Here is a 72,089-nt window from a genome sequence, read left to right on the forward strand (position 1 = left end):
TGTAGCCATGGGCACACCAATCTCACCCCTCCAAACCCTGTTAGGCAGGTCTGTCAGCCAACCACCAACCTCCTGTTCTGATCTATGTCAGTGTTTTGCTGGGATTTGAGTGGGAGAGTGTGTGGAAGGATTTGGGATTGTGCTTTTGGCTGCTGCTGCTTTAAAAAGACTTAAAGAAACCTCTTATTTCCAGCTCTTGTCCTTGCTGTGGGAATGTCTTTAGGTGAGGGTGCCTTTTTTCCTCCACCCCACTCCTCACTCTGTCTTCCCAGCCCAGCTCCACAGTCCTTTGTCCTCCTCTGATCCAGCAACTCCTGGTTCCCATTTCAGTCATGCACTGCTGGCACCATTTCCCTTCCCACCTTTCCCAATTAACAAATTGCAAACTGGGAGGGTAGGTGGAGCCTGCTGAAGTCTCTCTGTGAGTTTGGCGTCTCTGGGTATGAAGGGGGCTGTTGAAATGCCCCAGGTTCTGATGAATCACGAAACTAATGAATTGTTTTGGCAAACATGTCAATTTCATGAAGTTTTGTGATTCGCGATTCGTGGATCACGACGAAACACGAAACTCTTATTTCTGGCTTTTTTCCATTTTGTGCCCATGTCTGTTCTATAGTTTGTCTATCTAAAAACAGCAGAGAGTTCCTCACACCCATTCTTAGTGAATTACCTACTGTGTTGGGCACACTCAAGTGTATACCGGATAGGGTGGCTATGTACATGCCTGGAACAGTGGACTTTGGGAGGTGGGGCAAATGTGTCAACATCACTTCTGGCTAAACCCTGAAAATAATATCGCTGATAATATAAGACTTTGTTGATCTCTATGGTAAAGCCATAGAGACTGGCAAAATTCCAGAGCAAAGGTGACATAACTTCAATTTTTTTAACTGGATGACTATGTGTTGATGACTTCACCCTTCATTTCCTCCACACTGATCATTGGAGCAATGGTGGGGGCAGAGAGGTAGGGGTTGGCTACTACCTGCCATAGTGAGTAAATTGATAACCCTAATTCCAGGGGACTCATGGATTTCCAAAACAGTGCCATCTGGGGCTGGGAAAATGGTGTAGACATTAAGGCTGATGCCCTTTCCCCACATAGGCTGTGGTCCTGCAGGCACAAGAATCAAGAACAACCTATATTTCCTTACTGGATGTGCTCAGGCAATGCTCTTGGGTAGAGTGTTCTGGGCAAAACCCAGTTTACTAATTACCCAGAATTTTGGTGTCATCCAGATAGACTTTCAACTTCGTACAAAGATGGCTGGCATAGAGACCCTCAGTTAGAGAGCAGATTTATTGGGCAATGGTTAGCCGAATCCTTCCTATTGACCATTTTATAGATTGAGATAGTTATTTGTTTGGCTCAGATTTTAGGCATTCTACCAGAGTTAACGATAGTTGTAAATAAAGATGATAATGACGTGGGCACCACTTGAAATTAGATTGAATTAGTTCACAGAGAATATCATCTGGACCAGGGACCTTCACCAAATTCATTTGAGCTATAAACTCTTTGATTTCTCCAGTAGTAACCAGAGGCCATTCTGGGGCATCCTTCAATGATGATACAGCAGTTCTGGTCTCACAGATTCTGTAATCATTTAAAACGTGTTGAAAATGTTTTTTTTCCATATATGAGCTGGAATACAGCAATCCAGGGGCTTGTTGCTCCATAAGGCACTAGACGCCATTGTCTACTTCCATCCTGTGCAAATTTACTAAATCCCTGAATAACATAGGACTTCTGTAAAGTACCTCCAGAACAACTTCTTACCACATGAGTTTTCCTACTCAAGAAAGTGCTGCTTTCCCACTGATCTTTATAGACTGAAGATCAGTTTTGATTCTGAGAGTTCTCCAGCCACCACCTGGAGGTTGGCAATCCTATCTCCAGAGCCTTAGGCTGAGGCCTTCCACAATACCTGCTACCTAGTCCCTTCAACTGGAGATGCCAGAGATTGACCTGGGATCTTCTGCATGCGAAGCAGATGCTCTACCACTGAGCCACAGACCATTCCCTCCCTCCTGTCTTTTCATTATATTTTAAAGGCATTGGTATTTTGTCAGCTTCCAGGACAGCTCTGATTTGCAAGATGGAGACATATATATTTCAACATAAATCAATATAATTTTTCTTCATTATGGTTTTGCTTCATCACAGGCACCTATTCGCTAGTGCTATGACAAGCAAAATGAGGCCCTCTTTCTCTCATGTTTGGTGGGAACTTCTGATGGAGATGCTTCCACATGGAGGTATCTCTCTGCCATTGCATCTAAACTGGGACAATATTTTTTTTTTCTGGAACAGCAGCACAATGTTCTCTAATCATCTTTCCAGGATTTCCCATCCTCAATCTGCTATTTCCTAAACCTGCCTCACTCGAGTCTTTTCAGAAAGGACACTGTCCAAGCATGTTAGCATTGGGTGTGGAAGTAATGGTGTGTATTGTAATGTAAAAAAATATGGAAGTTTTCATTTGGGACTTTAAGGCCGTGAAACTGACTAACGTGCATGGCCTGTGGTAGAGTAGCTGTAGAAGCCATACTTCTAAGAGCCTTCTGTGTTACACCCCTACTATATTCTGTGTGCCTCTCTCCCCAAATAGTCTTCATTTCCTCCGGGCCTTTAGACTTACGATACAAATAGAAATCTAACTCTTTAGTGGAACAAAACACCAGACAAACCTTGTTTGTTTCATATTTATCAGATTATTTCACATTTAACTGAGAAGGGGGAAAGGATCCTGTAGAAGCGCATATGACCTATTCAAAAGACACGGATTCTCCAAGGCACCAGTGGAAAAGGAAGGCAGAGAGATCATGGAAACATCAGCTTTCTGTTTGGCATGTGCGGTCAGTGCAGTGATGTCCTGTGAAGACACAGTCATGAAACAGCCAGGGGAGAAATCGGTTAGATGCCATTAACAGCAGGTTACTCTGTCTCCTCCTTCCACTTCCCTTCAATCACAGGATCATTCCAGTCTCTGGGCTGGGCCAGCAACCCACATGCCCATCATGAGCAAGCCACTCAACTCCAGACCTGTGGGGGCTACAAAGCCAAGATCAGCTTCACTTATGCAAAGTCTCAGCAGAGAACATATAGAACTTACGTCTTCTCATCCATCTTGCCTAATGCTCTTCATTGCAACTGGTGGTGACCACAGAACCTAAGCATAGCCCCTAGAGAGTTTGCCTCTTGGCCCCTTTCATTTGACATGCATCAGAGCCCAAATCCAGATTTGCCCATGAATCGCATCCCAAGAATCCAACTTACCTGCCTCGTTCAACAAGCAAGCCGATTCTCACCCAGGTTTCTGGACAGAGTGAAGAAACAAAGACAATCAGTTGTCACTCAGCATGTTGCATTCATAAAGCTGGTGCGCTTTTGCAGAACTTGATGTGCTGCCAAAGGATCCTGGTTCACCAGTGGTGAATTTCCAGGTGGGAAAATGCCTGTGGTCAAGCCTGGAGTAGAATTTTTATTTATTTACTTCATCCTTATACCCTGCCTTTCACCCACATGGGGACCTAGAGAGAGGCTTACATTCTCCTCTCCATTTTATCCTCACAACAACCCTGTGTGTGTGTGACTGGCCCAAGGTCACCTAATGAGCTTCCATGGCAGAGAGGGGATTTGAACCTGGGTCTCCCAGATCCTAGTCTGACACTTTAATTACTACACCACACTGGCTGATACTTAAACCCAGGTCCGGTGTAAACATTTACAACTCTGTGTAACTCAGAGTAAACATTTACTACTCTGCATGGTGGGTGTTCAGTTTGCACTCTGTGAATGCTCAGAGGCATTCTGAGGATTCACAAAACCACTTTGCCTGGTAGGCAAAAAGATGTTAAACCAGTTTTGCCTTTTTGTTTTCAGCTTGAAAACAGGTATCAGGATGTCTGTTCATGTTGCTCACCAGAAAGGCAATGGTCATCATCCAGGTACATCTAGAGGCTGTAGGAAGGCAACGGAAACTGCTGGAATCTTCTAAGATTCCTGTAATTTTCCACAAGGTAGATAGGTCAAAGGTAAAGGTAGTCCTCTGTGCAAGCACCAAGTCATTACTGACCCATGGAGGGGACGTCACATCACGACGTTTTCTTGGCAGACTTTTTCGGGGTGGTTTGCCATTGCCTTCCCCAGTCATTTACACTTTACCCCCAGGAAACTGGGTACTCATTTGACCGACCTCAGAAGGATGGATGGCTGAATTAACCTTGAGCCAGCTACCTGAACCCAGCTTCCACCAGGATCAAACTCAGGTAGCTTGGGCTGCAGTACTGCAGCTTACCACTCTGTGCCACAGGACTCAATTTTCCACAAGGTAGCAGGGAGTACATTTATAACATAGGAGGAACCTTTGGCTTTTTCATGAGGGGAGGGATCACTCAGATGTCCTGACCTTGAAATCAGAGCGCATGGTCTAAAATGGACAAGGCCAAGAAGTTGCTGGAGAAGGTAAAGATATGAACAGAGCATGAAGAAGAAATATGGAGTCTGTAAGATTATTGATGCAGAGGAGTTAGCCGTGTTAGTCTGTGGTAGCAAAATCAAAAAGAGTCCAGTAGCACCTTTAAGACTAACCAATTTTATTGTAGCATAAGCTTTCGAGAATCAAATTCACTTCGTCAGATGCATCTGACGAAGAGAATTTGATTCTCGAAAGCTTATGCTACAATAAAATTGGTTAGTCTTAAAGGTGCTACTGGACTCTTTTTGATTTTGTAAGATTATTGTGCTTACCTCTTCCCTATTATCCAAATGGGTGAATTAGACCTAGGGAGAAAGAACTGGGTTTGTTGTGTTTTTTCTTTGAACCCTTCTCAGATGCTGTTAAGTCAGTTGTGTTCAACAGTATTCTTTTCCTTTCTGTAAGCAATGCCTACTTATACAACTCAAGGTACATAATATAAGCTTCTTCTTGCTTTGCGTCTGCACACTGCATCAGGATATCTGGTCATGTGTCGATGGATAGGGCAAGAAAGAAAAGCCAAAAATCTCTGGTCAAATACACCCAGAAGTTGCTAGTATGCCATGGAACCTGCTGGAATCTTTTAGGATTGTGGTAATTTTCTACAATGTAGCAGAAAGCAGTCACACCGCATTTATAATATAATATAATATAATATAATATAATATAATATAATATAATATAATATAATATAATATAATATAATATAATATAATATAATATAATATAATATAATATAATATAATATAATATATGAACATGGCATGATGAAGAAGAAATATGGAATCTGTAAGATTATTGTGCTTACCTCTTCCCCATATTTCCAAACGGGCAAGGATATGACCTAGGGAGAAAAGACTGGGTTTATTGCACTTGTTCCCTTTTTAAAGATTGTGTTAGACACAGTTGTTCAACAGTATCCTTTTCCTTTTCGTAAGCAATGCCTGCTTACACAAATCAGGATAAATAATATGAATTTCTTCCTTGCTTTCAGCCTGCAAACTGTATCAGGATACCTGTTCATGTGTTGATGAAGGTGGCAAGAAAGACAAGCCAAAAGTCAATAAACCAGTTGCTGTTCAACTGCATGCTTACTCTGTAAACAATGATTGCTTATACAACAGAAAGCAATTTTTAAAATTCCTTCAAGACATAGACATGTGAAGGTGACTTACACAGAATCAGATCACAGGTTAGTCAAGGACAATATTGTCTCCTCAGATTTGCAGCTCATCATCTGAGGTCAGATGTGTGACTAGGGTTAGTAACCATTGGGGGGAGGGGGGCCTGGAAATTTCCCAGAATTACCACTGATCTCCAGACTACAGAGAGCAGTTCCCCTGGAGAAAATGGCTGCTTCGGAGGGTCGACTCTTTGGCATTCTACCCAACTGAGGTCTCAAATCCTGCCATGCCATGGCTCCGCCCCCCAAATTTCCAGGAAGTTCCCAAACCAAGTTTGGCAATCTTTGTGGCAACTCAAGAAAGAACCATCTCAGTTGTGGAATCAAATATGTGGGTAAATTTGCCTTCTCTCTATTGGCCCTCACTGTGTGGAATGGATGGTCTGCTTGAGGTGGTCAAGAATGCTTTCATGTGCCTGGTATTTTGAAAATTATATAAAACAGTATTGTTCAGGAGGATGTTTTTGTAAAGGAAGCAATAGGGATACATTACAACAGATGTATTTATTTATTTACTTAAAATATTTCTGCCCCATCTTCTGACCCCATCGGATCACCAAGGTGGCTAATAAATCTAAACAAACAAGTTAATATCTTATCTTAAATACCATTGAAACCTGTACATAAATACACCATGAAAGCAATTTAAAACCAGTACTTAAAATGAATACAGAAGATAATTGCAAAAGTTAAAACAAGGGAGAGGGGAGGTGCGGGATAACTGCAGGAATTGCAACTGATTAAAAAGTCTTCATCTACTGGTGGAAGACAGCAACAGACAAGGACTGGCAAATTTCCCTGGGAAGAGAGTTGCAGAATTTTGGTGCCACTACTGAGGAGGCTCTCTCCCAGGTTGCCACCTACCTAATCTTGGAAGGCATGGGGACCCAAGCAAAACCTCCAAAGATTACTGCAACAGTTGGGTAGGCTCATAAGAGTGTAGGCAGTCCTTTGGGTATATTGGTCCCAAACCATAGGGCTTTAAATATCAGCACCTTAAATTGTGCCCAGAATCAAACTGGAAACCACTGTAGGTGAGCTAAAACAGGAGTGCAGCCCACTCCTGTCAACATCCTGGCGGCAGCATTCTGTACCAACTGAAATTTCCAAACTCTTTTCAAGGGCAGTCCGACACAGAGTGCATTGCAGTAATCATGTTTTGACACTGAGAGATCTGTCTTTCGGTGCTACACCTCTGAAGATGCGACTCACAGCTGCTGGCGAAACGTCAGGAACTACAATGCCAAGACCACGGCAATACAGCCCGGAAAATCCACAACAACCAATCATGGCATACACCACAGGAACAGATGTTTTCTGCTTGAGAAAGGCTGAACCTGGCTAACCTGTTGAAGCTGGTAAAAGGAACTCTTGGCTACAGCAGCCACCTGCTTATCCAGCATTAGACTTGTTTCCTAGAGCACCCCCCGACTATGTACCTGTTCCTTCAATGGAAGTGCTACTCCATTCAGAAAGGGTGACACAAATCCAGAGTCAGGCCTTAGCCTCACCAATGGCACTTCTGTCTTGTCCGGATTAAGCCTCAGTTGTTTAGCCTGCATCTACTCTGAACGGGCCTCCAAGCACTGGTTCAAGGGTTCTGCAGCTTCCCTTACATCAACTAGAAGTGTTAGATAGAGCTGAACATAGAGTGTCCTGTGTATACTGGCCCAGGAAAATGCGTTTCTACCAATGTAATACCATGTTCTGAATTGTTTAATATGTGATGTTCAATACTTTTGCTTTTCTCAAATGACAGCTGTTTCAAATTTCTACAGCTCCTAGTCCCTTACATTGCTTTTAGATGTATCATCCTATTGATAGCATTAATTTACATTGTGTAATTCATTTTGAATCTCAATGAGAAAGGTAGACTATAAATAATGTAAATAAACAATAAATGAATATGTCCCCCTCTACTATATTCTGCCTGTGGGTGAAGACTTGGGGGGGGGGGTGTTGGTGTTTCCTTGCTGACATTCCTGCTTATGTTTTCAATTGTTATAGACATACACATATACATATTGTTTGAAGCTTGGTTTTTAATTTATTTTACTAGCATTTGCTGCCTTGAGGGCCAAAATTGGGTGGGAAGAGGCAGGATAAAAATGATGATAAAAATGAAATAAATAAATAAATAATAATAATACTAAAGTAACCATGAGGCTTGATTACTGTAACATACTGTACATGGGGCTGCCCTTGAGACAACTCAGAAATTTCAGTTGGTAAAAAATACAGAAGCTCCTCTGGCTCACTGGAAAACATGGAATTGTCCTCTTTGGCCCAAGTGTCTGTCTTTCAGTAGCTTCAAAGAGGCGCTACAGCTCTCTAGCTGCCTCCTGTGCTGCATTTGAGAGGTCATGTCCCCACTGCCATAACAATGCAGCCATGACTTCCCTTGCCCGCCCAGAAATATCTTGATTGCCATGACAACTTCACTATCCATGACCTTGCTTGGTTCCATATAAGATCTGGTCTCAGAACAGGGCAATGTTTTATAGGTTGATGCAAACCCAGAGGTAACAATCTAAGGTAGAGATGTGTACATTAAAAACCTATTGGGATCAAGATCATTCTGTTGCGCAACAACTTGGAATTAGACATGGGTGTGAATCGAAATAGGAATCAAATTTCATGATGAATTGGGCCGATTCGTGTTTCACGAAATGCGTTTTATGGGGCTGCAGTTTTCATGAAATTCACAACTTTTTGACTCGATTTGTTCGATTCGTGAATGATTTCTGATGCCAGACAGGCTGGTGCTGATCCATTGATTCCCTAGGCAACATAGGCCCAGAATGTCTGTAGACCTTTTGTTGTCTTGGAAACCCTAATGTTAGCCTGCATAACCTTGATAGGCAGCTCTCCTTGCCAACTGGAGAGCTTCCACTCTGCCTTATACAGCGAGGAGCAGGAGGGTTAATCCCCTAGGCAACTGAGGAGATGGGCCTTCTGTAGCCCTGGGAACACCAATTTCATCCCTCCAAATGGCTCACACTCTTGTTGTTTCCTTTGGTTTTATTTTGTGCACCTCTCCCATCTGAGCAGGTGTCTGTGTGGTGCTTTTGGGGCCCTCCCCTCAAGCCCAATCTCAGGGCCACTGCCTGGCTCTGGGGCCCAGCTTTGTTGGTTCCGGTCAATGTTTTGCAATCTTGGCCAAACTGGGAGGGTGGGTGAAAGAGAGCCTGCTGAAGTCTCCCTGTGAGTTTGGCATTTTATGTATGAAGGGGGGCGTTGAAGTGCCCCAGGTTCTGACGAATCACGAAACTAACAAATCGTATCGTGAAACGGGACAATTTCATGGAAGTTCGTGTTTCATGATTCGTGGAATGTGACGAAACATGAAAGTCTCATTTCATTTTTTTCTCATTTTGTGCCCATCTCTACTTGGAATGGAGCCTAGCAAAAGTTGGGGGGACTACTGAGGGAGGAGTCCCAGTGGTGGATATCCTGATAGAGACACCCAAAACCTGAAGTAGGTTCTGTGTGCCCCTATAATTTCTATGTGATATGATATTCTTGCTTGTAGAACAAAAAGCTGGAAACTTCTGGGGTAGGTATTGTATAGGACAACCACATATCACTACAGTGTAACACCTCATACCTCTTTTGTTGTCGTTCAAGTCTTTTTTGATCTGCAGTGATATATTCATCAATCTTTTTATCAAACTTTGCCCATACTTCTGGAGGAACACTTTCTTCAGGAACTTCAGGTAGTTCAGGAAGGTCTTGACTAGTCCCAAGGTGACCAAGGAAGAAAACCACAGAGCAGGTAAGGGCTAGAAGAATGGTCCAGTGTTCTTGTGGACTGATCATCTTTTGCAATGAGAAGAGGCATGAGAGGAAATTAGGCATGTAAGCACATGTTGAATGCTATTATTGTGATCTTTTTGTTTTGCCTGTTTTCATTGCTGATGTTCCTGATTTCTTTCTTTCCTTTATAACAACTTTATGCCATTTTAATGCCATTTTAACATACACCATTGATTCATATTTAATGCAAATAAGTGTGAAATATTTGGCCTAAGGAAACAGAAATGGCACAAAATTAAAAGATTCATGGATCCAGTTAGCTCAATAGAAAAGGTGGGGAAATGCCCTTTGGGATTTCTGCTTATAAATAGCACTCCTATCATTCACATTGAACTCATAGTGACAGGGAAGGAAGGAGAAAAATTTATCTCCTTGCAGGGGAGAATTTTAATGGGATGTAAAACAGTTATACTCTCTCGTCTCCACCTGCCATCTGTGAAGTAGAATACCTTGGGCAAGGGCTACTATATCTTCCATAGAAACAGGGCTTTAGAAACAGCTAAAAGCCCTGACAGACAAGAAAAGGTATACGAGTGTTCAGAATGAGCTCCTGGAGATGGTAGCACTAGCTAATTAATGAAAATGCCCCTAATGGTTCAGGGCTTTTGGAGGGAAAGGAACTGTAAAGGAATGAACCACACAACCACTTCTGAGGGGGGATTTTAACCACTGAGGGGAAATTTTAACCACAATGAGACATCAAATAGGCAGCCATCTTTAAGGAAGAATGAAACATCACATACATCAAATCTAAACATTTCATTTTACAAAATAATCCAAACCATTTGTCCAATAAAGCCTGGCATAAAAGCAAGTGAAAATAGATTTCAAAGATACAGAACTATTTTGTGAAATGGGGGGTGGGGGGTGGGAAATGACTGCAGTAATACTGAAGATTTCATTCTTTAGAATGCAAGGAAGCTAAAGGAAGTATTATAGATACAACACTAAAAAGGAGATAGTGAAAAGCAAAGCAGAAGTTAAATTGTTTTCCAAAATAAGAGAAAGCAAAAAAAAAAATCAAATTATCTTCCAGTTAAAACATGAGGCATGAGCAAACCTATCTGAAGATCCTTATGGTCAGTGCCAGAGTGGTGCCAGCACTATTTTTCGATTCTATATGCCTGTTCCACAGAGGAGATAAATGTAAGAAAAGCACAGGGAGCACAGCAAGTTCACTGGAGCTCATAGCAACTCTGCTGAAATCCACCAATCACAGCATGGAGCACCAATGACACGCCCATGACAGACAGAGATGCAAGCAGCCAACCGGCACATGCTGACGTGGCCACACACCTGACTTCAGCCCATCACCACTCATGAAGGGGAACACAGCATCCTCCATTGTTAGAAGGACAGCGCCTTGGGTAAGAGAAGCCTAGACAGCATCATGCTCCACAGGTGTGAGTTCAAGTCCCCTCATGCAGCTCTGTTCCCTTTTGGAAAACATGCACACACAGAGAAGGAAAGATGCTCAACCCAGCTACACCACCCATATGCTTTTGCACTGCTGATCATATGGAAGAGGAAATGTCCAAGGCCTCTCCCATACAAAGGTTCAGCTCTTGGGGTGGCAGCAGAGGGGCTTAAGAGCACCAGCCTTTTGCCAGGCAAGGGAGGTGCTGAGACTAGGGCAGCATCAAGAGGACGCACAACCACTCTATTACTGGAGCTACATCTGGAAGAGCTCCAACAGTCCACTGTGGCAAATGAGGCCATGAGTTCGAATCCTATTTGCAAAATGTTTATCTCCCCCTACTTCAGGCCAGTGGGGCACATATCACACCACAAGGTGGTGGTGGCAGCTAGAGGCTTCCTCCAGTCTCAAGGGAGAGGTGTCCTACCAGGAGTAGAAGCAACCCAGGGTTCTTTTCACCAAGTGTTCCATTACCTTAAACCCAAGAAAGTTGCAGAGTCAAAGCTGGGTGTTGATGGCTGGTCTCTGCTCTATGCCTGCAGAACATTCAGGGGCCTCTTATACCATCGACTTTCTCCTCCCCTACAGTCTGAGAGCACCACCTGCTTGCTGCCTGCCATCACTCTTTCTTCATGTTCACTTTATGATTTTCTAATCCCATGCACACAGATTGACACGTACAACTTGCAATGTGACTTTCCACTGATATTCTCAAAAGTCTCAGGAATCCCTTAATATATATAGCATTACAAAAAATGACACGCCAGTTAGATCTTATCTACAATAGGACTCCTTCAACTTGCGTTTGGGATGATTATTTTCAAAGATGTACTTATTACTTTGGACAGCAAAAAAAGGGGGGGATATATACTAGTTAGTAAATATAGCTTGTATGCATCCTCCTTTGGTGATACAGGGTTCAGTCCAGAATGTGCTTCTGAAATCTGTTTGTCCAAATTAGGATTGTTAAGAGAAATGTATGTATGTACGTATGTATGTATGTATGTATGTATGTATGTATGTATGTATGTATGTATGTATGTATGTATGTATGTATGTATGCCATTTATAGCCTGCCTTTCTCACTGAGACTCAAAGTGGATTAGACAGTGTGAGATTAGTACAGTCAATTATCAGGAACATTTCCATAAACAATGCCATAGGGTAAATAGATACAAGTTCAAAAAGACATAACATTAGCAGGGATCCAATACAACATAGTGGTAAAGTCTACGGTTCCTTTTATCTTCTTCTTTTTAGGAATCTGGAGTCAGTTCTAATACATTCCTTTTTGATCACTTTGAAGAGAAGAGGGGCAGGAAGGGAGGTTTTGCAAAACTGCAGAATTTCACTCTGTAGGCAGGCAATGCCTCCCCAAGACTTCCTCTTTTCCTGCAAGAGCACCACCCAGGGGAGTATAACATAAAACAACTGCAAGGGCTAAAGATACAAAAGAGAACCTTGATTTCTCTTCAGAGAGAAATAAAAGAGAAACCCTGCTCTTAAAAGAGAAAAAGAGAATAAGGGAAATCAATGGTTATATCTAAAAAAATGAATTTCGGAAAAAGAAATCCCCAACCCCATAACAACCCTAGATTTCTCCCAGGAGTTCCTGATTCCTTGTCTGGTTTTTGAAGAGAAACTGATGCATCAGAATTTTTCATTGTTCTCTTTACTATTTCTGAAATTTGTTGTGCATGTGGCATCTGCTACAGCTTTCAATTCCTTCACTTCATGGACATTTTCCCAACATTACTGAAGGGCATTAATAAAACACTGCAAAAAAACTATCTCGTTGTATCTGTATATACCAATTTTCAAGTTGCTTTTTGTGCAGTTTTTACCAATGCACAGGAATGCATCTGCATATCAGTAAAACATTGCACAAAAAGACTGTGGTTGCTTCCACATGTTCCAATTTTTTTGAGTTTTCCCTGTCCTAAAGCCGTGACTTCCCAACCCGCTTTGAGAACTCACCTTTCACATGCCTCATCCTCATGCACGTTTTGTGGGTGTTTGTCATGAAAAAAAGGTCCCAAAATAGAAAATGCTTTCTTTATTTGCGCCTCGTCACAAGTGATGTTGGTGCATTCCCACCCAACTTTCCTTTTTTTTTTTTTTTGAGCACATGCAGGATTGCGCTATACCATTGTCCCATCTTTCAGCTTCTGTGGAAACTGGGCATGCGTAGTGCAGCATTCCCTACCATTGATTTCCCACTCAAAGTTTTAAATGCAAAAGTATTTCATAAATATGCGAACAGTAGAGTAGTGTGATCACACTATTCCATATCCTTCTACATAAAAGGCAAACTGTGTAAATGACCACTTACTCCCCATGCAGGCATAGTATGCAGGGATAAGAAGCGAGTCAGGGTCAAAACGGTTTGCCTCCCCCCTGCCTCCTTGGGTTTCCAGAGACATGGAAAGGCTCAGCGTGGTGGCAAGACCTTCCCAAGGTCCTGCAGCAGCCAGGGCAGGGCTCCTTGCCACCTCTGCAAGGCCTTGGGAAGGCTGTGCACAAGCCAAGCGGAGGCCAAAGGGCCAGAGGAAGAGGAGACCCTGATCTCTTCACCAATCCCCCCTTTGACTGATGCCACTGGGGGAGGTGCGGGGGGGGGGAGTGCTGCTAGGGGCTCTTGTAATTGACAGTCTGATTGCTAAGTGATCGAATGTAGCAAGCACTGCAATATGATTCCCTTTATCGTAATAGTGCAAGGACTGTTTTTAAAAGTTTAAAAGGGGAAGAGGGTTATACGATTGTGCATGTGAGCCAGATGCTCTACTGTGTCTGGGAGTTGGAGGGGTAAGGGCAAGAGGAGAGGTTGGAGATTTGTAGGAGGGCTCTTCTGAAGTGAAAAAAAAAACGCTCCAGGTGTATTGATACAGTAGATAATTGTGCGAAAAAGTGGCAGCAAAAATGAAAGCGGAACAAAACAAGTTTCACAAAAAACGCTTAAAAACTGGGATCATCATGACCCGCTCACACATGGGAAATGATCACATATGTAATAAGTGAAATAACCCGCCAAAGTTCCATTAGCAGGCTGTCCCATTAAGGTCCTGTGGAAACAACCTGTGGATGGAAGGGTATGTGTGATCACACTGCAGGTACAGTTTTAGCTGTGTTTTACCAATATGTACCTTTATAGCTCAAAGGGGGTGCAAATGAAGAGAAGAAAATGCTGCAGTAAACTTTTCAAGCACTGATTTCTGAATTAATTTTAGATATTCTCCAAGCAAAAGTAGAATTAAGGAGTGGAATATAATGCAGAGAGAGATTCTGGAACAGCAAATGAACAAATCAAGAAACTGTCCCCCATGGGTCAATAATGACTCGGTGCTTGCATAGGCTTGCATACCTTTACCTTTACTATATTTTCATTGCGCTATTGTGATGAGAAACAGGAAAGGTGCCTTTGCACTAAAATCCTGACACTAGTAATGGGGACGGCACTGGAAACCCATCGCTGTATTTTATATTACAATAATCTGTGATAACGATGCTCACCTCTTGGTGTTGAGAATGCAAGCACCAATCCATTTTTTTTTTACTTTTGACTCATTCAACAGCATTATTGTGCAACTTCTACATCATACATGAATGGACATCTTCTTTTCTGAGTGAGAACATAATGGTCAAGTACGTTGTGTTGAGCAGGCATGAGCAATCACCTCTGACTAAGGGTATTCCAAGCACATTCGATATGTCAGTTTTGAGAATCAGTCACTGTGATGCTCCACCAATTACTTCAAAATTAAATTGTTGGGCACTTGAACAGCCTATCATTGCCTTGTTTGGAGAAGGGAATTAACTCTATTATTGACGAACCAGCAATATAGTGCAATTCTGAATGCGCCAAATAAAAAAAGGAAAGGTGGGCATGATTGCGCATTCTCCAGCTGTGATGATAGCACATTGGATCCTCTATCCAAGAAAACCACTTTTATGCAGCGTATGGACTTCTGGAAGTGAGATGCAAATCCACAAATCCCACAAATGGCTGCTGCATGTGAATGGCCAGTGCTGAAAGCAGGTTCACAAGATACAACTTCGAGATGTTAAAAAAGCAGTAAAATAAGGCAGTGAGGAAACAGCCTAAGTCTTCCTTTTCTTTCTCTTCTTCATGATCCTTACCTTTCTTTGTTGATGATGCCTACAATATGAAAGGTGAATGGACAGGCCTCGGAGAAATAACTCTTTTAAAGAGGTGATAGAAACCTTTAAGGAGATGGTCATTAATTCCCCTGAAACAAACACAAACAAACATAAAACACCCCTTCAAAGCAGATGATGATTTCAACTTTGGGGTTGGATACAACCAGATGGTGAAAAAAGGAAGGAAGAGTCCCCTATGGACACTCAAAAAGGCTATGCTGGAGATCATGGGAGCTGCATTTTTACAAAAGCCACATGGAACAGAGGGCCGTAAGTAAGTGGGGGGACTGCATGAGATGGAGTGGGAAAGCTGGCTGGATCCCATTCACTGGCCAGTTATAAAGCATGAAGCACACTTGGTGAGATTGTACAGGCTTCATTAAGCCTTTAGCAGTCTATCTTCCACTGGATCATTTTGGAAATCTTAACTGCCCATGAAATCTATATCCATCACAAATATGTTTTTCTAAACTTCTGGTTTACATTGGGTTCTACTATTGATACAGAAACATAAAATGTGATATTTAATCAGACAAAGCATCACATGGGAATGACATGTTTCTGCTAAGTAGTACGAATTAGGTACACAGCCTGACTAAATAGGTACACTGTGTTCATTAACTACCCGTTGAGTGATAACATAGATTGGATCAAGCCAGCTTTTTCTTTTTTCTTTTTTGAAAAAGTTTTTTATTGGGTTAGAATCCATTATTTTTACATTTACATTCAATTTTCCCCAATTTTTTCATCTCTAACCCCCTCCCTTTCCCCCCCTTTTTGTTGACTTCCAACAGCTTTCCAACCCTTTGTCCCCTTTCCCTTACTTTTATTAGCTTCCTCTATCTAAAACAAATATATATTCTCCATTATTCTAAGCAGTACATCCTTAACTATTTTTAACATTATATGCCCAAACTGTAAGTCTTTGTTTCCATCTCAGATAAACAATTTATCCCATTTTTTAACTTCAAATATTTCTATATATCATAAACCATATAAATCCTACATTCATTTATATCAAACAATTTAACTTATTCTCTATATATTACTCATTCTATCTTTTTGTAATAAATCTATATATCTCTCATCACGTAGTCAATCAATTTGACTCATCTATATCTTCAGACATTCAGTTTGGTACAAAACTTACCAAAAAAAAAAGAAAATATTGTTAGTTAATCAATCCTTATATTTAATCCTTATAGTTAATTATTTTCTATCTATGTTCTGTTTGTTAACCTCTATATATCTATATATATGTCAATCTATTAATCTGACTGCTTATTAATTCACATTTATCTCTTCTCCCCCCGGTAAAGTCTCCCCCCTCTACTTCAGTACTTCAGTAGTTCTCAAACTGCCACAGTTTTCCTCCCACCTCCCATTTCTTCTCCAGGTGTTGTTTCAGCTTCTCCCAGTCTGTGTTGAACTGCCCTGAGTCCAGATCTCTCAGTTTTCTTGTCATCTTATCCATTTCAGCCATATACAGCAATTTGTAAATCCAATCTTCAATAGTTGGCACTTCTTGTACTTTCCATTTTTGCGCATACAAAAGTCTAGCTGCTGCTGTCATATAAAATATCAACGTCCTGTATTGGGCTGGAATTCCCTCCATTCCCAAGTTCAGTAGCAGGAGTTCTGGGTTCTTATTAATTTGAAATTGTAAAATTTCACTCATTTCTCTTATTATTTCCCCCCAGTACTGCCTGGCTACCTCACATGACCACCACATATGATAGAGGGAGCCCTCATGCTTCTTACATTTCCAGCATTTATTAGAAGTATTCAAATTCCCTAGCGCAATCTTCTTTGGTGTCATGTACCAACGATAGATCATTTTGTAGATGTTCTCTTTGATATTAGTACATGTCGTTGTCTTCATTGTAGTTTTCCACAAGTATTCCCATGCCTCCATTGTTATTTCTTTATTAAAGTTTATAGCCCATTTCACCATTTGTGTTTTAACTGTCTCATCCTCGGTATACCACTTCAGCAGTACTTGGTATACCTTGGATATTCTTTTCTTATCTTCTATAAGAAGGGTCTGCTCTAGTTCCGAATTCTCTATTCGTATTCCTCCCTTTACAGAGTCCGAATTATATAAGTCTCTGATCTGTCTATACTGGAACCAGTCATAGTTAGGTGATAGTTCCTCTTGCGTCTTTATTCTGAGTTTGGATGCTTCAGTTTTAGTTATTTCTTTGTACGTTAAACATTGTTGTTCATTATCAACAGCTCTCGGGTCTATCACCTCATACGGAACCACCCACAAAGGAGTTCCTTCTTGTAGATAAATTCTGTACTTCTTCCAGATTATGTATAGACTTCTCCGTACAAAGTGATGCAGGAACATCGAGTTGACCTTTACCTTGTCATGCCATAAATATGCGTGCCATCCAAATATTTTTTTTATATCCCTCTAGGGCTAGTAGTTTCTTGTTCTTTAATGTCATCCATTCTTTCAACCAAACTAGGCAGATTGCATCATGATAAAGTCTCAGATTGGGCAGTTGCATTCCGCCTCTTTCCTTTGCATCTTGTAAAACTTTCACTTTCACTCGAGGCTTCTTGCCTGCCCAAACAAAATCTGATATTTTCCTCTGCCATTTTTCAAATTGTTTAGAGTCTCTGATGATTGGTATTGTCTGTAGCAAAAACATTACTCTTGGTAACACATTCATCTTAACTGCTGCAATCCTACCCAACCATGACAAATTCAGTCTATTCCATTTAATCAAGTCTCTCTCTATCTGAGTCCATAGTTTTTCATAATTGTTTTTGAATAGATCTATGTTCTTTGCAGTTAATTCGACTCCCAAATATTTCACTTTACTTGTTACTTCACAGTCCGTTGTTTCCATTAATAATTGTTGTTTCTGCTTAGTCATATTTTTACATAATATCTTTGACTTCTTTTTGTTAATATAAAAACCTGCCAAGTCTCCAAACTCCTTGATCTTATCTATCACTCTTGGCATGTTCTCCAATGGGTCCTCTACAATTAACATTATGTCATCCGCAAATGCTCTGACCTTATATGAATAGTCCTTTATTTTTATTCCACGAATTTCCTCATCTTGACGTATTTGTATCATCAGAATCTCCAATACTAGAATGAACAACAATGGAGATAACGGGCAACCTTGTCTTGTTCCTTTACTTATCGTCAATTTCTTGGTCAATTCATCATTCACCACGATTGCTGCAGTCTGGTCTCTGTAAATTTCCTTAATTGCTCTGATGAATCTTTCTCCCAATTGTAGCTTTTCCATAGTGGCAAACATAAAGTCCCAGTTTAAATTGTCAAACGCTTTTTCAGCGTCTACAAAGAAGAAACCAACCTCTTTGTCACAACGCTTATCATAATATTCAATAGCATTGATCACTGTCCTTAAATTGTCTCTTATTTGTCTGTCTGGCAAAAAGCCTGCTTGTTCCTCCTCTATAACTTCCGAGAGCCACCCCTTCAATCTCTCCGCCAATATCTTCGCAAAAATTTTATAGTCATTATTGAGTAGCGATATAGGTCTATAATTTTTCACATTAGTCAGGTCTTGGCCCTCTTTTGGGATCAATGATATGTTCGCTTCACTCCAAGTGTCTGGAATCCTTTGATCCCTTAAAACCCCATTCATCACCTCTTTTAGGAATGGTGCCAGTTCATTAGCCATTGTCTTATAAAATTTAGCCGTAAGTCCATCTGGCCCTGGCGCCTTTCCTAGATTTGCAGATTGTATTGCCTTACTTATTTCCTCGTCAGTTACTTCACTGTTCAACTTATTTCTCCAAGCTTCCGAGATTTCTGGAAGTTTGGTTTTCTCCAAATATAACGCTATTGATTCTTTATTTACTTCTTTTTTATTATACAGCTTAGCGTAGAATTTATAAAAGGCTCTACTAATGGTAGTCTGCTCCAAATACGTTTTGTTGTCTTCACAGATTTTATTTATTATTTTCTTTTCCCTTTTCTTCTTCAATTGCCATGCCAGGTACTTCCCAGGTTTATTAGCGCCCTCAAACGCTTTTTGATTCAGTCTTTTAAGATTCCACTCCAATTCTTTATTACTCATTGCTGTTAGCTGTTCTTGAAGTATTTTAATTTCCTGGTATACTTTCTTTTTCCCTGGTCTCTTTTTTAGCTGTATTTCTTTGGCTTTTATTTTCTCCTCAATCTCTTGTCTTTTCTCCTCTTTCTTCTTTCTTGCTCTACCATTTAAGTCCATTAGTATGCCCCTTATAACCGCCTTGTAAGCATCCCAGACTTTATTGGTTGGTACTTCTTTATTCACGTTGTATTGTATGAAAAACTTTGTCTATCTTCTCAATATTTCCATATTCTCTCTTTCCTGTAACAAGTCCTCATTTATTCTCCATGCTTTCCTTTTTCTCCTTTTTCCAAATTTCCACATAATTGGGTTGTGGTCTGAGCCTACCATCGGCATTATTTCTACCTCCTTAGTCCATAACGCTAAGTCTTTTGAGGCCCAGATCATATCAATTCTTGATAATATAGAATGCCTTGCAGAATAAAAAGTAAACTGTCTGCTTTTAGGATATTCTCTCCTCCATACATCTTCGAGAGTCTCTTGTTGAATCAACTCAAAAAAAAGCTTTGGTAATAGTCCTCTTTTCTTTTGTGCCGTTGTAGTCTTTTTATCTAGTTCCAAGTCTGTCACTCCATTGAAGTCTCCAGCAAGAATTATCTGGTCATATGCAAAATCGTCTAAATGCTTCCTCAAGTCCTCAAAGAAGCTTTCTTTTGCACCGTTAGGTGCATAAAGTCCGACTACCAACACTCTTTAAATTCCAAATACATTCCACTGCTACAAATCTAGCTTCCACATCTCTCATAACAAATTTTGGCTGTAGCTCCTCTTTTATGTACAGCACCACTCCTCTTTTTTTCTTATTAGAAAAATAAAAAAGAAAAAGAAAAAAGAATTCTTTGCCCAATTTTCCAGATTTTAAATATTTTACATCCTGTTTTCTAATATGGGTCTCTTGCAAACAAACAATGTCACATTTTTGTTTTAGTAGCCAGTGAAAAATGTTTTTCCTCTTATTCGGTGAGTTTAGTCCATTTACATTCCAAGATAATACTTTACACTCCATACTCATAATCTTGTTGGTAAGTCTTTTTCATTGTCCTTAATAAATCGCTCCATCTCTCGCTCAGATCTAATGCGTTTTTTGGCCCCTCCAAACTCAAAGGACACTCCTTCTGGTAACTCCCATCTGTACCTGATTTTCATGTCCTTCAAAATCTGAATTAGCACTTTGTATTTTTTCCGATCTAATAACACTGATCTGGGCAGTTCCTTCATTATAATGATCGTCTTGCCATCAATCTCCAATGGATCTTGAAACTGTTTTGTCACAATCCTCTCTTTCATATTTCGTGTTGTAAACTGCACAATCACATCTCTTGGTAATTTCCTCTGGGTTGCAATTCTCGAATTCACACGGTATGCCACATCTAGGATAGCCACAACTTCCTCCTCCTCCTTCCCCAGGTATTCAGCCAACACCTCAGTCATCTGTTCTTGCGCTGACTTTCCTTCCACTTCTGGCAAGCCACGAAAACGTAGCTGCTTCTCCATATGTTTAGTTTCTGCAACTGACATTCTCCCCTTCACCAATCTCATCTCTGTTTGTTGCGTGTCTGCTAAATTCTCCATCGCGTCTTCTACTGTTTTAACTCTCTGCTGCGTTCCTTGTAATTCACTTCGTATTGTTTCCATACCTTTTTTCACTTCTGACAGCTCCGATTTTACTGTCTGTGTAACCTCTTTTACCTCTTTTATCAGCTCCAATTTCGTGTCCTTAAGTTCTTTAATCATATCTAAAAGTTTTTTATCCAGGTTTTTATCCAGGTTTTCTATTGCCGATTGCCACTCTTTTTTTGACATCGTGGGGCTTGCTTTAGCTCGCTCCCACGAATCCGCTCTCTTCCTTAACTCCGTGGCGTAAAATTTAACGTTTTTCTGTTTTAAATGTCCCGGTCTTCTAGCAAAAATTAAATTTTAAAGAGTCCAAAATGTCGGGCGTCTTTTCTCTATGGTTTCTCTATGATTTTATAATCCAAGATGGCCTGCTTCCTTTTCCGCTGAAGCCGCGACCCTTCCCTTTTCAAAAATGGTGATTCCCTACTTCCTGCCCTCCGGCAAGGGCCGCTTCTCTCCAGCCGCTCTATTGTTATTACGCACTTCCTGTCTCCCGTCTTCCCACAGCAGATCTCGCGATGGTGTCTTTTTCTCACAGCTCCAAAGCCACAGGTATTCAAAACAATAGTCCGATTTCTTTAATAACTTCTTTAAACTTAGTCTCTTTTCAAATACAATTCCTGCTGAGTCTTCCCCTCCTTTTCGCTAGTCTGTTGCAGTTTAAAAATCTACTTTTTTTCCTCTCTGTTTTTATCAATCTGTCCCGTATCAGAAGATAATGATCTTTACCTTCTCTTCACTTTTCTCGGGTTGTAATCGCTGTTTCGATTTTAAGTTCTCCTCTCAGCTTCTTCCCCCAATCGAAGCTTGGGTATGTAGGTCTTATGCCAGCCGAATTGGCCCCAAAACTGCCGCAGAGATTGTAGCCAACCCGTCGCAAGGTGGGACCTCAAGGATCGGGAGGGGACCCGTTGTGTAGAGCCCCCCCTCGTCCGAGATCTAGCTCACCCTAGGGTCTTGAGCGTTCTTTGCCTGCTCCCCGCCTGAGAGCAGTCGGCCGCGGGCTATTTTCACCCCACCGGCCGGTTAAAACGGCAGTCCGGTCAGCCCCGCAAATGGAGCTGCGTTAGACCTCCATGAATCCCAAACCGGAAGTCGGATCAAGCCAGCTTTTTCATTCAATACCACCCCAGTCCCCTCCTTACTACAGCCCCTGACTTACATGGCTGTCCATGAAGGTTTCATTACCTTCACTGCAGCCTTTGTGAATACTCAGAGGGGACATCTCCTTCCTTTTTCACCAGCAAAAAACCAGACTGAACCCAACCCCATACTATTTCCTTAACTAAAAAATAATTGATTAAATAAAGTTGGAAAATCAGTCTTTCATTAAAGCTCTGTCTACATTAAAGCTTTGTCTACAGGTACTTCGGGTATGCTAAGAACAGGGAATGGGCACCACAAAAAAATGACTACCATGGGGACCAATAACAAAATATTAGTAGGTTGCAAATCAAGCATCCTTATATATTGAGGAAGTGGTTTCTAAAGACCAAACGACCATGTCTCTTGGCTTCTTCTGAGGCACCTTCTGCCCTCAATGAGTTGGAGAAAAGCCAAGGTTGGTTGTTTGCTTTAGAGAAGAAGCAAGTGGGCTCCAGGGCACCCATCAGAGGGTGTCATGGCTAGAGATGGGCACAAACAGCAATATGAACAAAAAAAAGCCACAAACAGCCCAATCCGCTGTTTGCAAGCAAGCTGTTTGTGAGGCCCCGTTCCCAGCAAACGTGTTCGTTCCAAGCCCGCTTCGTGGCATTCGTCAGCCGTTCATAAAGCCAGACAGTCTGGCACCTTTCAATCAATTCCCCTGGCAACATAGGCACGGACTGTCTGAACTCTGTCTGAACTCCTGGATTTCCTTTTGGCTTGTAACCCCTCAAAGTAGCTTCCAGCAGACAGTCCAGTTTTTTCCACTGTGAAAAGAAAATGACGGGAAAGGCAGAGACCCATAGACTCTCCTTTCCCTGGCTCAAGTTCAGCTAAGTCCCAAGGGGGCCGTTCTGGCTCCCACAAACCTCCAACTCTGAACAAGTTTGTGAACATGTCCTGTCCGTCAATGTTCGTGAATCCCTGTTCATGGATGGCAACGAACAACGAACATAGTGTTCATTTTTTTCCTGTTCGTGCCCATCTTTTCATGACACCCATGGGCACCTTGTTGCCACTCCAAACCCTGACCCACAAATTTGAAAAACCTATTGGGACATTTCCATATAGTACTGAAGTTGACAGAATGAGGGAGAGGTGAGGAACAAGGTCATTTCCTTGTTCTAGCAGCAGTCCTTTAGGCAAATTGCATCTCTTCTGTTGAGTGTTTGGGGACTGGCCTCTTGAAAAAAAAGAGGAGCACCATCAGTAATATTTTCATGTGACCTGATACAGACAACTGTGCCTTGAGTGGGTAATGTGAGCACTTAGCAAATACTTCAGCTTTTACTGTGCATAAGAAATTGCGGCAGAAAGAATTACACCACATTTTTCATAATACTGGTGGGGGGTCATGTAGCCACCCAGTAGATAGCCATGCTGGACAATAAGTGGAGAGGATTGGTTATGTCTGCCCAGAACTGGTGATAGCCATGTTGCATGAGCAAGCAGGAGGAACCTTTTTTCTTAGAGTTTTATGCTAACTCTTGCAAATATGTCTACCCAATGTTATCTATGTCCTTAGTGTCATTTGCCTCACATTTTCCCACGTTTCCATCTTCTCATTTTCAACATGATTGGTTTTAAAATAGTTTCCGCTGAAATAATATTTTAAAAATTATTTTTTTGTTATTGAAAAATATCAGTACTAAATGAAGGCATGTCTCCATATTAGCAGGTCTGGTTTCATGAAGTACTCCACTAGAGTTACCAAATCTAGGTTGGGAAATTCCTGGAGATTTAGGGGTGGAGCCCAGGAAGGGTGGAGTTTGGGGAGGGGATGGAAGTCAGCAGGGATGGGATGCTGTAGAAACCACTCTCCAAAACTGTCATACTGTCCCAGGGAATTAATCTCTGTACTCTGGAGATCCGTTGTAATTTGAGGGGAACTCGGGCAGCCCAATCCTAAGAAGGGCACGGAAAGTGAACAGGAACCGAACTAAGGCTTGCGAGGGCGCATCTAGCCCGTACGCCCGCGTAAGTGGCCTTCCGCCCGCGCTGGGATGCGGCGCTGGCCCGCCGGCGGGCCAGCACCGGTGCAAGCCACAGGCGCCCGGGCGGCGGCGCAGAAGTGGCGTAGAGCCCTACGCCGACGCAGGGGGGGGCGGGGAGCAAGGCGGGGTCGGAGTTAGTCCGCTCCCTAAGCTCCTCCAGAAGCGGGAACGCCCACAGCGGCGCAAAAAAGCTACGCCACGGAAAAAGAAGGCGTAGCCCATAGGCGTCCATGGAACGGCGAAAAATCAGCCCCCTCTCTGAGCGCCTCGCCCCGCCCCTATGGCCCGAAGGAGCATAGGATGAGAACTATCCCGGGGACCAATCAGTGTGCGCGCCCGGCATGGACGAGCCCCCCTCTCTGCACCCAATCACCTGCGACCGCGTCCTACAAAACATCCGGCCAGCACCGCCCAAACCCCCAGGTAAGTGAGCACTCGGCCGGAGGCTCTGCCCGTCTGCTGAGTGGCATTGCCCCTTTGAAAACCGAAACGGGCTGAGGGCATTCACATTGGCAGGCGCAGAATGCACTCAGGGGACTTTGCGAAAAACTGGGGGAACTTCGCATAAAGGGGAAGAGGTGCCTAACTGCCTAACTCTCTTTCTACCGTGATAGAAAGAATGACTCCACAGCTAACTGATGCATGCTAGTTGCTTCTAACTAAGCACAAACAAACTAACCCTTCCGTGGCAGAAGGGAATGACACTTTGCAAATTAACCGCATGCTCTCCCGTTTCCTTGCAGGTGCCCTGACTCTTGCGCTCCCACCTGGTGATGACCGACAGAGCGCTGACAGGTAAGGAGGAGGTGGGGGGGCATTCCGCAGATTAGTGCAAACCGCCCATTCACCTGAACCCACCCGCTCACTTGCCGCTTTGGGTGAGGCCCAGCAGGGGTGGGGGGCAACCATGCCCGCCCCTGGCTGCCTCAGAGGCAGGCGCCTCGAAAACCACATGTGGCCAGGTGTTTGTTGTGACCAGCTCATTCTCTCCCTTAAAGGTAAAGGCTTGCCAAGGCCGAGTGCATCCTCACCAGACCGTCATGCATCAGCTGCTGCCCTCGACCATGTGCAACCCCCCCCCGGATGGCGGAGTGTGGGGCTTGCCTTGCCAGTGGAACGAGGCAAAGCCCACACGTGTCTTTTTCCCCCACAGGCACGTCCAGGGCATGGCTGCTCCCCCGCGCCCCGCCCTCCCCAAACATCTCTGACGGACGGTTGGCTGCAGCCCAGGAAGCACCGTCGCGCCGCGGCCTGCATCCCAGCCCCGCCCCTCCGAGCGGGAAGGAGGGCTGTGTGGAATGCTCCGGCTCCCTCGCCAGCCTAAACGCAAGCCCGCTCTTTCCAGTGCAATAAAACGAGATGTACAACAACTGTTTTCTGTGTCTGCGAGTCTGACTTCGTCCTCCGCCCCTCCCCCAACACTCCCGTCACATCTCCCCACCTGCACATTGCCACAAATGTATCCGACACACCCCGTCTTGCCTCCCCGCCCCCTCCCTCCTCCTCCCCCCCTCCTCCTCTGTATTTGACCAGTGTCTGTACCACCCATCTGCTGAAGAGAACTTGATTCTCAGAAGCCTATGCCACAATAAAATTGGATAGTTTTAAAGGTGCTATGGGACCCTTTTTGAATTCGCTACCACAGGCTAACACGGCTAACTCCCCTGCATCTATGGCCAGGTAGAGGGTTGGGGCGGGGCATGTGAGCGGGGAGGGGGATCAATCCCCGGTGGGGAGAATAGCTGGCACCCGATAAGCAAGGGAGAGGGTGGTGCGAGCTGCCGCTGCAAGGGAGCGGGAGATGGCAGGGGAAACGGTCCACTCGCGGGAATCCTAGCCCCCACCAATGGAGAATCCAGGGTGGTGGCAGGCGGATGCCATATCCCGGGCAGGAGGTCTCGCGCGCCTGGGGAGGGTCGCCCCCATCGCAGCCGCAGCCCCAGCAACACAGTCCCATGAGCGGCCGCCTCCCAGAGTGGGTCCAGCCCCTCGGGCGTCTGCAGCAGCCCCATTGGTCATTCCACCCCAGGGCGTCCTGCCTCGCATCCAATCCCGTGGAGCAGTTGCCAGCCTCCCACGCCAACAGGCCATGGTTGTTGGGAGGGGTGGGGTGTGTCCGAGGCTGCGCGTGGCTCCGCCCTGGCTCGGCGCCGTCTCCTGCGTTCAGCAATTGTGGCCACTCGCGTTGCCCTGCCGGGGGGGGAACCACTCCGAGGCTGCCAGCCCCGCCAATCCTGCAGGGAAGGCCGCTGGCCCCGCCCACAGGGGCAGTGGAAGAGCGCATCAGCTGCGCAAAGTGGCTAAAATGCGGGAGCCCGAGGCCTCCCGGCTGGCTGCCACAGCGTGCCCCTTCCCCGGCCGGGCCATGCAGGCTGGGTGGCCACCCCAGGCCCGGGAGGGCCCCCCGATGGCAGGTTGCGTGACTGCCCCAGCTCAGGGCGGCATGCCAGGCAGGGCAGGTGCGTTAGGGCAATATGGAAGACATGCCAGAGCGGCCCCTGGCCAGTCCTTGTGCATCCTAAGCCCCCCCCCCTTGGAAGGGATGCGCTGTCACCGCGGGCCTGGTCATGCGCTCATGGTGCCAGGGCAGGATATGGCTGGCAGTTCACCAAAGTATCGCAGGCAGACACGGGTCCATGTGTAGATGAGCTTTATTCCCAGTCCCACGGCGCAACGTACAGCCAGGCCCAAGGGTTCACGTCCCGCAAGGATGCACTTGAGCAGCACAGCATCCCCGCAAGGGAAGAGGGCCCTGGGGCCATAGGAAGCCAACCACCACGGCCCCCTCCCCTCCAACCCACAGGTCTGAGACGGGGGGGCCTGTGCTGAACCTATCCATGAACTATGCAGCTGCCAGACAGAAGATAGGGAATTGTTACATCTCAGACCCTCCAAGGTCATGCCGGCGGGCGGTGTAGTTCGGTGGGCAGCACAGAAACACTATACCCACAGCGGTCCCGGCTGCATGGAGGGCGACGGGTGGCGGGAGCAGTGGGCGGCCAGGCTCGGGGCCCAGCTCATTGCCAAGGCTGCCGGGAATGACCTCCTGGCAGATGAGGGTGCAATGACTGCGCGGCCAGTTTACCTGGAGGAGCTCTTCCCTGGCCGTGCGGAGGAGGCCCACCTCATACGAGCGTGGCTAGACACGGCGCTGTGCGAGGTGGAGCATGACCTCCTGGAAGAGGAGGTGGCTGCGGGCCCTGCGCGCAGTAAGTCAGGGTCCTCGGCGCCATCCAGGGAGCCTCCTCCGCTGCCACAGAGGGCAGGCCATAAGGGCCCGGAGGCGTCCCAGCCACTTCCGTCGAGGCGCAGGTTGCAGGTGCTTGCAGCAGATGCCGGGCTGCCACCAACGGGTGCCCCCCCTCCCTCTCTCCCCCCTCTGCAGGGACCATCAATGACAGGTGGATGGCTGCCATGGACCGGGTTCACGGGGCATTCCAGCAGGCGCGGGCAGCGGCACCATGTGAGTCTCGCCAACAGGAGGGGCACGGGCATGTGGGGTGGGGCGGCCTGCGGCCGCGACAACAACCCCAGAGCCCACAGGGGCCCTGACGCTCCCATCCCCCACCTCTTGCCCCCACAGCGGCGCCCGCCCGGAGCCCCTCGCCAGATGAGGAGGAACTTGGGAGGGGCTTCACCGCCTGGTCTCCACCCCGCTACCCGCCACCCGCTGAAGACCCAGAGGGTGACCCAGTGGAGGGGCCTGGCAGGAAGCGGCCGAAGCTGGAGCCCGTCCCCGCAGACGGCCGGGCAGCTGCCGATATGCCATCCCAGGCACAGGCATCTTGGACCCCAGCCGGGCCCCTGCTCTGTAACGGGGATGCCGTGGCGGGGTCGCTGGCCTCCCCCTGCTCCGACGCGCTACCTAGCCCTCACCCTCCTGGCTGCTGAGGCCGGGGTTCTGGGTTGGCAAGCTGCTCTCTGGGCGCCTGATGCGGCCCTGGAATCGATTGGGAATAAAGCCAAGTTCATTAACCGCTTTTCCCGTGCAGCCCGTCCATGGGGGGCGGTGGCTGCTGGCCGGGGCGGCTTTCCCATGCTCTCTACATGCAGGGGTTGAGGGAGCGGGGACTCGGAGGGGCCGCCTGGGACACCATAGGGGCGTAAAGGGCGAGTGTTTGGCCGGCCGAGCCCCCCATGGCCAGGCATGGCCCTCAGCGCGCAGCATGCCACAGGTGCTCCGCGACCCTGTCTCGCACAGCTCGGTCATGCTCCTGGGGCTCTGCCGGGGCGTCAGGAGAAAGGCGACCGGCGGGTGGCAGCCAGGGGTCCTCGCCTGGGCCCTCTGTGGCTGGCAAGGGGAGCTGCTGGCGCACGGCAATATTGTGCAGCATGACACAGGCAGCCACGAGCTTGGCGACGGTGAACGGCTGCATGGCCAGGCGGCCGCCCGTGTGATGGAGGCATCTGAAGCGCATTTTCAGCTGACCGAAAGCACGTTCGATCACCATCCTCGTGCGCCGGTGGGCCTGGTTGTAGTTGGCTCTGTCGGCGGGCTCATCCGCAGGGTATGGCGTCAGGAGGTAAGGCAGCAATGGATAGCCACGGTCACCTGCAAGGGGAGGCGGAGTTAGGATCTCCCTTCCCATCCCCGTCCCCTCACAGCTCCCCCACCAACTCCTGACCTAGGAGCCAGCCTCTCCCCTCAGGCCATGATGACAGGAGCCTGTTCAGGCCGGAGGTGGTGAAGATCTGTGCGTCGTGGACGCTTCCCGGGAACTTGGCAACGAGGTCCGTGAAGATCCCCTGGTGGTCACAGGCTGCCTGGACATTGATACTGTAGAACCGGTGCCGATTCCTGTAGACCTGCGGCTCCTCTCTGGGAGCGCATATGGCCACATGCGTGCAGTCGACTGCTCCAATCACATTGGGGAAGCCTGCAAAGGAGGAGAAGCCAGCCCGGATGGGTGCCAACTCTGCCTCCGAGGTGGGAAAGTGGATGTGCTCGCGGATCCGACCAACTAGGGCGTCCAGGAAGGCATGCAGGCAGCGGCTGGCGGATGACTGGGAGACCTCCAAGGCCTCAGCCATGACTCCCTGGAAGGAGCCGGTCGCAAGGTAGCGGAGGGACAGCAGGACCCTCTGGAGGACGGGGATGCCCCGGGGAGCCGCAGCTTGCCCCTGAAGGGCGGGCGCGAGCTCCTCGCACAGAGCCTGTATGGCTGCCCTGTCCAGGCGGAAGCGGTCCAGGCAAGTCATGTCGCCCAGGAGCAGGGATGGCACCCTGGCCTGGAACCGGCGGCGGCGTCTGAGGCGGCGCCGCCTGAGGGCCGCTCGGACAAACACGGCTGGCAGGAGGTGGCTGGTCCGGATGGCTGGGAGCCGCGGCGGCAGTGGCGGGCACCAGGCGGGGATGATCAAGGTCCTGCCTGGAAGGAACGCAGGTTGAGTTTCAGCACCCTGAACCCCCCCCCCACGCACAGCAGCAGGCCTACCGGTCTCAGCGGCCCGTTGCAAGTGGTGCTCAGGAGCAGGTCCTCTGTCCGCTGCATGGGCCGTCCCAGCCACCCTTCCCGGTCCTGCACCCCCTGTGCCCTCCTCCATCTTGCCGAGGGGATGGGTGAGCACATGACTAGGTGGCTGGTTCCCACCACTTATCTCGGGGACCGGACATTCCAGCGGGCACTACCCCCATGTCTGCTGAGAGCACTAGTGGCGGCGGAAGCCAGCGCCAGGCAAACTGGACAGAGGCCGAGAGAGTGCTGCTTTTTGGGCTCGTGGTGGAGAATGCGGAGGTCGCCCTGAGCACGCACAGGGGCGCCTCGTCCCGGTCTCGACGACGGGCATTCTGGCAGATGGCAGCTGACAGGGTCTCGGCTGTGGGCAACGCGCCCCGCACTGCTCACTCGGCAATGAAGCGCTGGAATGATTCTTTCGGGCCCGCGCGCAAACGAGTGCGCCTCCTCATGTCTCAGGGGGTTCCTTATGAGCGGGCCCTTGACGAGGGGCTCCCAGGCCCAGAGGCGGTCATGCGAGCGGTCATCCCGGAGGCGGTGGTGGGCGGCCTGGGCGTTGAGGTCCTGCCCGGTTAGTATTTGTGGATTCAGGGAGGCGAGGGGGGGACGTATGGATCGTGGCACATGTGTGACAGGGCCTCTCCCGTGAGTAGGCACGGCCCCTGAGGGTCCAGACCCAAGCCAGGCGGAGGCAGAGGCAGCGGAGTCTGTGCCCCCCCTGGCAGAGAGCGGGGCCCAGGAACAGGCAGCCCTTCCACCGCCACAGCAAGCCCCTGCTGCCAGCGACGAGGAGCCTCAACCGGGCCCGTCGGGGGGCATGGATCCGGAGCACGGTATGTATCTGTGGCCCTGCTGCTGGTGGGGCCAGGGACCGGCTCGGCCGCCGGCCTCGGCCACACATCCAAGGCCACTCATGGCGCCGACCGGTCTCAAGACGAGGGGTTGTGGCCGAAGTTGGAATGGGTGTGCTTGGCCCGGCTCGGTGGCCTGTGGCAGCCCATGTTGGGCCGCTGCTCTTCCCTCCCTGGGGCCTCTTCCCACCCATGTCTCGCTCCAGCAGGGACCATGCGCCTGGAGATAGGCGGGGAGGTGATTGCCCAGCTGCGTGAGCTGCCACCCTCCCGGAGGACCTCTGCTGCCGGAGCGGCTCTCCTGCAGTCGCTCGGCTTCCCTGTGTCGGTGGAGGGTGAAGGTGGCCCTGGGACTCCGCCGGTTCAGGACACCTCATCGACAGAGCCGCTCGAGGAGCTGTCCCAGCCTGCAGCACCATCCCCTCCAGCCCCCCCGCCCCCGGGTGCCATGGGCCGTGTGCGGGAAGGACCTGGCTCCGCCTCTGAGGGGGAGGGGCCCATGGAGGGGATCCTTCCAGGCGCACGGGCTCGCGGCCCCCGCCCTGCCCAGCGGCTTCCCCCGACACTAGCCGCAATGTGGGCGGCGATCGAGAGGGAGCGGCTAGAGGTGCACGCTGCATGGGAGGAGGCGAACAACCGCGGCCGGGAGTTCATGGCTGCGGTACTGGAAGTGGGGGAAGGGGTCCGTGCCTCTCAAGTCCGTGCCGAAGCCCTGCTCGGGCGGCTCGTCGCCATCCTCGATCCTCCGGCCCCACCCGCTGCAGCAGCTCCACCCGCCCCAGAGGCACCCCTCCCTCGGGCCCAGTTGCGTGCGAGAGGCCGGGCCCGTGGACGGCCAAGGGGGTCCGGCCGCCGGCCTCGCCGGTGACCGCCGCTGCCGCCTTGGGGGTGGGGTGGGGTGTTTTGCTGCACAGACGGCTCTCCTACACGCCTCCCCTTCCTCACGTCTGCTGGGGGAGGTGGGATGATATAATAATAAAGGCTGATTTCTGTGCAATGGGTGTCTGTGTTCTTTGCCTTGGGATGGGGACGAGGGGGCAGGCCCGCTGTGTCTGCCTCTTGGTGGCGGCCTCAGGCCAGCCCTCCCCTTCGGCGCCACTGGGGGGCTGTCCCCTGCTGCCAGAGACTGGCTGCTGCCCTGGATTCCTCATGGCAGGGCGCCTGCCAGTCCCATGCCAACCTCTCTGGACGCGGCCGCCAGGGACTTGGTGCTACATTGGGCAAACGGGGGAAAGGCTTCTCAGACTACGCCCACCCCTCTCCTTCCCGACTGCGAGCCCCGCCCGACACACGAGCCGAGGCAGTCTGCCAGCATGGGCGCGGTTTGCCTGCTGCTCTGGGGCCTGGCCGGGATCGCGTGCTGCCCATAGGCTGCGCCTTTCCTGGCCCCTCCCCCTGACGCTTGTCAGGAACAGCGCCCTTTGGCTGCGCCTGGCGGCGGCCGTGGTTCAGACCCGCCCACAACACTTTCTGGTTCTCCAAAATTGCATCTCTGCGCCGCTGCAGGCGCCGCTGCGGCCACACTTTGCTGGCACAGGATCCGGCCCGGCGGCGCCGCCACACCACCAGTGCAGCCGCGTCGGCGTTGGGGCCGGCCATAGGATTGCGCTGTTAGTCTTATCTGGGGGCTTGCAATAGTATCCTCTACAGGCCTCGACCCACTTATTAATCATCAATGAAATCCAAAAATCTACTTATTTCTATTAGTCAATTGGCCATGTATATATACCTATAATTTCCCAAAACTGAGATGGTTTACACTGGGTGTTTTTATTGATGCATAAAATGGGATGTTTGGCCCAACAAAGCAGAATATTTGGGGGATATATTCTAAACAAGAGGTACAAATAAGGGATGTCATGTGAGAAAACAGGTATACTGTGTGAATGAATTATCTACTGAATACAACTTATTGATTAAATGTCAAGGGAGACCTCCCCTCATACACTGTTTCCCATCAAGGAATGGGGTACTTAGACTCACTGGAGACCTTCACTTGTCCTGTCTGGACTTAGAATGACTGTCCTTCACAGCGATCACCATAGGGGTTGCTTAAGTTCAGAACTAGGATATCAACAAAATGGATGTGTGCAAGAAATTGTTTGTCTGCAGAAAAGAACTGGGAAATTAATCCTCATCGTCATGTTGTCATCATAAACCTCAGGGGCTTACATGCCCCTTCCTCCCTTGAAGAGACATTCAACTGTCTTCAACATCTGTGTACTTCCTTGAATGGTAAATTAGACTCCTTGGGTTATAAATGGACACCGTTGATAGAAGGAAAACAAAGGAAAAAGAATTGCAATAAGTGGCAATACAAATCTCTGTTTTTAGGTGGGTGGGGCTGTTGAGGGAAGGAGGAGGAAAGAGATATGTTAAATTCCTCTGCAGAGCCCAAAAAAGTCATTGTAGTTAGCAACTCCATATCACAGCAACCTCAGACTCAAGGTAAGAAATTAAGCTTTATGTAACTGACAGCTCTATCTCAAGCTAGTTGTGAGGTTGTACCAGTAGTGGGTATGCTGGCTGGGTAGTACCTTCATTGAGGGTAGGATTTATTTATTTATTCATGCATTCATTCATTCATAGAATCATAAAGTAGGAAGGGGCCATACAGACCATCTAGTCCAAACCCCCCCCCCATTTATTTGAATGAGTACATTCAAATAAATAAATAAACCCAACAATAAATACACCAGGAACAAATTTGGGCGGAATTTTTTCATTTATATATTTCTAATCTGAACTGTAAACACTCTGATGAAACAATCCCAGTTTGATTTTTGTGAGCATTCTCCATGGAGGCTTAGGTGAGACATAATACAAAACCATGACTTAAATTCACTAGTGATGGCTAGTGTGATGGTCTGAATGGATAAGTCATTATAGTTTGAACCATTTTTAACATCATACAATTGATTGACCGTTGCACAACAAGGTACATATCAGGATATACTGAGATAGCAACTTCCTGGATTCTGCTGTTTCTCCCCTGTAACAGATGGTCCCTCTGCAGAGCCAATGGCATTCTGTGAGGGAATGGGCATTAAGAGCAAGGATTGCAAAATGCTGCATCCAGAGAGTGGAATTTAAAGAGTTAAAACAACCACCTGAAGGGGGGTTGATTGACATGCTGCTCCCCCCCTCTCTGTGACTGATCAGTGAGAAGTTAATAAATTGGTGCTGACAGGATTGTCAAGAGGGAGTTGAAGCTTGGAATCTGACTAGGGAGGGTCAGAATAATAATCCTCTTTGTGAGGGGGAAAAAGTTTGCCCTAACTGGGACAGATTAAGGTTGATGAAAGCTTTTAGTTGATAAACTAAAGTGGGAAGTTCAGCACTAATTTTACTCAGGCAAGATAGAATTGGGAGCATGTGGTTGGCATAGGAAATGGGTAGTAAAAAGACTCCCCTTTAGTCAAATTGTCTGGAAAGGGTTTTTTGGCTCTGTGGAGTACTCTGGGTCTGGAGTAAAAGGAAAAGAATGCTGTGTGGAAGTCAGAAAACCTAAGCTATGAAGTGAAATCTGTGAAGAAACCCTGTTTAAGTAACTTAAGTCTGAAACTACCTCTCACTTCTATGATCTGTAACTACTGAAAATAAACTTTAAAAACTCTTTGTGACTTATGCTTTTGAAGTATCCTGTTCAACAAACAACATTTACCTCAGCTTTCCTTTCCCTGCCTATCTACCTACCAACCCTGCCTATTGAATAAACCTGCTGTTATCTTTTTGAACTTTACTTAGCTTTTAGTGCTATTTCATTTTAAAGAGGATGTGGGCTACTGCTTTTCCCATACTTAAATTATGGGCTGGGATATAAACCAGCTATATATACATATTTAAGAGTGGGACAAAAGGAATTCTAAGTTACACCCTGATGCACGCTACCAGAGGCTTCCCAGACCCAGCAAACAACCTTGTTGGTTTTGGATGGAAAATCTGCCTCAGGGTAGGGAAGTGAATGGGGCTTACGTTCGACCTTCTCACCTTCACCTGCTGTACTGTGTTCTTGGTCATGTTGGGAGTGTTTACCTGAAGGAGCCCAAATAACTTGGTGGGAATGTACACCTCAACAAGGTGATGTAGTAACAGGACACATTTGGAAAAAATTTAACATGCTTATGCTTGCTAAATCTCACTGTCATTACTAAAATCAAAGCAGATAGAGCCTGCACCATGGAATAAAATCCTCAATATTGAAATGTGACATTGGTCTCAGGATCTCACCTCTCTCTAGATTTCGTTTTTTCCCCCTCTCATTATTACTGCTAACCAATTCATTTCCAGAGTTTACACTTGAGAAGCAATGGATAAAATCAATAGTCTTTCAACACAATTATTTAATTGCTGCTTTTGTGATTTCTTGAAGGTGAAGACGCACACTGGGGCCTACATTCATCTCTTCTACTTTAGTCTACATTTGTTCACATTAACCAGTTCCACTGCTGCTGAAGACCACAGGCTCTGTGGCCGTGAGCTGGTTGAAGCTCTTCACTTTGTGTGCAGAGAAAGAAGTTTCTATTCAGGTAAACCAGGGTATGGAAGCAATAAACGTGTAAAATCCAGCAAAGGAATAGTTGATGAATACTGTTTCCAGAGCTGTGGCCTCCACCAGCTGGAGAAGTACTGTGAACCTACCGAAGTACCCAAAACAGAATGATGCCTTACATGAATAAATAGGTATTGTAGTGAAAAATATTTATTTATTGGGTTTTATATTCTAACATACTCTGGAAGTTTATGGAACACATAATCTTGTATTAATATAATCTACCCCTCCTCATTATGTAACCCAGAACTCAGCTATGATTAACAGTGACTCTTAGACAAGGAGTAGACAAAAACCTCCTTTCATGATTCATACAAATGAAATTGTATCAAAGACATCCAGGCTACTGAACATCACATTTTTATACCACCCTTTCCCTAAACTTCAGTGAAGGGAAAAAAATAAGACAAGGGAAAAATACATGGAAAACATTTTCCACAACTCCACTCTCAGAGAAATATTTATTAGCCCCGGATCATTTTATATTGTATTCATTTAAAAAATTCTATCTCACTTCATCAAACCATAACAGACTTACAAGAATTAAAGAAACCACAATATATTCTAAGCATACGATGACCAAATAACAAACAGAACACAGCGTCCCATAAAATTAAAATCAAGCTGAATACCTCAACGCAAGAGCCAGTTACAACCCTGTAAGGAATATTTTAGAATAACTAATCTGGGCTATAAGAAATAGCACGTTGGACACACAGAGACACACAAACCATCTGAGTGGTTTAAAGGAGCCTATACATAATTTTCTAAATCTTGCAACAGCAGGGATCCCACATACCTCCCCCAGCAGATCATTTGTAACAGTCCACTGCAGAGAAGGTTATAACCCTTAGAGAGGTCAGATTGACCTTGTAAAAGGAGAGGACTTTGAACCAAAGGTGTAGAGTTAACTTAAATTGGCATGTAGACATATACCAGGAGAGTTTAGGGTTACCAACCACATGGAAGCCATGCCTCTGCCTAACCCATTCATAATAATTTCTGCACAGTGGGGAGGGACTTAAACTTGACTACCTGATGAAATAAAGCATTTGACAAATTTGAGTATATTTGCTCAGTTGCTTTATCCTGTATTGTCCTTGCATTATCACTTCTGGAAAACAGGGTTGTTAAGAGAAATCCTCTCAGTTCCTCTTTACCCAGTTTCTCCGTGAAATCCAACAACCCTTTTATTTTCTTCTTTTCAGGAATGTAGAGTCAATTCCTTTTAGATTAAAAGAAAAATTTGAAGCGAGATGGGGGCAGGAAGGGAGATTCTGCAAAATCTCAGGATTTCACTCCACTGATGCTCAGAGGCAAGCAATGTCTTCCCAAGCTGTCCTATCCTCCTGCTAGAGCACCAGCCTGGGGAATATAATGTAACACAACTGCAAGGTCTGAAGTTACAAAAGGGTTGCCCTGATTTCTCTTCAAAGAGACATGAAGGAGAAAGCCTGTTCTTAAAAGAGAAAAGGAAGAATCAGCTGCTATTGGCTGTCTCAAAAAATGTGATTTGGAAAAAAGAAATTTCCCACCCCATAAGAATCCTAGAAAAGGGCAAACTGGAGTATAGAGGGATGGGGTGCCGTCTCCTGATGCATTGCCTAATCGCTCATGAGCTCAGAAAACTCAGGAGAGGACTTTCTTTCTAACAGGAGTTTTAGGGTCCATGTTGGCTACCAAGTTTTGAGGATGGAGAAAAGCAAGCATTTTCTACCTCCTTAGCACCCACATCTTTAGAGTTCTCGGAGTTCAGAACAGATGATCAGAAGCTAGCTTTTAGATACTGATCCAGCTGTAGGTGGCTTTGGACCTTTAACCCCAGTGCTAAGAACAGTAGGGGAGAAGAGCATATGACTCATGTTTTCTCCATGGTCAGTTCAGTGCACTGCCTGCAGAAGGGAGAATATATATTACCTTGCAGGGATATATGCATCTCTTCTAGACTATTGTGCTCTGATTCCTAGAAGCCTATCCTTTAGACTAGGTTAAATTACATGGGAATTGTTTCTACAGAAAAGAAAAAGGACAACCATCTTCCCTTTGATCTGGTTTCAATTATGTAGAAAATTGTCCTAAAGTGAAATTCTACTGACATCACTACTCTGACAAGAGATATAGCCAATGAAGTCTTTATGCCTTGAATTTCTAGCATTACCTTATGGGACAATTATATCCATACAGAGCATCATTATATTGGATATTCTCTATTCTGCCTTTTTGAAAGAGCACCTGTGTCCATCTTATTTATAGGTCCCAATAACAATCCTTATTTCAGGTACCTCTCCTTGGTACACCAGCATCCTGACCTGCCCTTTTGTATAAATTTCAAGGATTTCTTTTAACAGATTTATTAATCTAAGATTGTTAAAAGTGTTCTTCAGCTGTCCACTTTGTCCCTAAACCTCTCTATGTTAAATTTCTGGGGGGATGTGAAATCTATAAAGATAATTTTTAGCAATTTATGTGGCAGTCTCCAATGCCCTCCTGAACACTTCCATCTTGCACAACTTGTGGAATTTTAACCAAGTGGAAGCTTTCCTAACAACTGCAGGAAAGCTAGAGCCAAAACACACGTTAAGAAATACCTAGGTTCAGCACGTGTTCTCTTACCTCAAGGTTTGCTGGGATCTGTAGGCGTCCTGGAAGCTTAAAGTTTAGCATTTACAGAGCAGCAGAAAGGGAAAGGGAAATACAGGCGCCTGTATTTTAAGCTTTAAGCTTCCAGGACGCCTTTAAGCTTCCAGGACGCCTACAGATCCTTTAAGCTTCCAGGACTTTAAGCTTCCAGGATGCCTACAGATCTTTAAGCTTCCAGGATGCCTACTTTAAGCTTCCAGGACGCCTACAGATCCCGGCAAACCTTGAGGTAAGAGAACACGTGCTGAACCTAGGTATTTCTTAACGTGTGTTTTGGCTCCTAGTCCATTTGTGGGGAGGGAGGGGTATAAATAAATAAATAAATAAATAAATAAATAAATAAATAAATAAATAAATAAATAAATAAATAAATAAATAAATAAATAAATAGAAACTGCCTACTGCATACACTAAATCAACAGTGACCATCCTATCTATCCTAGAGGAGAGCATAACCAACACGTCCTGGTTTGGGGAGCACTTGCACAGATTGAGACTGGGAGAGGTGGTCTTGCAGATCTGCAGGCCACAAGACCTGAATGGCTTTGAAGATAATCAAGATCATGAACTGAACTTGGAAACAAATTGTTAACTGCTGTACTGCACTGATCTCAGGATAGGTGTGACATGTGCCAGGTGACTAGCACCAGCTAGTGAGTGGGTTGCTGCATATTACATCAGTTGAAGTTTCCAGACTGCGTTCAAGGGCAGTCCCATGTAACAAAAGTGTAGCTCCCGTGTTACTATTGCATGGTCAGTGTGGCTGCATGCACTGAGTCCAAGGGGCCAGGATCCAAACAAGAAGAAACGGATAGAAGGCACTTTTCCTCCCCCCACTCTCTTCTACTATCTCTCCAGTGAAAGAACCAGGTCTAAAATTGTCATTTCTCTTATCTCTCCATTAGGGTACTGGACCATGAATCACCTCCAGATGATGATGATGATTGAACAGTAGTATAGAAACAGCCAGTGCCACCGCCAGAATGAATCTGGATTTCTCCAAGCATCTCATGTTATAACTTCTTCCCAATAAGCCACCATGAACTCTGCTATTAAGGCAGTCAGTAGAGATCACTTCATCACAGACTTTTTTATATTAGTCATGGAATCTGATCACTGAGAGCCAGTTTGGTGTGAGAGCCGGTTTGGTGTAGTGGTTAAGAGTGATGGGACTCTCATCGGGAGAACTGGGTTTGATTCCCCACTCCGTTTGAAACCAGCTAGGTGACCTTGGGTCAGTCACAGCTCTTTGGTGCTCTCTCAGCCCCACCCACCTCACAGGGTGATTGTTGTGGGGATAATAATAGCATACTTTGGAAACCACTCTGAGTGGGTGTTAAGTTGTCCTGAAGGGCAGTATATAAATCAAATGTTGTTGTTGTTATATGATAAATCTGGATGAATCTGGGAATTTGTCTAGGTATGTCTTTTACCACCAAGAGCTAAAATCAGGTGGGAATGCGAATCACGTACACTTTCTACACTGCACTATTTGAACCCCCCCTCCCCCATGATCTCCCATTCATGAAGTGTCCTTGGATGTGGGATTGAGATTTCATAATGAGAAGAACAATTTCTCCTCTTTTTAATGTGGAAAATTCAGGACCATAACTACAATGGGAATATGCAGGCTATGCCCTTTAGAAATACCTAGTGTCCTCCCTTCTGAATTTCCAGGTTATTCTGTTTTTTTTCTTTTTAGACCTTTTCCTGTAGGGGGTTTTAAGGGGAAACGTGCAAGCAGTTTCTCCACTCTGTTGGCTTGGCAGGTGTGTGATGGGGAAGCTGTAAGACAGCTTCCAGTATATCAATTCACCCCTCATTGACTTTATTCTCACCTGTCCTATTCCATAACTGTGCCTTCCTTAAGCTTTCCATTCTTGTTTGTTTCCACTCATACAGCCTTATGTAAGATGCCTTTGCAAGAAGACTATAGATATACAGATTGAATGGACACAAGGCTATTTGTTTGATTGTAATAACAGATTCACGTCCCCCTAGATAACTGAAAGCATCCCAATCCTACAAATATATGAACTTCACAAAGATTAAAAGCACAGTTTTACATTTAGAATGCTGTAAAATTTGCCCGCTTTGTGATACACCTATGTAAATGCTAATCTTTTAAAAGAGTTTTTTAAAAATTACATCCCTAACAAAATGTGAGACAACGTTCCTGGAGAAAGCGTGTTCTATTTGGCAGGTTAGGTATGATACAGCAGTGTTAGGTCTCCTAGATCCCACTTCATGCAAATGCTAAGCAAATTAATCTAATCAGAGCCAACCAAATTTAACCCTCAAGAACAGTACAAGCGCTTCTGAAGTTGAGCTTGACAGCTTCTCCTGTGTCTTAGAAAAACCATACCAGAAACTTGGCTGCCCTCAATAGTCCATAGTAATGAGCATGCTCTGTCCTCATGAAGCAGAGTTTCCGCTGAATCCTAGAGCTGCATGTTATCACTTCTGGGTTCACCAATGCGATGGCACTTCCTCATGTCCCTGCCTCACTGGTCTCTAACCAGGTGCTAGCCACTGGCAGGCAACCCTATCTACAGCTGAAAGGCATAGGGTAAATTTCTGAAGATACAAGGGTGGTGCCTGGGGAAAGCAGATTTTGGGGAGTTCAGGACTAATATAATGCCATAGAGCCAGCCCTCTGAAACTGCTGTTTTCTTCTGGGGACCTGACTTCTGTAGTCTGGAGATCAGTTTGAATTCTAGGAGAGCTCCAGGCCCACCATGAGGCTCATAATCCTCGAAGGGCAGTGACTGAAAAGGTCCTTCTCGAGTCAAAGCCAACCTGAACTCAGATCAGGCAAGTTCTTGGAAGAAGACATTGTAACTTAAGTCACAGGCTGGCTGATACAGATAGAAGCAGCTTGTCAGGTAACCTGGGCCCTAGTCACCTAGGACTTTAAAAATCAAAACCAGACCCTAAAAAAAACTGGATTCAGGGAAATACAAGGAGAGGAGGACTCTTTCTGGGCTTAATGACATTTACAGTGAAGTGCAGTCCATCCAAAGGCCGTATTTCGGCATCCTCATTGTCTGTCACTGTGGACCAGTTGAACAGACCTGCAGAAAGAGGTGACTGCCAGGCCGTGGCACTTAACTTTGTCTGTGCACCTGCAGATCTTCTAAAGTTTTGAATGTCACATAATTTTGACCAAAGACCAACCACACCTTTGCATACCGTGATGCTTTGCATGGGGCCCTCAATCTGTTCCTCTTTACTTTATGACAGGATCATAATATATTGTTTCATACCGTTCCCTAAATATGATAGAGCCCATTGACATATGGGAGCTGTCAAGGGGAGTCAGCTTTCAAAAGAAGGAGTGGGTGGGGAGTCTTTGTTTTCGTCAAAAGGAAGCAGAGGGATAGCCTTCTTTCTTTTCTCTTTTTTTTACTAGTAAAAGTGGGAGGCTGGATGGGTTGCGCAATCTTCCTTTCAACTAAAACTGTTAACCCAGAGTTGAATGAAATAGCCGGAGGCAAAGTGAATGGTAGTCCCACTGCTCTGCAGTAAAATCTGATCAGATCGGTCCTTCCACATGGACTATCGGAAAGTCTTTGGTGTGCTCAACGCAACACCTTCATTCTCTCTGCTGGTTAACAGTTTTGATCAAAAAAGGCAAGAAAAGATTGGAAGTCTTTCCAGACAGGGTGAAGTTCATCCTGGTTCCTCAACCCTTTATCTTTGAGGACTTCTTTAGTCAAGTAACTGTGGTGGCATCTAAGAGAAGGACAGCAGCAGAAAGTCGCTGAATGAGTAAATGGTCCACACATGCCTGAGTCCCTCAGTATGGCTCTCCTTTAATAATTATTTATTATTTGCAATTTTGACCCTAATCTGCATGACATGAGCCTCTAGGTCAGCCCAGGACTCAGATGTCCCTTCTTCATCAAAGAAGAGATAAGCTTTAGATGTAGGTTGCCAGCCTTTCTTGGCATGAAGTTCATGAAATAACCTCACCTTACCCGTTCCCACTTCTAGCTCCCTGTAACCTCTGGTTTGTTACTATCTGTGCACTTTTCCTATTCTGTACTGTACCTTTCTGTCTTACACACAGCACACCTGAGCACCAAGAAGACAAGGATGAGGATGATTTGTGGCCCTCCTTGGGGAGAAGTGGCCCTGCCTTGTGTGCCGAAAGTGATGGTGACCACAGTGACTCACCACCACCCCTCCAGGAAACAGGGCATCTGGTGATGCCGCAGGGGCAAGCAGTGTGGATGTCACTCACCACCACCAGAAACAGCAAAAGCTATCCAATGCAATGCATTCCCACCTTTGCAGACAATGTAAGCCCACCTGCATCATCCCAGTCAGAGACTTTTCCAGTAACATAGGGGGCTGGGCTAGAAGAAAGACTCCAAATCAGATTAGGTTGTACATAGTTTCATTTTTATGTTGTTCTTGTTGCACAGTTTTGTTAATTAAAGATGTTGTTTGTTACTTCTTTCCAAAAGACTTTCCAGTACAGAGAGGCAGCACAAAACTGGATGCCTAAACACTTCATAGTGGTTTATTTAACATTTCAAAAAGTACACAGCAGATTACTCAGGAACAGACATATGACACATTCTAGGTTTTGGAATTTAAGACAGAACAACAACAGTCCCAAAAAACCCACCCTGCCCCCTCAGCTGCAGTTCCTCAAAGCACTTTACCACCAATCAGGCACAGAAACCTGTAGAAAGAACATAAAATGCAGCATTCCAGCAAGAACTGAAAGAGCTGATTAGGAGTAGACATGGGTACAGAACAAAAAAAAAATGAACCACAAACCACAGAACTGGACCAGCTACGAACCAGTTCATGGTTCGTGGGGTTTAAATGCCGTGGCAGCCATTTGAGGGGCGAGAAGGCCGTTTTCGGCCTTTTCTGTCACCCTGCAGGCCCCCAGGGTGGCGGAAAAGGCCAAAAATGACCTTCCTGCCCCTCCTGGGAGGAGAGGAAGGACGCTGCACTGCAGGATAAGGTAAGTGTGGGGCTGGGGAAATTGCCATTTAAACTGCCCAGTAAATACGACCCAACGAACCAGCATGGAAAGGAGCTTCCACGAACCCTGGTTCACGAACCCCAAACTGGCCTGGTTCATGGGTTTTTTTGGGTCATAATTGGGTTCGTGCCCATCTCTAATTAGGAGACAGGTTGCATTTCCTTATAGAACACTTCTTCAGGACACTTCTTGGGGAAACAAACAGTGAGTCCAGTGCTGTATATTCAGTTGGACATCCTGCCGTTTGTTACAGTCCAGGCTGGAGGTACATTTTCAAACCAAAAGTGTTTTCCAACACCCAGCCCCTTTGCTGTGGTCTTCCTGTCCTATTGCCCGCAAAACTGGCTGGCCTTCAAATGAAAAAGACAGACAAGTCTGGTTACCATCTTTCCTTGTCCAGGAAAGTTTCTGTGGCTGTGAGCTAAAGCAAAAAGATTCTATACCCTTGCCAAGTCCAGAATTTTAGTAAGTGGTTCCCTAATGGAGAAAATTGAAATAGCAAAAGGAACTCGACTGGAGTGTCCAATATCATCACTATGGTTTATTATGGCAATAGAAATATTGGCTGTGAAAATTAGGCAAGACACCAGAACTGTCGGAATAAAAGAAGGCAAAGAAGAATATAAAATGAAGTTATGTGGATGATGTTATATCAGTGACAAAACCATACATTTCTCTGAAATATATAGTGGAACAAATATTCAGATTTGGATTGTATTCTGGATATAAATTGAACAAAAAGAAGACTAAAATAATGTTTCTAGTGGGAACCAGAACAGAACAAGAAAGGAGAAAAAAAACCTTATTGTGCTGTCTCCACAAAACCGAACAAATATTTGGGAATAATTGTAATGGGACAAAATGATAACCTAGAGGCAGGCACGGACTGGAAAAAAACCCATGGACCATCGACCCATGGTCCATCGCATTTCACGAACCATGGGCCATGAACTTTTCATGGACCTGTTCCAGTTCGCTGACCAGTTTGTCAGTCTGTGGTCTGTCATGCCAGAGGCCCTAGGACAGTCCTCTTCATACTCAGAGATATCAAACATGCAGCCAGTCTTCAGCAGGCTCTCCTCCAGCCACCCTCCACGTTTGGACAAGATTGCATTTCGGACGTCCGAGTTACAGACCCCCAAAGCGGCTGCCCCTAGGAAACTTCCAGTAGATAGACTAGGAGCCGCAAATGCCAATTGACTTGCATTGGCTTGCAGCAATTGGTAGAGCCCTAGGCTAGTCCAACACCCCACAAACAAATAAGAATTGAAAGGGGAAAAATGAGACAGAAGAGTGAGCCCTTAAGGAGCCCAATAAGCTTGGTCCCAGAGCCTTCCTGCAGCCCTGAGACTGGGTTGGGGCAGAGCCCTAGGCTAGCCCACCATCCCACAAGCAAATAAGAATTGAAATAAAAAATATTAAACAGAAGAGTAAGCCCTCAGCTGAGGAAACCCAATAAGCTTGCTCCCACCCAGAGCCTTGCTGCAGCACAAGCCCCAAGCCTCCCTCTGGTGCAATAAAAAAAAAAACTCCTGCAACAAGCAGTTCCTCCCTTGGTAACCAGCTGGAAAATGAAACCACGGCTCAGCACTGATTGTTATATATACTGCTTGCTCTCATGGAGAATAATGGGAGCTCTCTGGTTGGCAGCCAGAGTTGCCTATCAAGGTTTTCAGGGCTAAGATTGGTGTGTTCCAAAGGGAGCACAAGGTCTGCAGATGACTCCTCTATGTTGCCTAGGGAATTGATTGCTCAGCGCCGGGATGTCTGGTTTCATGGACTAATGGACTGGCCGAACCGGGATGGTCCGTGTCAAATTTTGGTCCATTTTTCAATCCATGCCTACCTCTAATAAAGATAACTATCAAAAGCTTTGGACAAGCATTATCAAAAATCTGCCAAGTTGGGAAAGTATTTTGTGGCTAGGAAGAATTTCTACTGTTAAAATGAATATATTACCAAAACTGAACTTCCTGTTCCAAGTGTTACCAATCCATATAGATAACAAGATCTGTACCCTTGCCAAGTGGCAAAGGATGGGGAAGTGTTACTCCAATGATTTAGGGGGATGAGGTGGTCCACCAGTCCTGAGATGTTCTTTGGCAATGGTAGAACCCCGGTGAATTGTACACTTGCTGTCTGACTGTCTGCACTCACCTTCCAACCCGAACAATGGGCCAACACTATTCTTGAGCTTCCTGGTGTAGATTAGACTGATGCAGGAACAGAATTCCACTGAAAACATGAAAGGGCACTCTGTCAACAGATGTGTCAGTTTATCTGTGTCTTTTCCGGGGCAAGGGGAAGTTATGGGGAAGGGAAATTACAGTGCATGTTGGAAACACAGACTTAGCTGGCCTCTCTGTGATATGCAATGGTGATCATGGAGATGGAGAAGTATTTCTGCGAGGCAGCTACTGAAGAGTCTGCCTAGGAATAAGGAGTCTTCATCACCATGACTGGAAGCCTCCCACCACACACACACCTTGGCTCATTTCTATGATGGAGAACACGGAGATGCTGATTCTGACCTTTGCAAAGCTTGCTTTGGAAAGGAGAACTGGAAGGAAACGGCTGATACTTGATATATATTTGTTGAGTGGTGGCAGGGATCAGATATGTTTCAATAATAAAGTATCGCCCAGGGCTTGGAACAACAGGTAACAGGCTCTGTCACTGTGTCAAACGAGTAACGTGGAATTGTGTTAAACTGCCTTATTGGTCTTCCTGAGGTTGAAGGGGGTTCTGTAAACTACCATCCCTCCCCTGTACTCAAATTATGTGTTCTTTCATCATAGGCTAGAGGACATGGTCACCCATATGGCTAAAGCACACAAAAACCTGCATGTCCACGGATTTCCATCAGATTATCAGTTTACTAATTGTTTCCCATACCTCTGAGGGCACAGCCACACAGTATTTGTTTCAATATCCACACAGCTCATTTCAGTTCCTGCAGGCCACACATCATCTCCCAATGTGAGACAATATTATTTTCAGTGACAAAAATCAGTTGATTGTATTATGACTTATAAGAATTGTTTTATTTTGTTATATGCATACATAAATGTGTCTTTCTTTCAAAGACTTTATGTATCCTTTAAGCCTTATATATAGACATATATTATGTAAAGGAATAACGATCTAGAAACATTACTTTTTTAGCAAATGGTGTGGTGATAAAGGGAAATTCATGGCTATGATAGTGCCATTCTAAGCAGGTCTATTCAGAATTCTAGTCAGTCCATTCAATGGGGCTTACTCTTAAGAAAGTGTTTTAAGATTATACAGATTATACATTGAAGTATACTTACATTTCTCTCTTTCCTAGAGACACTTATACGCTGCAATCTGAAATGTACTCGGAATCATAGCTTGACCCTCCAATACTAAATTCAAAACATGCAAGTCGGAGCTAAGCTAAAAGTGACACCTGACCTGTGTTTTCTAAAGTGCCGAGGATGAAATTTTACCTGGGAGCTGTCATTGAAAACAGCATCATGTACACTCCCTGCGTGGGGAGGCTGCAGAGGGAAAAGAGCTTTCCAAAGACAGTTTTCAAAGACAGAGCTGCAGGATTGCTGGGGGAGAAGAATTTTGCAATTGTTTTCTGTAAGAAGCTTCCCTTGCTCAGTGATCTTTCTTCACTTGGGCGGAGGGAGGGCTGAGTGTCTGTGTGTCTTAATGCTAGTTTTTATTGGAGAGTAAAATTAATTCAGAAATCAGTGCCTGAACAGTTCACTGCAGCATTACCTTTCTTCTCTCCATTTGCATCCCCTCTGAGCTACAAAGGAACATGTTGATAAAGCACAACTGTAATCTAAAGTGAGATCACACATACACTTCCATCCACAGTCTTTTTTGTGCAGTGTTTTACTGATATGCAGATACCTTACTGTGCATTGGTAAAACACTGCACAAAAAGCATCTTAATAATACGTATATACAAGTACATCAAGATAGGTATTTTGAAGTGTTTTATTAATGCCCTTTACCGAGGTTGGGAAAATGTCATGAGCTGAAGGAATTGAAAGCTGTAGCAGATGCCACACGCACAACAAATGCACAACAATAAAGAGAACAATTAAAAACTTTGAATGCATCTGTTCCAAGTTTTGGAATTTCATCTCAATAACAGCAAATCCTCTACCTGTACCTTTTACCTAGCTGGTTCATAGGTTCAATCTGTTTTCTTGTAAATGTCTCAATTGCTGATGTGTAACAAACTTGTCCTCATTACTGGTGAATATCTTCTAAATGTACTCATTCAGAAGATGGAACAGTTACTTCATGAAACCCTTAGGAAGAGCCCTGACAGATCAGACAAATGATCCATTTAGTCCAGCATCCTGTTCCCATCAGTAGCCAACTAGACAATTCTAGAAAGTCTGTCAGTAGGGCATAAATGCAATAGCTTGGCCCATTTGTTTGCTCCCCCACCCCAATAATTAGCATTCAGAAGTTACTGTCCCCGAACACAGAGGATGCATTAAGCTATAAACTTCAATATCATTATTAACAGCTTTTCTCCAAGTCTTTCTCATTTCTCATGTAATACATTTGTGGCCATGAATTCCATATGTTAATTATGTTGTATACTTTGGATGCATGAAGCTTTCTCATACCAGAATGCTCATCCATATAGTCAGCCTTGACATGTCTGCTCCCATGGTCTCTTTTCCGATATTTGATGCCTGATCTCCTTCACCTGTATATGCCAAGCTAAACTAAGTCTTGATGGTTATTGTGGGTTTTCCAGGCTGTATTGCCGTGGTCTTGGCATTGTAGTTCCTGACGTTTCGCCAGCAGCTGTGGCTGGCATCTTCAGAGGTGTAGCACCAAAAGACAGAGATCTCTCAGTGTCACTGAGAGATCACTGAGAGATCTCCGTCTTTTGGTGCTATACCTCTGAAGATGCCAGCCACAGCTGCTGGCGAAACGTCAGGAACTACAATGCCAAGACCACGGCAATACAGCCCGGAAAACCCACAACAACCATCGTTCTCCAGCCGTGAAAGCCTTCGACAATACATTAAACTAAGTTTTCCTTTCCTTTCTCTTCTTGCGTGATCTTTGCCATTTTTTGTTGATGTTGCCTACAATATGAAATGTGAATGGACAGGCCTCAGAGATAATAAACAGCTCTTTTAAAGGAAGGTTGTAGAAACCTTCAAGGAGGTGGTCATTAATTCTCCTGAAACAAACAAACATAGAATAACCTTGGATGCAGATGATGATTTCAACTTGGGGGTTGGATCCAAACAGATGGTGAAAAAAGGAAGGAAGGGTCCTCTATGGGCACTCAAAAAAGCTGTGCTGGAGATCATGGGAGCTGCATATTTACAAAAGCCACATGGAACAGAGGGCCGTAAGTAAGTGGGGGGACTGCATGAGATGGAGTGGGAAAGCTGGCTGGATCCCACTCACTGGCCAGTTATAAAGCATGAAGCACACTTGGAGAGATTGTACTGGCTTCATTAAACTCTTGGCAGTCTATCACCCACTGGATCATTTTGGAAATCTTAACTGCCCATAAAATCTATATACATCACAAATATGTTTTTCTAAATTTCTGGATTACATTGAATTCTACTATTGATACTGAAACGTATTTGACCAGACAAATCACCATACTGGAATGACATGCTTCTACCAAGTAGTATGAATTAGGTACACAGGCTGAGAAAATAGGTACACTGTGCTTATTAACCACCCTCTGAGTGATAACATGGATCAAATCAAGCCATCTTTTCCACTCAATATTACCCAGGTCCCTTCCTTATTACAGCCCCTGACTCACATGGCTTTTGTCCATGCAGCTTTCGTGAGCCTCACCACAGCCTCATATCACCTCACTGGAAATCTGAAATAATCATTTCAATGTGGCATTACCATTTGTGGAACATAGCCTTGCTGGAAAAAACTTACCCTTCAAATTAGATTGGTAAAATAGTCAAATGAGAACTGTTACTTTTTATTCTTTTTGGAACCCTTTCATATTCTTTGTTAACTTACATTCAACAGTTCTTCATGCTTAATTAAGTGAAAAAAATTATGGAAAGAAGTGATTGAATAATTAAATGTTCAAACCACTGGCCTAGAAGAACCAAATGAGTAAAATAGACAGAAAGCCATCTTCCAAAGAGTTGAGATAAGAAGCATCAAAGCACAGAAATGGCTTTCATTCTAAGAAGAAATTTGGGTCCAAATTGGCTACCAAGTTTTGAAGATGGCTAGGAGGAAGTTCCTCCTGTCTCTTCCTTTGCACTCACATATTATGCTGCACTAGTCAGTCACACCCTCAGTGTGAATGGATTTAACAACAACAACAACAACAACATTCGATTTATATATCGCCCTTCGGGATGACTTAATACCCACTCAGAGCAGTTTACAAAGTATGTTATTATTATCCCTACAACAAAACACCCTGTGAGGTGGGTGGGGCTGAGAGAGCTAGAAGTTGTGACTGACCCAAGGTCACCCAGCTGGCTTCAAGTGGAGGAGTGGGGGAAGCAAACAGCTTGGCAGAAATGAATGGAAGGAAATTGGACCTCCCTAGCCTCTCCTTGGAATTTTTCCTGGGCTAGGGAAACCCCTAAGAATCTCTGTCATAGTGCTGAATGCCAGAGAACCTGAGTCAGGAGGATCCAACAGATTCCTCATCTGAAGGGGAGCAGCAGGACCTGGGAACCAACAATTCCTCTCACAAAGACCAGGTAGTTCAAGGGACTCCAAAGTAAAGAAGAACTCTCCTAGTACCAAATCCCCTGGATCCAGTGATCTCAGCTGAAGAACCTGTTCCAAAAGTCACCCCAGCAGAGGATTCAGATGATCCTCTAGTAACTAGGTTGGCTGCTCATCAGTTATGCAGGGCCAGGCTACAAACCAGCAGCCTCCTATGCTTCCCTCCTGTCCTGACCACCAAGATTGCTAGAGATGTCTTCTTTCCAATCTAGCTAGAGCCCTTGTTGGTTCAACTGCTACAACAAGGCCAACTACTGAATATTAGTGTCCTCCTGATCCAACCACATCCCACAAGGGCAGCACAATGGCTCAGCACCAAGTTCTAGTGCCTTCTTGATTTCTGTTCCTGAGGAACCCTTTGCCATCTCCGCAGGTCTAGATGGCAGAAGGAGCTGACTCCTTCCTCTTACCTCTCTACCATGATCCTTCTAAGCAGGCACCTGATAGGATTCAAAGTGGGAAGAGGTAAACATCATGTTCCATACCTCCTGCCCAACAAAAGTACTCTTAGAGCCAAGCTACAAGTGATGAATGACACTTGAACGGTAAGTGAACAGACTCATGTGTATTCCTCCCTGTTCACTTGCGCTCCACTTGCACTCCACTTGATCACGTAGTAATCAAGTGGAGCACAAGTGGAGCACAAGCAAACAGGGGGGAATACATGTGAGTCTGTTCACTTACCGTTCAAGTGTCATTCATCACTTGTAGCTTGGCTCTGAGATGACTCATAATATTGCATAGGGTGGGAGGCTGTAAATCATGGGTCCTCAGTCTTGCTGGCTCTTCAGGTACTTCAGGAATGCTAAGACAGGGAATGGGCACCACCATGGCAACCAATCACAAAAAGTTGGCAGGTTGCAAACCAAGCATCCTTATATAGTAGAAGCAGCTGTTTCTAAAGATCCAAACGTGATGTCTCCTGGCTTCTTCTGAGGCACCTCCTGCCCTCAGTGAGTTGGAGGAAAGCCAGGGTCGGCTGTTTGCTTTCGGGAAGAACCAAGCGGGCTCCAGGAAATCCATCAGAGGGTGTCATGGCACCCTTGGGCACCTTATTGGAAATCACCACTCCAAATCCTGGCCCAATAATTTGAAAAACCTATTGGAACATTTCTGCATCATGCTGATGTTGACAGAATGCTGGAGAGGTCAAAAACAAGGTCATTTCTGTACATCCAACCCCAGCAGCAGCCCTTTAGGCAAATTGCTCTCATCTGGGTAAGCATCTATTAAGTGTTTGGGGACTGGCCACTTGGAAAAAAATGGGAGAATCATCAGCAATATTTTCATGTGACCTGATACAGGTAACTATGGCTCAAGAGAGTAAAGTGAGCACTTAGCCAGGACCTCAGCTTTCACTGGGCATAAGAAATTGTGGCAGAATTACACCACATCCTTAAACATAAAAGAGAAACCGTGTACCCGACAACTCACAGCTTATCCCCACACAGGCACAGTACACAGGGATAAGAACTTTGTCAGTCAGCAACATGGCTTGCCTTCTCACTGCCTCCTTGGGGTTTCCAGAGATCTAGGAAGCCCTGGCAGCACAAGCAAGCCAGCCATGCATCACTCACCCGCTCTGCCCCCACAGCCATGATCCTGGGGGGTGGCGGCAATGGGCGATGGGCAAGCCTTACTTGCCTGCTCCCCCTCCTCCAAAGCTGCAATCCTGGGCAGTGGGGGTGGGAGGCAAGTGGCAGCGGGCAAGCTTCATTTGCTTGCCCTGCCCCCAAGTCATGATTGTGGGGGGCTGTGGGGGGCAAGTGGCGGCAGGCAAGCCTCACTCGCCTGCTTCCCCCCCCCAAGCCGTGATCCTGGGGGAGGGTTGTAGGGTTGTCAGCTCTGGGGTTTGAAACTCCTGGAGATTTGGGGGCCAGATCCTGAAGAGGGTGGGGTTGGGGGAGAGGAGGGACCTCAGCAGTTTATTATGCCACAGAGTCCACCCTCCAAAACAGCCATTTTCTCCAGGGGAACTGATCTCTGTGGCCTGGAGATCAGCTGTAATTCCAGGAGATTTCCAGCTACCACCTGGAGGCTGGCAACCCTAGCCAGGGAAGTGTGGTGGAAGACAAGCCTTGCTCACCTGCCCTCCTCCCCAAAGCCATGATTGGGGGAGTGCAGTGGCAGGCAAGCCTCACTTGCCTGCCTTGCCCTCCCAAAGCCTAGAGTGGCCAGTCTCCAGGTGGTGGCTGGAGATCTCCCGGAATTTCAACTCATCTCCAGGTGACAGAGCTCATTTGCCCTGAAGAAAATGGCTGTCTTGGAAGGTAGGCTCAATGGCATTGTACCCACCTAAGGTCTCCACCCTCTCCAAGCTCCACCCCCCAGATCTCAAGGAATGTCCCAACCGGGAGCTGGCAACCCTACCTTGAAGCTGCAGGGGGGAGCGAGGGAGTGCACGGCGGCAAGGGTGGGTGCACGGTAACCCTTTCTAGAGCCCGTTTTATTTTTTGCTACAACAGGCTTTGTTGCTAGTTTTTCATAATGCTGATAGTCTTAGCCAGCCAATAGAAAACCATGCTGGACAATAAGAGGAGAGGGTTGGCTATGTCTGCCCGGAACTGGTGATGTCACACGAGCAAGCAGGATGAACCTTTTTTATTAGAGTTTTATGCTAACTCTTACAAGTATGTCTACCCCGTGTTATCTAACTGTGTCTTTAGTGCCATTTGCCACACATTTTACCACATTTCCATCTTCTCATTTTCAACATGATTGGTATTAAAATGGCTTCCTCTGAAATAATATTTAAAAAACTGGTTTTCTGTTATTGAAAAATGTCATTAGTAAATGAAGACATGTCTCCGTATGAGCAGGTCTGGTTTCATGAAGTACTCCACTAGAGTTACCAACTCTAGGTTGGGAAATACCTGGAAATTTAGGGGTGGAGCCCAGGAAAGGTGGAGTTTGGCGAGTGGATGGGAGGGAATCAGCAGGGATGGGATGCCATGGAGACCAATCCCTGAAACTACCATTTTGTCCAAGGGAATTAATCTCTGTACTCTAGAAATCAGTTGTAATTTGTGGACAACTTTTCGTTCTGTCTGGAGGTTTACAACCCTATCCTCCCCAGGCCTCTCCACACTTATTAATCACCAATGAAATCCAAAAATCTAGTTGTTTCTATTAGTCAATTAGCCATGCATGTATACCTATCATTTCCCTAAATTCAGGAAGTGGTTTTCACTGAGTGATTTTATTGATGCATAAAATGGGATGTTTCGCCCAACAAAGCAGTATATTTGGGGGATATATTCTAAACAAGAGGTACAAATAAGGGATGTCATGTGAGAAAACAGGTATACTGTGTGAATGAATTATCTACTGAATATAACTTAGTGATTAAATGTCAAGGGAGACTTACCCTCATACACAGTTTCCCATCAAGGAATGGGGTGCTTACCTTCACTAGAGACCCTCACTTGTCCTGTCTGAACTTAGAATGACTGTCCTTCACAGTGATCAACATAGGGGTTGCTTAAGTTCAGAACTAGGGTATCAACAAAATGGGGGTGTGAAAGAAATCATTTGTCTGTGGAAAAGAACTGGGAATTTAATCCTCATCATCATGTCATCCTCATAAACCCTCAGGGGCTTACACACCCCTTTCCCCCCTTGAAGAGACATTCAAATGCCTTCAAAATCTGTGTACTTCCTTGAATGGTAAATTAGACTTCTTGGGGTATACATGGATGTCGCTGATAGGAGGAAAGCAAAGGAAGGAGAATTGAAGTAAGCGGCAGTACAAATCTCTATTTTAAGGTGGGTGTGGCTGTCGAGGGAGGGAAGAGAAAAGAGATGTATAAAGGTGTGTCAAATTCCTCTCCAGAGCCACAAAAAGTCATTGTAGCCAGCAACTCCATATCACAGCAACCTCAGAATCAAGGTAAAAAATTAATCTTAATGTAACTGACATCTCTATCTTGGGCTAATTGTGGGGTTGGACCAGTAGCGGGTATGCTGGCTGGTTAGTAGCTTCATGGAGAGTAGGATTGTGCAGAATACATTCAAATAAATAAATAAACCCACCCGGAACAAACTTGGGCAGAATTTTTTTCATTTACATTTTCCTAATCTGAACTGTAAAAGTTCTGTTGAAACAATTCCTGTTTGATTTTTCTCAATGTTCCCCGTGGAGGATTAGGTGAGACATAACACAAAACCATGACTTAAATTCACTAGCGATGGCTAGTATGATGGTCTGAATGGATGAGTCATTATAATTTGAACCATCTTTAACATCATACAATCGATTGACAGTCGCACAACAAGGGCCATGCGAAGGTATACTGGGATAGCAACTTCCTGGATTCTGCTGTTTCTCCCCTGTAACAGATGATCCCTCCGCAGAGCCAATGGCCTTCTCTCCTTGCCCTCACCTGCTGTGCTGTGTTCCTTGGTGCAATGGATAAAATCAACAGTCTTTCAACACAATAATTTAAGCGCTGTTTTTGTGATTTCTTGAAGGTGAAGATGCACACTGTGTCCTACGTTCACCTCTTCTACTTTAGCTTGTTTTTGTTCATGTTAACCATTTCCACTGCTGCTGCTGAAGAGCAGAAGCTTTGTGGAGATAAGCTGGTTGATACTCTTCTGTCCGTGTGTGGAGAAAGAGGTATCTATTCAAGTAAATCAGGATATAGCAAAAAGCAACGTCAAAATCCAAGCAAAGGTATAGTGGATGAATGCTGTTTCAACAGCTGTGACATCAGCCAGCTGGAGAAGTATTGTGCACCTACCGAAGAACCAATGTCAGCGTGATATCTTACGTTAATACAACAGGTATTGTAATGAAAAATATTTATTTATTGAATTTTATATTCTAGCATACCCTGGAAATTTATTCTATAACATAATTGAGAAAGCATATTGCCAATGACTCACATGGATTTCACAGGGAAGGCACACTCTTCAGTGCCCCTAGTGGGGATTAGAGATGAGTCGTTGGAGGAGGCCTGTGCAGCAGCACACCAGGCTGCCTGCTTCCCTCACTCCCCACCCTGTGCAACCCACACCTCCAGCCCGCCCAGGGCAGCCCCAAACAGAGCTGCTCCTGGAGGGCTGGCAGGCACAGAAGCGCCCAATTGCCTGCTCCCCTCCCCTCCCCCTGTGCAACCCATGCCTCCAGCCCACCCGGGGCAGCCCCGAATAGAGCTACACCGGGCTGGCTAGCAGGTGCAGCTGGGGGCCCCCACTACACTGCCTGCTCCCCTTCCCCATCCCCACCTCTGTGAATGGAGGCCGGGTCTCCCATCCCTGGCTCCACCCCCTCCCAGCAGTGCTCCCCACTTGCAGTGCCCATTCTGAGCCCAATAGGGCTGGAATGGACCGCTGCTGGGAGCAGGAGCCCGCCAGGTAACTTGATGCTGCTCCCCTCCCCAGCACCACTCCTCGCCTGCAGTGGCGTAATCCAGTGCCAACAGGGCTGCCGCCCCTCCCCCAGTGGTACTTCCATCTGCAGTGGCCCAGGCAGCTGCACATTCCAACCCCCACAGGGCCAGAATAGACCACTGCTGGAAGCAGGAGCCCGCCAGGGCACCTGACGCTCCCCCCCCCATGGCACTCCATGCCTGCAGCAGCCCGATATGGCACCAACAGGACCAGAACAGGCTGCTGTCGGGTACAGGAGCCCACTAGGGCACCTGGCACCACTCCCCCCCAGCAGCACTTCCTGCCTGCAGCAGCCCGATCCAGTGCCAACAGGGTTGGAACAGGCTACTGTGTTTGCAGGTGCCCACCATGGTACCTGCCACCCCCATCACAGTGCTGGGGAGGGGGCAATGCCAGGCCCGGCTGCCTTGCCCTCCCCCCGACCAAATCAGAGTGTGGCAGAGATGGCAATGCCTGGCCCACCTGCCCTGCCCTTTCTAGAGCCCATTGTATTTCCCCCCTTACAACGGGCTTTGTTACTAGTTAAACATATAATTTCATATTAATATAATCTCCCCCTCCTCATTATGTAACCCAGAAACTAAGCTACGATTAACAGTAACTTCTAGACAAGGAGTAGATGAAAACCTCCTTCCGGGAGTCATGCAAATGATATTGTATCAGAGACATACAAGCTACTGAACATCACCTTTTTTAGTACCACCCCTTCCATAAATTTCAGTGAAGGAAACACAAGTGGGGAGGGGAATGGGAAACATTCTCTGCAATCTCACTGTCAGAGAAATATTTATTAGCCCTGGACCATTTTATATTGTATTCATTTAAAAACTTCTATCTTGCTTCATCATACCACAAAGTAACTTACAAGAATTAAAGAAACAGCAATATATCATAAGCATATGAAGATCAAATAACAAAAAGAACACAGCGCCCTATAAAATTAAAATCAAGCTGAATATCTAAATGCAAGGATCAGTCACAGAACCTTTTTCGTTTGTCCATTCCAGCTCCGAGGCTCCTTAAAGAAGTATTTCCATAAAGGAAGAAAGAACTGCTATTCTGAACTGAACTGCTGGCTTCTATTCTTTCCCTGGGAAAGTGGCCTTAGCAGGAAAGATGTGGGGAGAGGTAGACATCCCCTATCCAATATCTGATCGATCTGTCCATTAACAGACAAATCATGACAGGCAAATACTCCCCCGTAAGAAAACACTGCAAGATTTATGACTGTCGTGAGATAAGACAATTTATAGGCTGAATTCTCTGTGACTTCGATGCATCTCTGCATCTTCTCACTGAAGCTATTGCAAACTCTGTGAAAGAGATTATTCTGCTCATCAGTAAAGGCTATGATTACTAAATTACATTTACATGAATCTTTGAATTCATTCCAGGGTGAAAACCTGAGGTTGTCCTCTTGATAATTCTTAAGAAGGTCTCACACAAAAGCTGTTCCTCTGCCAAATCCAGTTGTAATAATTTTTGCATAGTGGGGAGTGCCTCAAACTTGACTTCTGATGAAATAAAGCCTTTGATGTATTTGAGTATATTTGCTCAGTAGCTTTATGCTGTATTGGCCTTGCATTACTACTTCTGGAAAACAGGGTTGTTAAGAGAAATTCTCTCAATTCCTCTTTACTCGGTTTCTCCTTGAAATCCAACAGTCCTGTTACTTCCTTTTTTTCAGGAATTTGGAGTCAATTTCTTTTAGATCAAAGAGAAATTTGAAGCGAGATGGGGCAGGAAGGGAAGTTCTGAAAAATTTCAGGATTTCACTCCACTGATGTTCAGGGGCAAGCAATGTCTTCCCAAGCTGTCCTATCCTCCTGCTAGAGCACCAGCCTGGGGAATATAACATAAAACAACTGCAAGGTCTGAAGTTACAAAGGGTTGCCCTGATTTCTCTTCGAAGAAGCATGAAGGAGAAGTCCTGCTCTTAAAAGCTATATCTAAAAAAGTGATTTGGGGGGAAGAAATTCCCCACCCCATAAGAATCTTAGAAAAGGGCAAACTGGAGTAAGAGGGATGAGGTGCTGTCTCCTGATGCATTGCCTAATCGCTCATGAGCTCAGAAGGACTTTCTTTCTAATAGAAGTTTTAGGGTCCATGTTGGCTACCAAGTTTTGAGGATAGAGAATAGCAAGCATCTTCTACCTCCTCAGCATCCATATCTTTAGAGTTCTCTGAGTTCCTATGTAGTATTGGATTTGGAATTGGATGGTCTAGCTGTTTTACTGCTGCAAACTAACACGACAAACTCCTTTGAAGCCTCACCCAAGCCAACTGACCCCCACTCCAAAAGGAGGTGTTTACAGGAATGTTTTGGTTGCATCCGCCCTCTCCCCCCCTAATTACATCCTCACTCTCCTCCCCTCCTCTTCTATATTTGACCAGTTTCTGTACCATGCATCTGACGAAGAGAACTTGATTCTCGAAAGCTTATGCTACAATAAAGTTGGTTAGTCTTAAAGGTGCTACTGGACTCTTTTTGATTTTGCTACTACAGACTAACTCCTCTGGATCTATGACATTTTCTCCATGGTCAGTTCAGTGCACTGCCTGCGGAAAGAAGAATATGTATTACCTTGCAGGGATATATGCATCTCTTCCAGACTACTGTGCTCTGATTTCTAGAAGCCAATCCGTTAGAATAGGTTAAATTACATAGGAATAGTTTCTAAAGAAAAGGAGGACAATCATCTTTCTTTTGATCGGATTTCAATTATGTCAAAAATTGGCCTGTGGTGAAAGACTGCTGACATTACAATTCTGACAAGAGATATAGTCAGACTGACCGACCACAGAATATTAAGATGGTGATGTGAAAATTTTTTGTTTGAAAGCTTGCGCTAAAATATGCCTGTGATGAAGCAATAATATGAAACGGGATGTGATAAAATTTGCCAGCTGAACCCATAGGCGTGACCTTCCACAGCTTCACAGCCTTGGTGTGACAACCTGAACAACTTGAAGTTTACAGTCTCTCTGCTCCATAGAGTTGGCTTCTGGGCTATTTCTAGCTTCAATGTTATTAGAAGAGTGCTTTAGAAGAGTGCTTTTGCACCACTGAAAAGGAACTCCTTGTGAATGAATTAACTTGTGTTGAATCATTCTTTCCACCATTTGAAACAGATTGTATATGAATTTTGTATAGATATTGTATTATGAGAGGTTTGTAACATTTTGTAAATATTTAGATACACTTTTGCACTTTATAAAAATTGTCAAAATTTTTTACAAAAAACTTTTTTTGTTGATTGTAGGGCTTTTTGCCTGTGTTGTTTCCCCTGGGAATAGTTTGTTGATTTTCAGACATTACAATTCTGACAAGAGATATAGTCAATGAAGACTTTATGCCTTGAATTTCTAGCATACCTTATGGGACAATTATATCCACAGCACCATTATTGAATATTCTCTAGAGAATATTCTCTACTCTGCCCTTCTGAAAGAGCACCCGTGTCCATCTTATCTACAGGTTGCAACAATCATCCTTATTTCAGGTTCCTCTCCATGGTACACCAGCACCTTGATCTGCCCTTTTGTATAAATTTCAAGGATTTCTTTTGACATCTTTATTATTCTAAGTTTGTTAAGAGTTTTTAAGGTGTCCATTTTGTCCCTATGTTAAACAGAGAATTTTTAGCAATTTAGGTGGCAGTCTCAAAAGCCCTCCTGAACACTTCCATCTTACACAACTTGTGAAATCTTAACCAAGTGGAAGCTTTCCTAACAACTGCAAGAAAGCTTGTTCATAAAATAGAAACTGCCTACTGCATACACTAAATCAACAGTGACCATCCTATCTATCCTAGAGGATGGCATAACCAACACGTCCTGGTTTGGGGAGCACTTGCACAGATTGAGACTGGAAGAGGTGGTCTTGCAGATCTGCAGGCCACAAGACCTGAATGGCTTTGAAGATAATCAAGATCATGAACTGAACTTGGAAACCAATTGTTAATCGCTGTACTGCACTGATCTCAGGATAGGTGTGACATGTGCCAGGTGACTAGCACCAGCTAGTGAGTGGGTTGCTGCATTTTGTTCCAGTTGAAGTTTCCAGACTCTGTTCAAGGGCAGTCCCATGTAACAAAAGTGTAGCTCCCGTGTTACTATTGCATGGTCAGTGTGGCTGCATGCACTGAGTCCAAGGGGCCAGGATCCAAACAAGAAGAAACTGATAGAAGGCACTTTTCCTCCCCCCACTCTCTTCTACTATCTCTCCAGTGAAAGAACCAGGTCTAAAATTGTCATTTCTCTTATCTCTCCATTAGGGTACTGGACCATGAATCACCTCCAGATGATGATGATGATTGAACAGTAGTATAGAAACAGCCAGTGCCACCGCCAGAATGAATCTGGATTTCTGCAGGCATCTCATGTTATAACATCTTCCCAATAAGCCACCGTGAACTCTGCTATCAAGGCAGTCAGTACTGCCTAGATAGCACTTCAGCAGAGACCCTTTTCTATTAGTCATGGAATCTGATCACTATAATAAATCTGGATGAATCTTGGAATCTGTTTAAGTCTGTCTTTTACACAAAGAGCTGAAATCAGGTGGGAATGCTAATCACTTACACCTTCCACTCTGCATTGTTTGAACCCTCTCCTCCAAGATCTCTCATTCCTGAAGTTTCTTTGAATGTGGGATTGAGTTTTCATAATGAGGAGAAAAGAAATTTCTCCATAGCTACAATGGGTATATGCAGGCTATGCCCCTTAGAAATAACCAGTGTCATGGGTGGAGAGCCACACTGTAAATGACAGACTCTAGAAGCTGGGGCATCGATCCTTTCCCTTGACCTGACACTTTTTATATATTGAAAATTTATGAAAGTGATAGGAAAAACAGGGCTAAGGAAGGTAAAGCCCTCTTCTTCTCAAACCTCATCAGTAGACATGGGCACGAACCAAAAACATTTAATGAACTGGCAGTTTGTGGTTCGGTGCCGATGACAAACCTGAACCAGCAAACTGCAACGAACTTTTCCCGTTGCTGAACCGGTTCAAGGTTCATGGTTTGTGGGCGTCAGAACGGCCCCTCATTGGAATTAGAGAGCCCATATTCCCAGGGAGTGTTTAACAAGCTCTCCTCCATCCATTACCCAAGTTTGGTCAAGATTGCAATAGGGATCCAAGCTCCAATTAAACTCTCTCTCTCCCCAAAGGCTAGCAAGTAGCAAGCAACAGCTCTGTCACACTCCACTGCTCGCTAAAAGTGAAACCCAGCCTGGGAGCCCAGTGCTTTTTATAAGCAACACAGGAGGTCTGTGGTTGGCCATCAGAGCTGCCTATCAGGGTTTGCAGGGATGAGATTGGAGTGCCCATGGCTACAGAACACCCCTCCCCCTCCCTCCCTCCCCCAGGTGTCTTCTCCCAGGTTGTAACCACTTTGCAGCTCCATGGTTGGAAGGAAGACCTGCCGATCAAGGTAAGCTGGGATTCCATTTGGGTTTCCAGGGCGACAGAAGGAGTGCAGACAGAGTCCAGGCATTCCCCTGGCTTCGTTTCCAAGGGAATTGATTGATGGTGCCTGACTGTCTGGCTTCACGAACCGTGGAAGAACGTACCGAACCATGCCTCTAATTTAAATGGTTGTAAAATGTGCACTTAAATTTTATGGTAAATGTACTGGCTAAGTGCTGTAATAAAGAATACTACTACTACCATGCCTCTAACGAACGCTGGTTCATTGGCCATGGACGTTCATGAACTGCCAGATCGTGAATGGAATATTGGGCAGTTTGTGAGTTTTTTTGGTTCGTAATGCGGTTCGTGCCCATGTCTACTCATCAGTTAAAACATATTTTTCACCAGATTAGGTGAAAATAAAACAAGACTCATCACCCTGTAAGAATCCCAAAATGGCATTCCTGGATATTTGTAATGCACAATTAATGAAACAAGATGTCTTGGAATCTCTTCAAGTAATGGAAAGCAAGTTAACAGAAAGCATAACACAAAACTTACTGAAAAATCCAAAAGTGTATAGATCCTCTTATAAGCCAACTTGGAGAGTTATGGGAATCTTTAAATGCTGTGACTCAAACCTCAGAGACTGCCTTTGTGTTAGGAATTACCATGCAAGAGAAGGTGAGACAGCTGCAAACCATGGAAAACCAGCTAATAGAAAGGATCACTGATCTTGTAACTGAATTTAAAACTAAAAATTTGAAATTCAGAGGATTCAATGAAAATGAAGAAGGGAGCTCTGAAAGAGCTGTGACTGACCCATAGTAACCCAGACAGTTTCAAGCAGAGGAGTGGGAAGTCAAAGCCAGCTCTCTAGATTACAGTCTGCCGCTCTTTTTTTTTAAAGTAAAGATTTTATTTAAAAAGAAAAGATATAACAATAGAAAGTGCATAGAAACTTATACAAGCACGACCTTTGAATTTAATTTAAGCTACAGTAATAGAAACATATATTTAGAATATATAACAGTACAACTAAATTGTATAATAGCTCTCATCCCCTCTTCTTAGTTGCTTATACCCAAACTTTAATATCAATAATTTTTTAATCAGTAATTTATCTTGTGTTTTATCTTTGTAACATAATTACCTTAATTTTTCTTAGTTTTAAGTAATCAAAGAAACCTTTCAATTTTTTTCCAGAATTCCACTATTGGTCTATTGTCACATAGGAAGTTAATTTAGCCATTAATGCATATTCGTACATCTTGTCTATCCACTCTGGCATGTTAGGGCATAAAACTGTTTTCCATTTCGCTGCCTATAGTACTCTTACAGCTGTCACCATGTACTGGAAAAGATCTCCTTGTTCTTTTCTAACATTATTCGGTAAAATGTTTAGTAGCATATTTTTTCGAGTTTAGCTCAAACCTACGCATGAGAATCTTCTGCATCTCTTCATATATCTTTATCCAATATCTTTGTGCTTTCTTCCATGTCCACTACATGTGATAAAATGCTGCATCCGTGCATTGACATTACCAGCACTGTCAACTATCATCCTTACTAATTTTTGTAATGTCTTTGGAGGTAGTATACCATCTAAAGAACATTTTGTACCAGTTCTCTTTTAAGAACTGACAATCTGTAAATTTAGTATCTTTAGTCCATAAATCTTCCCATTAATTCATGGAGATGGTTTTTACAAAGTTTTTCATCCATTTTAACATACAGTTGTTAACTTGCTCCACTTCTGTGTGGTACTGCAGTAAAATATTATAAATTTTCCCTAATAAATGCTTCAGATCACCATTTATTAATAATTCAAATTCTGTTTTTTCTCTTAAACTGCTCCCTTTTTTGAGAGTTTGTTCTTTAAACCTAGATACTGTTTGGTGATACATCAATCATGGAATATTTTCCCCTTGAGCTTGAATTTCTTGCCAAGTTTTCACATTTCCTTGCTTGTCTATCATAGATTCATAGCTGAACTGGGCCGTTTCCAGATGGCTTACCTGCCTCCGGAATGTTGCGCCATCTTGCGGGGAAAACGCGAAATATCGCGTTTTCTCGCACGAGATTTGCGCAACGTCGCGTTTTCCCCGCAAGATGGCGCAACGTTCCGGAGGCAGGTAAGCCATCTGGAAACGGCCCTGATCAATTCTATTTCTGGTGGCGTCATCACAGTGAGCATTTATAGGCAACATAAGTGGCAAGATTGGTGGGCTCAATCTATTTCTGCATTGAAATCATATTTTAAATATTCCATATGGACCCTGTCCTATTTTAAATGGGTTATAGTGATTTCTTAGGCCATAAATAATTATGAATGCACTTTTTAGCATCAGTTGTCTCCAGTTTGATGTCTTCCACTCAGATTTATAATCCAATTGGTTATCTAAACCAATGCTGCCATCTGGCGGTACAGTTTAATATTCGGTACTGCCAAACCTCCTCGTTTTTTGTCATCCCGTAATACTTTAAATCTTATTCTTGGTTTCTTCCCTTTCCATATGAAGTCATTTATTACTTTCTGCTACTTGTTTAAAATCTTTTGATCTATATGAATTGGGACCATTTGAAACAGGAAATTCAATTTTGATAGTATATTCATTTTAACAGCAGAAATTCTTGCTAGCCATGGGGAGTCAATGCCAGCTTCCTAGATTAGAGTCCTGCCACTCTTAACCACTACACTAAACATGTGTATGAATCATGGCCCAATGCACCTGAGAACTACGTTCCCTGTGGTAAACTCGCAACTGATATCTGACTAAAAATGGCTGTGGAGGACAAGTGTAAAATGTAACATGTAGTTAAGCTTTCAGAGATCAGTGTAGTGGAAATCTTTTGCCTTGAAAAGCCACAGATGTTTTCTCAAAACCGCCATGAGCCACCGAGATGCATGCCAATTTAGTACTGTACCTATGTCCATTTCAGAGCTCTACATACACAAATACTTTTTTTTTAAGTAATAGGAAGTCCACATGAAGTCAGATCATAGCCCATCAGATGAGGAACAATGGTTTAATTCTACAAAGAAATATCTGCAGTGTATTTCGGACACTGGTTCCTCATTGTTGATAATTAATCTCTCTCTCAAATGATGTGGGTCTCCAAAGATTTTGCTAGATCAAACCTACTCACATGTTAAGGAGCACATAGGCTGGGTCTGGGGCCCCACCTTGAGATGCAGGTTCACATTTCCCACATGTGGGATGCCTGATTCACCTCAAGATTGTAACATGTGTAGAGAGGTATCTTCCACCTCCCACCTCCTCTGCACCATTTCCTCAAATTGAAATGGTCCCAGGGTTGCTCTTTGATACATTGGGGAAATCCATGTTTCTGCTGAATTTGCCTACAATCACTCCTAAAGACTGGCAGGCTCTACTTGCTGCCTAGCAAACAGTGAAGCACGTGCAGATAGTCAACTTGGCCTCTTCTATAACGTTTGATGAGTGGTCATGAGAATTAGGAACATACCTTCTTTCAGAACAGTTGTGTGCCATTGTGTGTCTTAATTTTAGTTTTACTTGGAGCGTATCTAAAATTAATTCAGAAATCAGTGCCTGAGCATTTCATTGTTGCATTACCTATTTTCTCTTCATTTGCACTCCCTCTGAGCTACAAAGGTACATATTGAAAAAACACAGCAAAAACTGTAGCCTGCAGAGTGATCACACATACCCTTCACAGTCTTTTTTGTGCAATATTTTACTGATATGCTGATGCCTTCCTGCACATTGGTAAAACATTGCACAAAAAGCATCTTCATAACATGTATAAACAGGTACATCAAAGTAGGGTTTTTCAGTGTTTTATTAATGCCCTTTAGCAAGGTTTTGAAAATGTTTATGAGCTGAAGGAATTGAAAACTGTAGCAGATGCCACATGCACAACAAATATCAGCAATAATAAAGAGAACAATTAAAATCTTTGAATGCATCTCTTCCAAGTTTTGGAATCTTATCTCAATAACAACAAATCCTCCACCTGTACCTATTAACTAGCTGGTTTATAGGACCAATCTGTTTTCTTGTTAGTGCGTGAATTGCTGATATGTAACAAACTTGTTCTCATTATTGGAGAAATAAATGTACTCATTCAGATGATGGAACAGTTACTTCATGAAAACCTTAAGAAGAGCCCTGACAGATCAGATGAATGATCCATTTAGACCAGCATCCCCTTCCCTCAGTAGCCAACTAGACAACGCTAGAAAATCTGTCAATAGGGTATAAATGCAATAGCTTAGCCCCTTTGTTTGCTCCCTGACCCAATAATTAGCATACTGTCACTGAACACCGAGGATCCATTAAGCTATACACTTCAGTATCATCATTAATATCTGATCGTCCTTTTCCCCAAGACTTTCTCTTTTCCCATCTAATGCATTTGTGGCCAGGAATTCCATAAGTTAATTATGTTGTATAATTTGGACATATGAAGTTTCCTTATACAAGACCACTCATCCATGCAGCCAGTGTTGTCTTGTCTGCTCCCAAGGTCTCTTTTCCGATACATGATACCTGATCTCCTTCAGCTGTATATGCCAAGCTAAACTAAGTCTTCCTTTTCTTTCTCTTCTTGCATGATCCTTGCCATTCTTTGTTGATGTTGCCTACAATATGAAAGGTGAATGAACAGGCCTCCGAGATAATAAACAGCTTTTTTAAATGGGGGTTGTAGAAACCTTCAAGGAGGTGGTAATTAATTCTCCTGAAACAACAAACATAGAATACCCCTTTGGTGCAGATGATGATGATTTCAATTTGGGGGTTGGATACAACCAGATGGTAAAAAATGGAAGGAAGAGCCGTAGATGGGCACTCAAAAAGGCTATCCTGGAGATCATGGGAGCTCCATTATTACAAAAGCCATGTGGAATGGAGGGCTGTTAAGTCATAGGGGGGATGCATGAGATGGAGTGGGAAAGCTGGCTAGATCCCATTCACTGGCCCATTAAACCGTTGCCAATCTATCATTCACTGGATCATTTTGGAAATGTTAACTGCCCATGAAATCTATACTCACCAAAAATACTTTTTTCTAAAATTGTGTTTTACATTGGGTTCTATTATTGATACATAAAATGTGATATTTGACCAGACAAAGCACCACACAGGAATGACATGTTTCTACCAAGTAGTATGAATTAGGTACACAGCCTGAGAAATAGGTACACTGTATTCATTAACCACCCGCTGAGTGATAACATAGATTGGATCAAGTCAGCTTTTTCACTCACTATCACCCCAGTCCCCTCCTTACTACAGGCCCTGACTCACATGGCTTTTGTCCATGCAGATTTTGTTACCCTCACTGCAGCCTTTCTGAATGCTCAAAGGGCACATCTCCTCCATTTTTCACCAGCAAAAAACCTGGCTGAACCCAATCCCATACAATTTTCATAATTAAATATAATCAATTAAGTAAAGTTGGAAAATCAGTCTTTTATTTGAGCTCCTACATACCAATTCTTTTAAAAAGTGGCAGAGCAGGAGTATCAACCATCACTGGAGACACTCCCCTGTCCTGCTTTCAAATTTCTATTAATGGATAGGGATCTTGGGGTGGTAGTTGATAGCTCGATGAAAATGTCAACCCATTGTGGCTGCTGTGAAAAAGTCAAATTCCTTATTGGCCTTAATTAGAAACTGCCCGATGAAGATCATTTAAAATGCTTAGGGCTGTTTAGCTTAGAAAAAAGGTGAGTTAGGCCAGACATGATAGAGGTCTATAAAATTATACATGTTGAGAAGAAGAGTAGACAGGGAAGAAACTGTTCTCCCTCTCTCACATTTGTAAATGGTTGTTGTGGATTTTCCGGGCTGTATAGCTGTGGTCTTGGCATTGTAATTTCTGATGTTTCACCAGTAGCTGTGGCAGGCATCTTCAGAGGAGTAGCACCAAAAGACAGAGATCTCTCAGTGTCACAGTGTGGAGAAGATGTTGGCAGGTAATTTATATCTACTCAGGAAAGTGGGTTTGGGCTGAGTCATCCTGTAAGAGTTTCCCAGGGTGTGGAATGCTAATGGAGGGAGGCTTCACTGTATCCTGAGGTCATGAAGCCTCCCTCCATTAGCATTCCACAACAAATCCACAGCAAATCCACAACAACCATCGTTCTCCAGCCATGAAAGCCTTTGACAATATATCATCTGTAAAACTTCAATAAAATTCTTTTTTATTGGAAGAGAGATTTATTATCTCACAATACTGGAAATCTGAAATAAACATCTCAATGTGACATTACCTTTTGTGGAACGTAGCCTTCCTGGAAAAACTAACTAGGCTTGTTGGCTCTGCAGGTACTTCGGGTATGCTAAGAAGAGGGAATGGGCAGCACCAAAAAAATGACTACCATGGGGACCAATCACAAAATGTTGATAGATTGCAAACCAAGCATCCTTATATATTAGAGGAAGTGGTTTCTAAAGACCCAAAGATGTCTCTTGGCTTCTTCTGAGGCACCTCCTGCCCTCAATGAGTTGGAGGAAAGTCAAGGTTAACTGTTTGCTTTAGAGAAGAAGCAAGTGGGTTCCAGGGCACCCATGGGCACCTTGTTGCCACTCCAAGCCCTGACCCACAAATTTGAAAAACCTACTGGGACATTTCCACATAGTGCTGATGTCAGAGTGGGGGAGAGGTGAAGAACAAGGTTGTTTCCTCACATCCAAACCCCAGCAGCAGCCCTTTAGGCAAATTGTTCTAAACTGTGTAGTGTTTGGGGACTGGCCTCTTGAAAAAAAGAGGAGAACCATCAGCAATATTTTCAAGTGACCTGATACAGACAACTGTGCCTTGAGTGGCTTAGCAAATACCTCAGCTTTTAGTGCACATAATAAATTGTGGCAGAAAGAATTACACCACATTTTTCATAATACTGGTGGTCATGTAGCCACCTAGTAGATAGCCATGCTGAACAGTAAGTCGAGAGCATTGGCTATGTCTGCCCAGAACTGGTGATAGCCATGTTGCATGAGCAAGCAGGAGGAACCTTTTTTCTTAGAGTTTTATGCTACCTCTTGCAAATACGTCTACCCTATGTTATCTAACTGTGTCTTTAGTGTCATTTGCCTCACATTTTGCCACATTCTCATCTTCTCATTTTCAACATGATTGGTTTTAAAATGGCTTCCTCTGAAATAATATTTAAAAAACTTATTTTTTTGTTATTGAAAAATATCAGTACTAAATGAAGGAATATCTCCATGTGAGCAGGTCTGGTTTCATGAAGTACTGCACTTACCAACTCTAGGTTGGGAAATTCCTGGAGATTTAGGGGTAGAATTCAGGAAGGGTGGAATTTGGGGAGGGAAGAGGGAAGTCAGCAGGGATGGGATGCCGTAGAGACTCCCCTCCGAAACTGCCATATTGTCCAAGGGACAATGTACTCTGGATATCAGTTTTAATTCAGGAAGAACTCTTCATCCTCTCTGGAGGATTGCAAACCTATCCTCCACAGGCCATTCCACACTTACTAATCACCAATAAAATCCAAAAATCTAGTTGTTTTTATTAGTCAATTAGCCATGCATGTATACAAAATGGAGGTGTGCAATAAATCATTTGTCTATGGAAAAGAACTGGGAAATGAATCCTCATCATCATGTCATTGTCATAAACCCTCAGGAGCTTAAACACCCCTTCCCCCTTGAAGAGACATTCAACTGCCTTCAACATCTGTATACTTCCTCAAATGGTAAATTAGACTCCTTGGGGTATACATGGATGCCACTGATAGGAGGAAAGCAAAGGAAGGAGAATTGAAGTAAGCGGCAGTACAAATCTCTATTTTAAGGTGGGTGGGGCTGTCGAGGGAGGGAAGAGAAAAGAGATGTATAAAGGTGTGTCAAATTCCTCTCCAGAGCCACAAAAAGTCATTGTAGCCAGCAACTCCATATCACAGCAACCTCAGAATCAAGGTAAAAAATTAATCTTAATGTAACTGACATCTCTATCTTGGGCTAATTGTGGGGTTGGACCAGTAGCGGGTATGCTGGCTGGTTAGTAGCTTCATGGAGAGTAGGAATGTGCAGAATACATTCAAATAAATAAATAAACCCACCCGGAACAAACTTGGGCAGAATTTTTTTCATTTACATTTTCCTAATCTGAACTGCAAAAGTTCTGTTGAAACAATTCCTGTTTGATTTTTCTCAATGTTCCCTGTGGAGGATTAGGTGAGACATAACACAAAACCATGACTTAAATTCACTAGCGACGGCTAGTATGATGGTCTGAATGGATGAGTCATTATAATTTGAACCATCTTTTACACCATACAATTGATTGACAGTCGCACAACAAGGGCCATGCCAAGGTATACTGGGATCGCAACTTCCTGGATTCTGCTGTTTCTCCCCTGTAACAGATGATCCCTCCGCAGAGCCAATGGCCTTCTCTCCTTGCCCTCACCTGCTGTGCTGTGTTCCTTGGTGCAATGGATAAAATCAACAGTCTTTCAACACAATAATTTAAGCGCTGTTTTTGTGATTTCTTGAAGGTGAAGATGCACACTGTGTCCTACGTTCACCTCTTCTACTTTAGCCTGTTTTTGTTCATGTTGACCAGTTCTGCTGCTGCTGCTTCTCACCAGCGGAAGCATTGTGGGGATGACCTGGTTAATGCTCTTCAGTTTGTGTGTGGAGATAGAGGTTTCTATTCAAGTAAACAAGGATATGGAAAACGGAAGGTTGTAAAACCCGTCAAAGGAGTAGTGGATGAATGCTGTTACCAGAGCTGTGACCTGAGTGTGCTGGAGAAGTATTGTGCGCCTACCAAAGCTCCAAAAACAGCACAGTCTGATTTCCATGACCTCTTATACTCATACAACAGGTATTATAAAGAAAAATGTTATTTATTTATTGTATTTTACATACTAACATAGCCTGGAAGTTTATGGAACATATCTCATATTAATAACAATAATCTCCCCCCTCCTCATTATGTAACCCAGAAACTCAGCTATAATAACAGTGACTCCTAGACAAGGAGTAGACGAAAACCTCCTTCCTGGAGTCATGCCAATGATATTGTATCAGAGACATCCAAGCTACTGAGCATCACATTTTTAATATCACTCTGTCCCTAACGAAAAACACAAGTAATAACATTCAATTTATATACCACCCTTCAGGACAACTTAACACCCACTCAGAGCGGTTTACAAAGTGTGTCATTATTATCCCCACAACAACAAACACCCTGTGAGGTGGGTGGGGCTGAGAGAGCTCTGAGAAGCTGTGACTGGCCCAAGGTCACCCAGCTGGCTTCAAGTGGAGAGTGAGGAATCAAACTTGGTTCTCCAGATTAGAGTCCTGAGCACTTAATCACTACACCAAACTGTCAGAGAAATATTTATTAGCTCTGGTCAAATGTAAATTGTATTCATTTGAAAACTTCTATCTTGCTTCATCAGACCACAAAGTGACTTACAAGAATGAAAGCAATCGCAATATATCATAAGCATACGATGGCCAAATAACAAACAGAACACAGCGCCCCATAAAATTAAAATTAAGCTGAATACCTAAACGCAAGAGCCAGTCACAAACCTCTAAGGAATATATTAGAATTACCAATCTAGGCCATAAGAAATAGCACATTGGATACACATACACACACATACAATCTGAATGGTTTAAAGGAGCATTTAAATAATTTTCTAAAACTTGCCACAAAGAAGGGATCCCACATACCTCCCCCGGTAGATAATTTTAATGGTCCACTGCAGAGAAGGTTGTAACTAGAGATAGGCACAAACAGAAAAAAAAACCGAACATGATGTTCGTTGTTCATTGCCATCCATGAACAGGGACTCACAAACAACCACTAACATGGCCCTGTTCACAAACATGTTCGTGGTTGGCTGTTCGTGGGGGCCAGCAGGCTCTCCTCCAGCCACCATCCAAGTCAAGATCCCTACTGCACCACTCTCAGAAACCTGACCTGAGCAGGCACCAGGAAAGGCACCAATAATAAATAATAGCTTAGCCCCAGAGCCTGGCAGCAGCCTTGGAACTTGAAGGGGTAGATTCCTATCCCACCACACACAAAGAAAATTCAAGCTCCAATGCACTCTCTCAATCAAAATGCCAACAGCAACTGTCTCTCCCTCTCCACTGTCTGCAAAACCGGACCTGGGAGCCCCCCTCCCCACCCTGCTCTTTGCTCCCTTGTAACAAATTTGGAGCTCCACACTTGAAAGGAAGACCTGCCTATCAAGCTAAATTGGACTTAGATTGGGGTTTCCAGGGCAACAGCAGGAGTTCAGACAGAGTTCAGACAATCCCTGCCTAAGTTGCCAAGAGAATTTATTGCAGGTACTGGACTGTCTGGCTTGACAAACAGCAAGACAAACAGCAACAAATGAGGCTTGCAATGACCACCTGTTCATTTAGAATGGGGCCTCATGAACAGCTTGTTCGTGAACAGCAGATTGGGTTTTTTTTGTTTGTATTGCTGTTCGTGCCCATCTCTAGTTGTAACTCCTATAAAGATCAGATGGACCTTCCAAAAGGAGAAGACTTTGAACCAAAAGTGCAGAGTCAACTTAAACTGGCATGTGGCCATAGTTCAGGAGAGGTTATGGTTACCAACCTCCAGGTAGGGCCTGGAGTTCTCCCAGAATTATAACTGATCTCTATACAAATGCTGCTTACACCAGAAAGTGAATCTTTTGTAAATATATATATATTATTCTGCTATATAGTTCAATGTGACCCTCTTTATTGCATCCCTTCTCTACTTGTGACACAAAGTCATGTGAATTGTGTGGGAGGAATGTCAGAGGATCAGAGTTGCCAAACAAGGGGGTCTGTAGTCCCAGTCCTTATGATAGCAACAAAATACATTTTCATTTGTTCATTCCAGCTCTGTAGCTCCTTAAAGATTTATCCCCATAATGGAAATAGCAACTGCTATTCCTTCTGAACTGAACTGCTGGCTTTTATGCTTTCCGTGGGAAAGTGGCCTTAGCAGGCAAGATGGGAGGAGAGGTAGACGTACCTTATCAGCAATATCTGATCTATCTGTCCATTCACAGACAGATCATGACAGGCAAATACTCCCCCATAAGAAAACCCTGCAAGGTTCATGACTGTCATGAGATAAAGCAATATATATGCTGAATTCTCTGTGACTTTGATGCACCTCTGCATCTACTCATTGAAGCCATTGCAAACTTCTCTGTGAAAGAGGTCACAGAGATTATTCTACACATCAGTAAAGGCTATGATCACTAGATTACATTTACATGACTCTTGGAATCCACCCCCTTATTTTTTTATTCTTTTTTAAAATCATATAAGAGCTAAAAATAGAGGTTGGGATGGGGAGAGAACTTGAGGCTGTCCACTTGATAAGAAGATCTCACGTGGAAGCCATGCCTCTGCATAACCCATTCATAATAATTCCTGAACAGTGGGGAGGGCCTCAAACTTGACTACCCGATGAAATAAAGCATTTGACATATTTGAGTATATTTGCTCAGTTGCTTTATCCTGTATTGTCCTTGCATTATCACTTCTGGAAAACAGGGTTGTTAAGAGAAATCCTCTCAGTTCCTCTTTACACAGTTTCTCTCTGAAATCCAATAATCTCTTTATTTTCCTGTTTTCTGGAATTTGGAGTGAATATACTAAATCGACAGTGACCATCCTATCTATCCTAGAGGAGAGCATAACCAACACATCTTGGTTTGGGGAGCACTTGCACAGATTGAGACTGGGAGAGGTGGCCCTGCAGGTCTGTGGGCCACAGTACATGAATGGCTTTGAAGATAATCAGTATCATGAACTGAACTTGGAAACAAATTGTTAATCGCTGCGCTGATCTCAGGATAGGTTTAGCATGTGCCAGGTGGCTAGCACCAGCTAGTGAGCGGGCTGTTGCATTTTACATCAGTTGAAGTTTCCAGACTGCATTCAAGGGCAGTCCCATGTAACAATAGTGTAGCTCCTGTGTTACTATTGTGTGGTCCATGTGGCTGCATTCATTGAGTCCAAGAGGCCAGGATCCAAACAAGAAGTAACTGAGAGAAGTAGAGGTTGGCACAGACCAGAAGCCGGTTCAAAATTTTGCATGGACTGGGCTGGTTCG

At 44.6% G+C, this 72,089-nt stretch overlaps 1 long non-coding RNA gene across 1 annotated transcript; it reads left to right on the forward strand.

Annotated features, from left to right (window-relative positions):
* Positions 1 to 24,254: 24,254 nt before the first annotated feature.
* Positions 24,255 to 25,249, forward strand: LOC129338285 (uncharacterized). Its single transcript, XR_008597935.1, has 3 exons — positions 24,255 to 24,341; positions 24,662 to 24,713; positions 25,072 to 25,249. It is a non-coding gene; the product is annotated as an uncharacterized LOC129338285 (long non-coding RNA).
* Positions 25,250 to 72,089: the final 46,840 nt, after the last annotated feature.

Source organism: Eublepharis macularius, chromosome 12 (assembly GCF_028583425.1).
Source record: "Eublepharis macularius isolate TG4126 chromosome 12, MPM_Emac_v1.0, whole genome shotgun sequence".
NCBI lineage: Eukaryota > Metazoa > Chordata > Lepidosauria > Squamata > Eublepharidae > Eublepharis > Eublepharis macularius.